General features: G+C 37.5%; 1 long non-coding RNA gene across 1 annotated transcript; it reads right to left on the reverse strand.

The window, feature by feature from the left end:
• Window positions 1-33,494: 33,494 nt before the first annotated feature.
• Window positions 33,495-46,255, reverse strand: LOC118497008. The gene is made up of 3 exons (XR_004899550.1): window positions 46,243-46,255; window positions 44,290-44,291; window positions 33,495-33,591 (listed from the first exon to the last, which is right to left on the reverse strand). It is a non-coding gene; the product is annotated as an uncharacterized LOC118497008 (long non-coding RNA).
• Window positions 46,256-72,089: the final 25,834 nt, after the last annotated feature.

Consider the following 72,089-nt stretch of genomic DNA (forward strand, 5'->3'; position numbering starts at 1 on the left):
GTTCTTTGGCTTCTACATTTGCTATACTATGCTTAACCTCCCCTTACGTATTTTGTACCTATAATTTATGCTTCTTATTCCCTGTACTCTTTCCCCTATTCCTTACCTTCCCTTTCCCACTGATAATCCTCTATATGATCTCCATTTCTGTGATTCTATTCCTGTTTTAGTTGTTTGCTAAGTTCAATTTTGTTTTTGTTTTTGTTTTTAGGTTTGGTTGTTGACAGTGGTATGTTGTCATTTTACTGTTTATATTTTTTATCTTCTTTTTCTTAGATAAGTCCTTTTAACATTTCATATAATAAGGTCTTGGTGATGATGAACTCTTTTACCTAGACCTTATCTGGGGAGTACATTATCTGACCTTTCATTCTAAATGATGGCTTTTCTGGATAGAGTAATCTTGGATGTAGGTCCTTGCCTTTCATGACTTGGAATACTTCTTTCCAGTCCCTTCTTGCCTGTGAGGTTTCTTTCGAGAAATAAACTGATAGCCTTATGGGAACTCCTTTGTAGGTAACTGTCTCCTTTTCTCTTGATGCTTTTAAGACTCACTCCTTATCTTTAATCTTGGCTAATGTAATCATGATGGGCCTTGGTGTGTGCTTTCTTGGGTCCAACTTCTTTGGTACTCTCTGGGCTTCCTATACTTCCTGGAAGTTTATTTCCTTTGCCAGATTGGGGAAGTTCTCCTTCATTATTTTTTCAAATAAGTTTTAATATGTTGTTCTTCATTTTCTCCTCTTGGCACCCCTATGGATTGGATGTTGGAATGTTTAAGGTTGTCCCAGAGGTTCATAAGCCTCTCCTCATTTTTAAAAAAATTTTATTTCTTCATTCTGTTCTGGTAGAATGTTTATCTTCCTTCTGCTCCAAACTGTTGTTCTAAGTCCTGGTTTCCCTCCCAACACTGTTGGTTCCCTGTACATTTTCATTTATTTCACTTTTCATAGCCTTCACTTTTTCCTCTATTTTGAGACCATACTCAACCACTTCTATGAGCATCCTGATTACCAGTGTTTTGAACTCTGCATCTAGTAGGTTGTGTATCTCTTCATCGCTTAGTTTGAAGTCTTCCTATTTACCATACTTAATTCAAATTTGGCTATTTCAACACCTAAAATCTTCTTCCAGAAGCAGGTTTGTCTTTCTGAATCTTTTGGGCAGGAAAAGAGAGAAGAAAAGGGGGAGGGTCAAATGTTAGTTTTGACTCTTATTTCCTTAATAAAAAGCTGAAAATTAGTATCCCAGGCCCTGACTTGGCAGCTCAGTTGACTACAGCATTGTCTCTATATGCCAAGATTGGAAGTTTTGTCTTTGGTCAGGGAACACACATCAATCAACCAATGAATGCACAAATAAGTGAAACTACAAATCAGTGTCTCTCTCTCTCTCTCTCTCTCTCTCTCTCTCTCTCTCTCTCTCTCTCTCTGTTACTTTCTCTCTCTCTCTCAAATCTATTGAAAAATAGACTCCCAAAAAAACAACTTCAGGATGCCATAAGTTTTGTTCCCCTCAGTTTCTATTCATGGATTTATGACTAGTAAGTTGTAATTCTGTGTATCCTCCTAACTCTCCAACTTTGGGGGAAGATCATTTTCCTTGGGATCTCACTTTTTGGATTGACATAAGAAAAGTTGTTGATTTTTTTTCAGTTTGTTTGGCTTTTTAATTGTTCTTGGATTAAATGACAACTTCCAAGTTCCTTATATGCTGTATTGGGAACCAGAAGTCCCATGCATAACTTGAAATTAAATCTTGCAAGAGGAAAACATTAGCTTTAAACTCTAAAAGAAACAACTGATTGTTTGATTAAAATAACTACAAAATCTAGATATTAAACTAGTTTATTAATCAGGCTTACAGGCTAGTAATGCTGATTAGACATGTGTCTGGTTTCTGTTGGGTTTGGCTAATGGAAGGTAGCACCATAACATTAGAAAGAGAGAAAAATCAGTGTGGGAGAGGTGTTTCCAACTTTCTCCGACCTTGATGCTTCAATTATGTAGAGAGCTCCTCTTAGGCAGTCCCAGACCCTCACTTCCAACTGTACCTCATGTACAAATATTTCTTTTTTTTTTGTACCATTCAGACCTAGGGGCCTTTTTGGCTTCTCTTTGATTGCAGTCTGTATGTACCTCACCATGTCTTGTTTCCCTTACCCTACTCATACTTCTAAAAACAGTCTTATCAAGTAACTTTTGTCTCCTGCCAGGACTCTGACTAATGCATTAGTATTATATAAAATCCATGAAAATGTCCACAATTGTGCATGTAAAACCAGACATTTTGCTTCATTAAACAAACAACTTATAATTTGTGAAAAACAGCAAAGAAAAGTTGATACATATACAAACAGTTTGATTGTGAGTAATGAAGACTCTTGTCCTCTGTAAGACTTCCCTAGGGTATGCTTTGTGGCATGCTTTTTCATGCTTTTGGTTATGCTTGTTTAGTAGTGTATATTGACTTAATCATAACCTTTAATATTGTATATAGTTGTATACTTTATAAGAATATTTATATTTATATATTTTGTATAAATTTAATAATATGTATAATTCCTCATGGGTCAGATTAATAATATATATCTCTGGTATACCTGCTCTCTACAGCTTTGACTTGTATTAAATAGCTTTGTTTTGGGTTATACAAGTATTTCATTCTTAGTATGTCATAGGCCAAGCAGACTCTTACTTCTCTAAGCCTTTTATCTTGTGTTCTTCTAGTTCTCCTACCAATTTGTCTGTAAACTAAATTGGTAAAATGGGTGTTATCTTTTACTCCTGCATCCCCTAACACTCTAAATCTATTTAGTAAATAAGTCTCATTAATTATGCCTAATGTGTTTCTTTTTTTTTAAGATTTTATTTATTTTTTAGAGAGGGAAGGGAGAGAGACAGAGAGAGAGAGAGAGAGAAACATCAATGTGCGGTTGCTGGGGGTCATGGCCTGCAACCCAGGAATGTACCCTGGCTGGGAATCGAACCTGGGACATTTTGGTTCCCAGCCCACACTCAATCCACTGAGCTATGCCATCCAGGGCGCCTAATGTGTTTCTTGATTCCTGATGTCCATATTTATTCTCACTTCCACAGGCTTAATCTAAGCTTTCAACATCGTGCTTGACTATTATAATAGGTATTTTGAGACCTTTCCCTTATGCCCTGTTTCCAGATGATATGACTGTGTTTAAACATTTAATAGCTTTGATATTGTATAGCAATGTTTTATAAACTGCTGGCTATGATTCATTAGTAGATGTTAAAAGCCACTTAGTGGGTACATGTATAAGCATACTCATAAACACACACACCAATGTAGCACAGACAATTTTATAAAATAATAATAACCCTATTACATGCATTTCACTCTAATATTCTTATTATGAATTTTGTGTTCTGTTTCAATTTTTAAGTGATAGACATGACCCATTAAGATGTGATCCAAAATGTGGGATATGGGCAAACTATCTAAGTAATACTATACTACAGGTTCAGAACCAGTACACTTCACATTCCATCTCTGTACATATTGCATGTGTCCAGTTTCATTGCTCTCCTTATCTTTTTGTTTATGCATCTCAGTCTTCTGTGAGGCTTTTGCCTTATGCTCCCTATTTTTTGTATCTTCTCTGTGAAGATCTCTCAACTCATTTTTAAAGATATTATGCAAATGTTTCTCTAAAGACTCTTAAAATAAAATTAATCACTATTTTGCATGAATTTGGCATATTCTTTTGTGATAAAAAAATCAACAACCGCCCTGGCTGGCGTAGCTCAGTGGATTGAGCGTGGGCTGGGAACCAAAGTGTCCCAGGTTCGATTCCCAGCAAGGGTACATTCCTGGGTTGCAGGCCACAACCCCCAGCAACCGCACATTGATGTTTCTCTCTCTCTCTCTCTCTATCTCTATCTCCCTCCCTTCCCTCCCTAAAAAAAAAAAAAAAAAAAATCAACAACCTTAATTAAATTTGTTTATGTGTACATCTATATCCCTCTACATAGAATTTCTGGAGACAGACTTTTACTTATTTTTATATCTTAAATATCTAGCACAGTGCCAGAGAGTAAGTGTGTAATAAATTATTGTTAATAATTATTAACAGAAGTGTCATTCAATAAAAGACAGCAACACAGATTTTGAAGAAATAGTTGCAGTATTTCTCTGCCTAGAGGAAGGCTTCTGCCTAGGGGAAAACAACCTCAAATAATTAAGTTTCGAAAGTATTGGTCTCATCCTTTTACATTAATTATTATCAATAGGTAAGTGTACATTTAAATTTTTAAGACACTACCAACTTTTTCCAAAGCATGTGCACCATTTTATACTTGTGCCAGCAGTACATGAGGGTTCTAATTACTCCACATTCTCAGAAGTACTTGGTAAGATCAGGCTTTTTAATTTTAGCCATTCCAGTAGGTATACAGAATTTATTATGGTTTCAGTTTACATTTTTATAATGACTAATGATGTTGAAAGTCTTCTCTTTTTTTGATACAATCTGATAATCTTTTTACTGGAGTATGTAGACCAATTTCATCTAATGTGGTTAATGAGGTAGTTGGGTGTAAATATATAATCTTGAAATTGCTTTTATGTATTCATCATATTTCCTCTTTTTGTTCTTTCCTTTAGATTCACTGAGGAATTTTCTGATTCCATTTCATCTTCTCTGTAGACTTATCAACTATAACTTTATTATTAGTGGTTGCTTTAGAGGCTATGACATACATTTTCAAATTAGCACAGTATTCAAAGAATATTATAGCTCTTTAAAAACAATATAAGAAACTTAATAATATACTTCCATTTCTTCACTTCTTGTCTTTGTGCTAGTGTTTAATATATTTTACTTTTAATATGTTATAAACATCACAATTTATTTTCAGTATTTTTAAAATAATCAATTATCTTTCAAGTAAATTTTAATAATAAGAAAAGCTTTCATATTGCATCACAGGGAGAGATTTACACATTACTTTGACAGACATAAGCATATAAATGGTATTTAAAGCTATGACAAAGAGAAAGCATCAAAGGAGAAAATGTGCATAGAAAATGGGGTTTAGACCTAAACCCCAAGGACTCCATCATTTAAATCAGGTAGATAAGAAAAAACCAGCAAGAGATTAAGATAAGAGTGGTTGGGAATTAGAAGGATGAATAGGTAAGGTTGGTGATAAAGAAGCAAGACCAATATTCAACTGTATGGAATGCTGCTAAGAGATTAAAGGAGTTATCAAAATTTCACTGAATCAAAAAAGGACAGAAAGGGAGTTCTGGCCAAGGTGAAGGGGTAGGTAGAAATGCTTTGCTTCCTTGCACAACCAAAAGAAAGATAACAATAACAACATATTTAAAAATAATACATAACCAAAACTGCCAGAAAATCAATTTGTATAGAACTCTGACAACCAAAGAGTTAAAGAAAAATTCACCCAAACCAGTAGGAGGGGTGGAGACAGGCAGACAGGAGGAGAGGATGTGCTGCAAGGCTGCATCTGGAGAACCAGGTGAGCCAGGTGGGGCTAGCTGACTGGGAAACTAAAGACTCAAAAACTTTAACTGGAATGCTCAGGCTCTATACATGGGCACTTTAGGATCAGCAGGAAGTGATTTATGCAAACTGGGAGAGATCTGGATCAATCCTAATACTACTCAAAGTATCCCAACAGGACTGACTAGGTGTACAAATTCCCAAAGGACATTTTGGACATATCCTCCTTTGATCCAGCCTAGCTTTAAAAGGATTGCAGCTACCTTCAGCTGCTGGCATATCAGGCAGAGCACTTGCAGCTGCTGCAGAAGAAGAAAAAGTAAACAGACTTGACCACTGACTGGACAGTCTGGCCCCAGCCAAACCCAAAGTGTGGAGCCGTCCAGTTCTGTGAAAAATGTCATTGAGGAGACAGAAGATAGTAGAAAGATAGGTGGGAACGAAGTCCACTTCCCACTACACACAGGTGGGACACCTACTTGATCATCTGAGGAAGAGTGAATGACCAATGGTATCCCAGCATATATGAAGGTTGGAGGCCAAAATTGTAGAGGACACGGAAAAATCAGGCAGTGAGGAGACTGCTTTGGGACAATAAGGTCCCTGGGATCAACACAGGGACCGCAGCAGCTGCAGCCCCAGGATTCTTGGAAGGAAGCCAGGTCAATGGCTCCCTCTCCTGCCAAACACAGAGGTTTGAGCAGCAGCAGGATGGACCTGGATGCCTAAAGTCACTGGGGGGAATAAGGATGAAGTGGTAAACCCACAAGGGCAGTATGCATCCCTTGAGACTGTGGATACCAGCTGGGTCATTACCATAGAAACTAGGGAGCCAGGTGATGCCTGGAGAAGGGAGAGGAGTTGGGCCATGACAGACCCTGACACGGATAGTCTCTGGTGTGGTTGGAAAGTTGGACTGTGTGAGAGGTCAGGCACTTGTTTGGAGTGGCAGGCTTGTACAGGAGTAATCAAAACAAAACAAACAAAATAAAACAAAACACAAAAGAAAAGGCACTTGGTGGCTGTTTAGGGAATTCTCCCTGAGCGGCCACCCCTGCCTCCTCCAGCCATGTGGGGTGCAGCCTCTGCAGCCTCAGCCAAAGGCCTGCTCCTGCTGCCAGGGAATGGACTGTGTCAGCGCCCCTAACTTACCCCCAGCTACAGTTGCAGAGGGTGCCCGCCCACTCCCATGCCCCAGTGGTGTGTGCCTGACTGAGCTGCCCCCAAGACTGTGCAACTACCCCCGACCCGCACCTGCTGCTGCAGCATTGGAGGGTGCATTTTCATGCCCGCAACCCTGGGGGTGGTGCACGTCCCACCACACTACCCTGGCAGCAGTGGCGGCGGAGGCCATGCACACACACACACCACCCCAGAAGTATGCACCTGTGTCCATTGCTGCAGCCATGGTGGAAACCCAGCCCTACAGCCCTGACTGGTTCCCTGTGAGTAAGCTGGATACCCCCCACCCCCGCCACATCAGGGCTCAGGGAGCCAGCAGTCCCCAGAAAAATATAAATCAGTTGGGGAGCCAAACTACACTGAAGAGAACCTGAGAGTCCCTAGAACCTAGGATAGCAAAGACCAAGAAGGCAGTGTGTGCATTGCCCCTAATTGGTGTACCTCAAGGACAGCACAACTAGTAGACTGAAGGCATAGGCCTGGTGCAGAAGGGCACTGGGGACCCAGCAGTGAACTGAGGAACTGGGCTGAAGGCTGGGAAGAGTGTGGTTCAGACCTGGCCCCCATTCGCACAAAACCACAGGAAGGGAGAAAAGCGAAACCCATCTCCCTGAGCTTGTTGTAGCAGCCAGGAATGCCAGCAGAACTCATTTGGCCAAATCAAAGCCAGCAGAAGGCATTTTTTTCTTCCTTCTTTCTTTTTCTGTTTTTTTTTTTTTCTACAAGTGAGACAATAAAACCTGGAGCTATGAAAGGACCAGAGTCAGACCCAAACAAGGGTCATCCCAACAATTGAAAGAGTGAGACAAATTTCACTTTGTTATTCCAGAGAAATTTCAGGTTATTATTTATTTGTATTACTTTTTTCATTATTTTTACTTCTTTTATTTGTTAGTATTTTTTATTTCTCTTCTTTCTGTTTAGTTTTATTTGTTTTGTTTGTTAAATTGCATTGTTTGACTGGTTTTCCTTGTTCTCTCTTTCATGGTGTATTTTTAATTTGCCTTCTTTCACTTCACTTGTGTTCCAGTAGCACAGTACTCTAGGTCATGTACTTCTAATTCTTGTTATTCAGATCACACAGATTCTGTCAAATGATTGTTGTTCCATTACTACTGTAAATAATTGTTGTTCCATACAATTGTAAATACTATACCACACCCATCCTAGATCTTAGCCCATTTCATTGTTTCTAGAATTTTATTATTGTTATGGTTAACTCTATTCTCTCACACACTACATCTATTTTCTATTCTTTACTCTCACTATATCTCGTAATCTGAATACCCACAAGCTCACTGTTTTCTGGATCCAACTCACAATCCTTCCCCCACCCCCATAAGAATTTTATCTTTTTTCCACCCTGTCATAAAAGTGACTAGTTGAGTGAAATATCACAATTAACACTATCTTTATCCAAAGGATCTCCAAACTCTTGTCTATGGGTGGGTACTTTAAGTCCCATAGGATACACTACAACTGACTTAATCAATTTTTCCTTTTACCTCTAACTGATCACATAAAAGAATAGGTGGAAGCTATGAAAACCAGTACCCCTGATAGAAGAGAGAAACCATCAACAAAGGAACCTGCAACAGATAATAATAAAAGAAGATGAAGAAGTGAGTGAGAGACACAATAACCTTCACCAAGGGCCAATCTGGAATTACAACTAAACAGTGGAGAAATACTCTAAGCAAACAACTGAAGAATAGTGAGAGAGAAACCTCAAAACCTTGGACAGACAGAAGAACCAGCTTCAACACAATCTGTATGCACTTGCACAACAGAATACAAGATGTGGTGGGCAGAATGACCCTCAGTTAACCAGCTGGAGGGAAGGACCCACTGAAAAAAGACCCAACAACAATCAAAACCTAAAGACATAGAAAGGGCCAACATAAATGACAGCCCAAGGCCAGTAAGCTCAGGAAATCAAGGAGACTACACTCCTGAATCTCTTCTACCATAGAAGTTCACACCATAAACTATGGTCTTCTACCATAGAAGTTCACACCATAAACCAAGGGAATCACAACAGAACAATTTAAGAAGCAGAGGCTAACAAGAAGAATTTTACAAATAATGGGAAGACAAAGAAACAAAGCCAAGTGAAAGGAAAGGAGGAAGCCTCAGAAAAAATGCTAAATGAAACAGAAGCAAGTCAATTATGAGCTATTGAGTTCAAAGCAATAGCAATAAGGAAGCTCAATGAGCTCACAGAGAACTATCAAGAACTACAGAGAAACTACAATGAACTCACTGCAAACAATATCAACATGAAAAAGGAAATAGAAATGATCAATAAGGGCCAACAAGAAGTGAAGGATACAATTTCTGAAATGAAGAACACAGTAAGAGGAATCAAAAGCAGTCTAGATGAAGGAGAGGATCAGATCAGCGAACTGGATGACAAGGTAGACAAAACATGTAGAAAGAGCAAGAAAAGGGAAAGAGACTCAGAAAGAATCAAGAGGTGTTAAGAGAATGGCAGGGCAATACGAAATATAATAATATTCATGTAATAGGGATACCAGAAGGAGAAGAAGAGCAAAAGATAGAAAATCTGTTTGAAAAAGGAATGATGGAAAAAGTCCCTAATGTGATGAGAAAAAAAGTCACACAAATCCAGGAAACAGAGATTCCCAACTGAGAGGAACCCAAAGAGGCCTACTTTAAGACACATCATAATTAAAATGGCAAAATTCCAAGACAAAGAAAAATCTTAAAGGCAAAAATGGAGAAACAGGAAGTAACACACAAGCCCCGATAATACTTGCAACTGATTTCTCAATGGAAATGCTCTAAGCCAGAAGGGAATGGCAAGAAATATTCCAAGAAATTAAAAACAAAGGCCTATGACCGAGACTACTCAACCCACCAAGGCTTTCAATTAAAATGGTAGGGTAAATAAGGAGCTTCCTGGTCAAAAGAAGTCTCAAAGAATATACCTCCACCACACAAGCCCTGCAAGAGATGTGAAATGGTCTGCTTTAAGAAAAGGAAAAAAAAAAGAGTGAGAGAGAGGAACACAAGTATGAAAAATGGCAATGAATAAGTACCTATCAATAATAACATCAAATGTAAATGGATTAAATGTTCCAATCAAAAGGTATAGAATAGCTAAATGGATAAATATCATGATCCACACATATGCTGCCTACAAGAGACCCCCCTCAGAACAAAAGACCTGCACAGACTGAAAGTGAAGGACTAGAAACAAATATTCCAACTAAATGAACAGAAAATACAGGCCAGGGTAACAATAATATCAGACAAAATAGACTTCAAAACAAGGGTCATGGAGAGGGACCCAGAAGGACACTTCATAATACTCAAGGAAAGAATCCACCAAGAAGATATAAACATTATAAACATATATGCACCTGACAGGAGCACCCAAATACATAAAGAAAATATTGGAGGACTTCAAGAAATATACAGACAGCAACACTATTATAGTAGGGGACTTTAACACCCCACTGTCAAAAATGGATAAATCTTCCAAACAAAATATCAACAAAGATATTGTGGCATTGAACAATACCCTAGATGAAATGGGCTTAACTGATATATATAGAGAGCTCTCCGTCCCAAAGAAGCTAAATACACATTCTTTCCAAATGTACATGGAACATTTTCAAAGATAGACCACTTGATAGGACACAAAACAAGCCTCAACAATTTCAAGAAAATTGAAATCATTTAAAGAACTTTTTCTGATCACAAGGGACTGAAATTAGAAACCAACCTCAAGGAAAAATCTCAAAACCACTCAAACTCATGGAGATTGAGTAACATGCTATTAAACAATGAATGGGTCAAGAATGACATCAAGGAGAAAATGAAAAAGTTTCTGGAAACAAATGAAAATGAACTCACAACAACCAAAAACTTACGGGACACAGTGAAGGCTGTCCTGAGACGGAAGTTAATAACAATACAGGCCTACCTATAAAAGATAGAAACATTTCAAATAAACAACCTAACCCTACATATACAAGAACTGGAGGAACAACAACAAAGACAGCCCAGAGCAAGTAGAAGGAAGGAAATAACCAACATCGGAGCAGAATTAAATGACATAGAGACTAAAAGCACAATTCTAAGGATCAATGAATCCAGGGGCTGGTTCTTTGAAAGGATAAACAAAATCGACAAGCTTTTAGGTAGATGAACCAAGAAAAAAAGAACGAGGACCCAAATAAGCACAATCAGAAATGAAAGAGGAGATATTACAACTGATACCACAGAAATACAAAAGATTGTAAGAAATTACTATGAAGAACTGTATGCCAAGAAATTTGAAAACCTAGGTGAAATGGACAAATTTCTAGAAAAATATAATCTTCCGAACCTCAGTGAAGAAAAAGCATAAAGCATGAACAGACTAATAACAGCTGAAAAATTTGAAACAGTAATCAAAAAACTCCCAGAATAATGAAGCCCTGGACTGGATGGTTTCACAGAAGAATTTTCAGAGCATTTAAGAAAGAGCTAACCCATATCCTTCACAGGCTATTGCAAAAAATCCAAGGAGATAGAAAGCTCCCAAACTCTTTTTGTGAAGCCAGCATCATCCTAATCCCAAAACCAGATAAAGACACAACAAAGAAAGAAAATTTCAGGCCAATATTGCTAATGCACATAGATGCTAAAATCCTCAACAAAATATTGGCAAAATGCATCCAGCACTATGTTAAAAAGATCATATACCATGATCAAGTGGAGTTCATCCCAGTCGTGCAAGGATAGTACAATAATTGCAAATCAATAAACATAATATATCACATAAACAAAAGCAAATACAAAAATCACATGATGATACCAATAGATTCAGTAAAAGCATTTGATAAGGTACAACACCCATTTATAATAAAAACACTCAGAAAGGTGAAAATAGAGGGAGCAGTACTCAACATAATAAAGGCCCTGTATGAGACTTTCAGCCAACATCATACTCAATGGGCAAAAACTTAAAGCTTTCCCACTAGGATCAGGAACAAGACAAAGATGTCTGCTTTCACCATTCCTATTCAACATAGTATTGGAAGTCCCAACCATAGCAATCCAAGAAGAAAAGGAAATAAAAGACATCCAAACTGGAATAGAAGAAGCAAAACTGTCATTGCTTGCAGATGACATGATAGCCTACAGACTCCACAAAAAACCTACTCTACCTAATAAGTGAATCTGGCAAAACAGCAGGGACAATGTCAATATTCAGAAATCAAAGACATTTTTGTACACTAACAATGAAATATCAGAAATAGAAATTAGGAAAAAAATCCCCTTTGATACAACAATGTGGAAAATAAAGTACCTAGGAATAAACCTAATCACAGAGGTAAAATACCTTTACTCCGAAAACTAAACAACACTGAAGAAAGAAATTAAGGAATTCACAAAAAAATAAACATGTAAGTTCTCATGAACTATAAAATTAACATCATCATGTCCATACTACCCAAAGCAATTTAGGGATTCAACACAATCCTTATTAAAGTACCAGTAACATATTTCACAGATATAGAACAAACATTTCAAAAATTTATATGGAACCATAAAAGACCCTCAATAGCTATAGGAATTTTGAGGAAGAAGAACAAAGTAGGAAGCATCACAATACTTGATATCAAACTGTATTACAAGGGCATTGTAGTCAAAACAGCCTGGTACTGGCATAAGAACACACATATAGACCAATGGCACAGAATAGAGAGCCCAGAAATAAATCCACTTGTCTATAATCAATTAATAGTCGACAAAGTGGGCAGAAGCATAGAATGGAGTAAAAATAGCCTCTTCAACAAATGGTATTGGGAGACCTGGACAGCTACATACAAAAAAAAATACAACTCAATCACCAACTTACACCATTCACAAAAATAGATTCAAAGTGGGTAAAAGATTTAAATATAAGTTGTAACACCATAAAAGTCCTAGAGGAAAACATGGGCAGGAAAGTCTCAGATATTCCAGACAGCAATATTTTCATGAGTATATCCCCTAGAGCAAAAGACATAAAGGAAAGAATTAATAAATTGAACATCATCAAATTAAAAACCTTCTGTATGACCAAAGGAAACAGCATTAAAATGAAAAGAGAACCAATTGTATGGGAAACATATTTGCCAATGATACCTTGGACACAGTTTTGATCTCCAAAATATATAAAAAACTCACACTACTCCACTCTAGGAAGACAAACAATGCAATTAAAAAATGGACAAAGGACTTTAACAGATGCTTCCCCAAGGAGGACATACAGAGGGCCAGAGACATATGAAAAGATGCTCAGTATAACTAGCCATTAGATAGATGCAAATTAAAACCACAATGATATACCACTTACACCAGTGAGAATGGCCAACATAAACAAATCAACAAATAAAACTGTTGGAGAATATGAGGAGAAAATGGAACCCTAGTGCACTGTTGGTGGGAATGAGAGTGGTGCAGCCACTGTGGGAAACAGTATGGAATTTCTTCAGAAAACTAAAAATGGAACTGCCTTTTGACACTGCAATTCCACTGCTGGGATTATGTCCTAAGGACCCTGAAACACCAATCCAAAAGAACTTATGCACCCCAATGTTCCTAGCAGTACAATATACAATAGCCCAGTGCTGGAAACAACCTATGTGCCCATCAGTAAATGAGTGAAAGAAACAACTATGGTACATTTACACAATGGAATACTATATAGCAGAAAGAAAGAAGGAGCTCATACCCTTTGCAACAGTATGGATGGAACTAGAAAGCATTATTCTATATGAAATAAGCCAGGCAGTGAGAAAAAAAATACCATATGATCTCACCTTTAAGTGGAACTTAATCAACATAACAAAAAAGCAAGCAAAAATATAACTGGAGACATTGAAATTAAGAACAATCTGAGAATAACCAGAGTGGATGTAGGAAAGGATAATGAGGGGTGCGGGGGGGAGAACGGTTTTCAGGAACAATTATAAAGGACACATGGACAAAACCAAGGGGAGGGAATCAGGGGAGGGAGGTGGGGATGACTGGTGTTGGAGGGGGGAGTGGTGGGGGTAAATGACAACAACAGTAATTGAACAACAATAAAACATCTAAATAAAAACTCTAGCTTTAAAATACTAAGGGGAGTTCAAAGGCAAGAGGGACTCCCAGTATCACAGAGTTTGTTGGAAAGGAGGGCTAAAGCAGGATGAGTGAGCATCATTGTTCTCTCTCTGACCATTCCCCCAGAGACAGTGCCACAATGCAACAAAGAAGGTTGCCCCACCTTGGCAAATAGCCAAGGCTCCACCCTTTACAACATAACTGGTGTGCCAAGATAAAGAAATTTGGCTAAAAATGAAGGAACAGGTGAAAACTCCAGAAAATGTGCTAAGTGATGACAAGATAGACAATGTATCAGATACAGAGTTAAAAATACCAGTAATTAGGATGCTCACAGAATTCACTGAGCTCAGTCACAAAATGAAGGAAGAAATGAAGGCTATACAAAGTGAAATAAAGCAAGGTATACAGAGAACCAACAATGAAGGGAAGGAAACCTGGATGCAAATCAACAATTGGGAGCAGAAGAAAAAAATAAACATTAAACCAGAACAGAATGATGAAAGAAGAATTCAAAAAAATGAGGACAGGCTTAGGAACCTCTGGAACAACTTTAAGTGCTCCAACATCCAAATCATAGGGGTATCCAAAGGAGAGGAGCAAGATCAAGAAATTAAAAACTTATTTGAACAAATAATGGAGGAAAACTTTCCCAATCTGAAGAAAGAAATAGACTTCCAGGAAGTCCAGGAAGCTCAGAGTGTCCCAAAGAAATTGAACCTAAGGAGGAACACACCAAGACACATCATAATTAAGTTATCCATGATTAAAGATAAGGAGACAATCTTAAAAGCAGCAAGAGAAAAGGAGAAAGTTACCTACAAAGGAGTTTCCATAAGCCTATCAGATGATTTCTCATAAGAAATATTGTAAGCAAGAAGGGGCTGGAAAGACATATTCCAAGTCCTGAAAGGCAAGGACCTACATCCAAAATTACTCTATCCAGCAAAGTATCATTTAGAATGGAAGGGCAGATTAAGTGCTTCCCAGATAAGGTCAAGTTAAAGGAGTTCATCCTCACCATGTCCTTGTTATGTGAAATACCTAAGGGACTTATCTAAGGAGAAGAAATGTCACAGGTTTAATTCCCAGTCAGGGCACATGCCTGGGTTGCAGGCCACAGCCCCCAGCAACTGCACATTGATGCTTCTCTCTCTCTCTCTTTCTCCCTCCCTTCCCTCTCTAAAAAATAAATAAATAAAATCTTTAAAAAAAGAAGAGAATTATTTAAGATGAAGAAGATAAAAATATCAACAGTAAAATGACAACAAACTCACAACTATCAACAACTGAATCTAAAAACAAAAACAAACTAAGCAAACAACTAGAACATGAACAGAATCACAGAAATGGAGATCACATGGAGGATTTTCAATGGGGATAGGGAAGAGAGAAAAGGTAGAGGGGATAAGAAGCATAATTAGTAGGCTCAAAATAGACAAGAGGAGATTAAGAATAGTATAAGAAATAGAGAAGTCCAAGAACTTATATGTACAACCTATGGACATGAATTAAGGGAAGGGGAATCCTGGAAGTTGGAGGATATGCATGATGGAGAGGTTATAAAGGGGAGAAAAAATTGGGACAACTGCAATAGCATAATCAATAAAATATACTTTCAGAAAAAGGGCACAAAGTATTTGACCTTTGCTGATTAAAACAAGTACTTTTGCATATTAGGGACGCCTGCAAAGCATGAATAAATTACTGAAAATGGTCATAGTAAAATATTTAAGAGAAAAAGACATATAGATGTTGATGAAATTTCTAAAAATGATATTTCATATAGACACTCCTTTAAATTTTTTTTCTGGAAGAATAATGGCTGAGGATACAAGGAACATATAAGGAACGATCTTTACATTTAAAAAATGAAAATATAGGGCATGCTTTTGCTTTTGGAGAAAGTTAATTTTCTCTTGACTTGTTCTAGTATAAAGAGAAAAATGGAAGGTGATTGGAAAGAGGAATAAGAGTATGTTTAAATGTGTTTCCTGTAAATACTTTGCCCAACAAAAGGTGTATGCAATAAGGTGATGAAAGTAAAAAGAACTAGATCCTACAGAAAACAAGACCAGTGAAAAAAATTTAGCATGATGTGAAAAGACCAATGAAAGCATCTCATGGTAACTGGCTAATAAAATTCCATGTGAAGAAATGTCAAATAATAAAGACAGGGTAAAAGTTCTAGAAAAAGTATCTATATAAAGCCTAGCAGCATTAGCAGGGAGAGAATTCTGAGGGACTGAAAATATACATGTTCAAGCCTCCAGCACAGATTGAGAATAAATAATATAAAGAAAAGACTTTGTACCAAAAAAAGAGAGTCTGAATAAATGCAAATGCAATCAATTTATTTCAGGTCTCCATAAGGGCTTAATAAGACTACATATAAATTATGGTTAGCATTTCTTGTATGTGGAGATGGCGAGGGAAGAAAAAGGGGACTGAGGACTGTTAAGCGCTCAGTCAGATCAGAGAAAGAACAGCATTCTCCAGACAGGCCTAAATCACATTCCACTCCTCCAATCCCTTGTTTAGGGAAGACTGTAAGTACTGTGAGTAATGCCAAATGATGACCTTGTCCACAGTAGGGTATTTCCATGATATTTTGGAAATTTCTAGCTTGGGAGGATCATATTATTATAAAGCCTTGGGTGGAGAGAAGTGGTTGGTTTGGACAATAACTGCCTTTTTTAGAACTTTTGTGGTACTATCTTACCTGCCTTTCTAACACTCCAGCCCACTTTGGAATTTGGCATAAAATGTCTTTGTTACTGTGTTTATCCAGGCTGTGTTTACTCAACTCTGTTGTTAAGTTCCTCGAGGACTGCAGAGTTTGTATTAGTCAAGTTAATGTCCGCACAGTTATAACTCAGGTTCTTAAATGTAGAGGAAAATCAACAGAATTTGTAGGTTCAGCCGTCACCAAAAGATGAATGTTTTTCATTGATGAGGGTTTCAACAGCCTGGAAGGAGTCATTTGAGGTTTTGAATGTGCTCAATGTATATTTTTTAGATACTGAAAAAGCACAAGGTCAGTCTACTTTAGATACTACGCAAGATGAAGTCATTATTATGAGACATGTATTTTAAAAGATATTTTCTTTTCAAAGATTTTATTTATTTATTTATTTTTAGAGAGGGAAGGGAGTGAGAAAGAGAGAGAGAAAGAAACATCAATGTGTGGTTGCTGGGGGCCGTGGCCTGCAACCCAGGCATGTGCCCTGACTGGGAATCGAACCTGCGACATTTTGGTTCGCAGCCCACACTCAATCCACTGAGCTACGTCAGCCAGGGCTTTAAAAAGATATTTTCTAAAGTTTTTTTAAAATATCCATTTTAAAGGTTTGTGTCATTGTGGCTAACCAGTATTAGTATGACTGATAATTACTGTTATTCTGTATACATGTGTTCTGAATACGACAATGGAGAGAAGTCCACAGACTATCTAATCGTGCATTTGAAAAGTAATTCCTACAAAAGAAGAAAGGACTTGTTCAAAATTACAAAGAAATGATCTCCTAATGCAAATATCCACATTTCATCTTTAAGCTCACTAAAAAGAGTGCACGTGTGTGACTATGAGTAATATAGTGACTATTGAGTTTTCCAAGTGCCATTAACCAGAGTTGCTTGTATTTTTAATATCCCATTCAATCCTAAAAATAATCCCAATTTATTATCCTCAGTCAACATATGAGGAAACTGAGGCTCAGAGAAAGGTCAAGCTCCTCAGGATCATGCTGTGAGTTATATGAAGAGCTGGTGTTCAAAGGCAGGTTTTCTGATCCTAAGCCAAATACTCTTTTTACCAAACAACATTAATTTTATTTATGGTAAGGAGTTAATAAATACTCAGTGAATTGAATTCAATGATCCAAATGTAATGAATATGTGAAAAGTCATGACCAAAATGCAACTAAAATGTAACCAAATACAACTTTGCTTTGTCTTCCTTTGTTTTTTAATGTGTATGTGGGGTAGAGAGTTATTTTTCCCACCACCAAGACTTTGCCAGTTAGTCTTAGGTCACAGACTAAAATCACTTTAAATTACAAACCAGTCAATTAAGAAATTACTGTGTCCAGATTAAGATAGTAACTATAATCTCAGTTTTCATTTCAAGATAAGACACCTCCATCTCTTCCTTCGTTAATACCTAGCTTAAACAGCCACCCACTATCTGAGAAGGAGTATGCTTAGTTTACTCTTTCTTTCTCTCCAAATTTTTATTCAGTGATGGGCACTGCAGTAAGCTCGTCCCTCCCCACTTGCTCTCAGGTGGTCCTTTCCATGTCCATTTTCTTCTGATGAATCTCCTGACTTCCAAGCATCCTCTCAGGAAAGACTTAAATAGCTCTAGGCATTCTCTTTAGTTTGTGGTTAGTGTGAAAAACTCATATACCCTCTGCCTTGCTATGGATGAGAGATTAATTACTCACAAGATTACTTGTCCCTCTGTCCTGCATCAGACCACTTTCAAACTTCTCAGTCATGAATAAGGCCACAATCTATTGTGGGGCCATACTGCAGGAATATCTTGAGGCAGAGTAGATAGGAACAACCCACACCCAGATGTCCTTACTCCAACAAATCCCCATGAGGTTGGGATTGGCTCATCTACGTAGCAATTTTGTTGAAAGACAACACCTCGCAACTTCTTCCCTACATACTCTGATCCCCTTTTCTGACCTTAGTTTGATGAAAACTTTGGGAAGCTGGATTTCCACCATTTCTTTTGAGAATTATGTGTTCTGATGTGCACCTTCGTTCTGAGACTTAAAACTCTATTTTGCTACACCAGTAGAAACTTTACTTTTAACACCTTTTTCTGCAAAGAATGTTTATATTTTATTATGGAATTAAATATATTAATAAGAAAGGGCTGTTGACCTCTTGATATTAAGTAGAATTTAATTTATGAGTTACTAATAATGCTTATGGGATCATCAGCTCTAAGAATTGAGGCCAACTGAACTGAAAGGGGACTTGAATTCACATTTTATTAGGTCATTCATCCAAAGTCTACACGCTAACTTTTGACATAGGACCAGAATTTATAGGTACAAACAGAGGTGATTTGGTTGAGTTGATAAATTATATCACTGTGCTTTTAGAATAAATTTTCTGAAGAGAAACTTCTGTATGTTTACATTTTCTAAAGATATGCCATTTATTGGTCTGGCAAGGTAAACTTGAAGGAGGAAAAGAAATGCAATTTCTAGAAGAATGTATTTCTAAGGATCTAAACCTTGGACATAATTGCACTATATGCTTTTTGCCTGACATCAATTTTAAGGAAATAAAAGTTTGAACATTTCTTTGATCATAAATATTCTTTAGTAGCATAAGTATTTTCTGGTTTAATGTTGTGGCATAAAATAAATCTCAGTTCTATGAATAATAAGATAGTCCTTTCTTATTAAAAATAACTTGTTTGATTGTTGCACATGCATGGGGCTAAATTGAAATAACTAGAATTCAGAATAATGAGAACTCACACAGACCCTGAGATCAGATGTCAATTTGTAGGTCAGTGTAGACCCATTGACTTGGATTTTGGAGGTTTGAAAGATGCCATAAGCCACCAATCTAATCAGTTTATGTAAGCTAAATCTAAATTATCATAAATTTGTCATTAAGATAATTGGAGAAAGAGGACAAAATTAATTTTAGAAACACCTATATATATGATATGTCCTACATGAAAATGCAAATATAGATTATTTTTATTATGACAATTCAAATTATTTTCCAGAAAACTCACTAAAGTTCTCTAAAGGTTATAATAGAGCCTATATGGAGATACCTAGCCAGCTTTAAGCAAAATAGTCTCAATCTTATTTGCTTTACATCTTTATTTCAAGTAACTTAAAAAAGAGAGTTCCATTGCTTCAAAAAAGTCCTATAGAAAACCACTTCTTAAGAGGTGTTTGTAGTCTGGTGGAGGTGGTAAATCTGCAGATGATTAACAAGTAATTACAATACCACTAAATAATTCAGCAAGCATATCTCAAACATCACTACACAGATAATAAGGTACTGATAGATATTCTACAAAAATAAAAAAATAAAAACAGAAGCAAATTGTGTTTCATGGTTAAATTAGTTTGGGAAAAAAATTATATCAGGAAAAGTTAAATGTTCTTATTACAGAACTTCTTCCAGCCCTTAATATACTTATGTGCATTAAGAACCTACAATAAGGAAGCTGTCGCCAAGATGGAGGCATACATGGATACATTTTGCCTCTTTACACAATCAGAATGAAACAACCAATTTATGAACAAAAAGCAACCAGAACTGCCAGAAAATTGAACTATATGGAAGTAAAAAAAAATTCAAGGAATTGAAGGAGAAATATTCATCCAAACAGGTAGGAGAGGCAAAGACAAGCAGCAGGGGTGGGGAGAACACATGGCTGACTGACCTGGTGGTCCTTCATTGGTGTGTGGATAAACTGGGAGGAGCAACTGGGGAGCCAGTCAGACCTTGCAAGGGTTTCTGTGTAGGAAACTAAAGACTCAAAACCTCTGGCAGTAAAATTCTGCAGGGCTTGCAAAAGGTGGGAGAAATTCCCAGTCTCACAGGAAAGTCTTTTGGAGAGGTCTAGATAGTCCTACAATGTACACAAACCTACCCATCTGGGAATCACCACCTGAAAGGGCACAATCTGCTTATGAAGTGAAGAAAGTGAAGGAAAGTGGGGCAAGAGCCAAGCAAGTGGCATTGTTCCCTTTCTGACACCTCACACAGAACCACACTGTGTGAAGTGTGTTGCTCCACCCTGACAAATACCTAGGGCTTTGCTCCTTACAATGTAACAGGTGTGCCAAGACAAAGAAAAATAGCCCAAATGAAAGCACATATTAAAATCCCAGGAAAAAAAAAACCTAAATGACAAGGAGACAGTCAACCTATCAAATGTACATTTCAAAACACTTATCAGGATATTCACAAAAATGGTTGAGTATAACCACAAAATAGAGGAAGAGGTGAAGGCTATGCAAAATGAAATAAAGAAAAATATTCCCAACAGTGAAGGGAAGAAAACATGGACTGAAATCAATGATTTGGAATAAGGGTAAAAAAAATACATTTAACCAGAACAGAATAAAGAATAAGAATTTAAAAAAATAAAGAGAGGCTTAGGAACACTTGGGACAACTTTAAATGTTCCAATATCCAAATTATAGGGGTGCCAGGAGAAGAGGAAAAGCAAGAAATTTGAAAAACTTATTTTAAAAACATTTTTCAATTTTTAAAACTGTATTTTAATTGTTGTTCAAGTACAGTTTTCTGTCTTTTACTCCCATATCAGCCCACCACCCAGCCCTTCCCACCTCCCTCCCATTTCCAACCCCTTAGTTTTTGTCCATATGTCCTTTATACTTGTTCCTGAAAATCTTTCCCCTTTCTCCTAGAAATTCCTTCCCCTCTCCTCTTTGGTCACTGTCAGCCTGTTCTCTATTTCTGTGTCTTTGGTTATATTTTGCTTGTTTGTTTGTTTTGTTGTTTAGATTCCTTATATTAAAGGTGAGATCATATGGTATTTGTAAAACTTATTTGAAAAAATAATAAAGTAGAACTTCCTAACCTAGCAAAGGAAATAGACTTCCAGGAAGTCCAGAGAATCCCAAAGAAATTGGACCTAAGGAAGCACACACGAAGGCATATCATAATTACATCACCCAAGATTAAAGATAAAGAGTGAATCTGAAAGCAGCAAGAGAAAAGGAGACGGTAACCTATAAAGGAGGTTCCATAAGACTATAAGCTGTTTTCTCAAAAGAAACCTTGGAGGTAAGAAGGAGCTGGAAGGAAGTATTCAAAGTCATGAAAGGCAAGGACCTACATCCAAGATTACTCTATCCAGCAAAGCTATCATTTAGAATGGAAGGACAGATAAAGTGCTGCCCAGATATGGTCGAGTTAAAGGAGTTCATAATCATCAAACCCTTATTATGTGAAATTTAAAGGGACTAACTAAGAAAAAGAAGATCAAAAATATGAAAGTAAAATGACAACAAACTTACAACTATCAACAATTGAACCTAAAACAAAACAAAATCAAAGTAAGCAAACAACTAGAATGGGAACAGAAATACAGAAGTTGAGATCATATGGAGGGTTGTTAGCAGGGAGGTCGAAGAATGGGAAAAAAGATACAGGAAATAAAAAGCATAAATGGTATGTACAAAATAGACTGGGAGTGGTTAAGAATAGTATAGGAAAAGGAGAAGCCAAAGAGCTTATATGTATGACCCATGGAGGTGAACTAAGCATTGGTGGTGGGGAATGCGGGTGGGAGTGGGGTGCAGTACAGAGGGGAATAAAGGGGAGAAAAAATGGGGCAACTGTAATAGCATAATAAATAAAATATACTTAAAAACAGAAAGAAAAGCACTTCTCTATTTGCTAGAATGCAAGATTTTTCTGTATGTATGCTTGGGAATAAAACTCATAATTTGATCCTGAGATCTCAATAGTTTTTTCTATGTAGGAAGACCAAGTAGTCTAATCATAGGTGTTAAATTCATAAGTAAGAGACCATATGAAGTGTTGTTACTCCTTTCCAACTTGTAAAGTTTTGTGGGCTGTTATTTCATTGTATGGAGTGATCCATGTGACTCTTCTGATATGGCTCATTGAGAGGAAATTGTCTGCTTCAGGTGCTAGGAAAAGAGGGAAGCAATAATAGTACTCTTTTAGTTTGTGATTTACCTTTGATGAAGCTGGCTTAGTTGAAAATTTACCACTTAGAAATGTCTTCACCTACTCCTGGAACTCTTTTAAGAAGGGACTATACTACTCTGGTAGAAGACTCTGGTAGGAGCCATTAACATTTCCCCTACTCTAAGATCCAGTGGAAAGAATAAGAAAAGGATCTCCTGACTTTCATGTATAGGTAAATCAAAATCACATGGGGAATCCTAAAAGTGTCTTGCTGTCCCTTTCAAGCATCTGATATACTCAAGCAAACAAGATATGACATTCGTCAAGGTAGCAAGTAGAGGCATAGATTGTATCTACAGAAATGCATTTTCTTTGTTTGGTAATACAGTACATGAAACACTAGCAGAGTAGTAGGGAAAAACAAAGATCAGCCCAGCATTTACTAGTGTATATAGAAAAATTAGAATTGAGTAGAAGTCAAGTACAGAAACTAGAAGAAGTCAGAAAAACAGGAAGACCTTGCTGAATTTGAAGAAACAATAATTTATTGTCATCTGACTACTTAAAAGGACAAAATGCTTGTCCTCTTAGTAGTGTTAGGGACTATATTAAAAGTACCACTCAGTTGACCGATGGAGTCAGGAATGATAAAAATAAAGAGATAAAGAAGAGAGAAGTTATAAAGTTAAAATCAATAAGAGCAGTTGATTGCCTTGAGAAAGGTAAAAAAGCAGAACAAATGAAAATGTATGGTAATCTGAATATTGGTAGAGTGATTAATATGAGAAGGGAATTGCAGGATCCTGGCTACTTGAGAAGAGGAATGTAGTTTGGAATATGGTGAATGACAAGAAATAGAGACATACAAATTAAATCCTGGAAGTCAGAAAAAAAGAATAAATTTGAGAGTCACAGTGTAAAGGTGAGACCGGAAGTTATTGCTTTGGGTCACTGATAAGAGTGCAGAGGAAGAGACTGCAGGAAAAGACCTTGGAATTGGATGATGAAGCACAAAGCAAGAGAAGGAATTTGAGATGAAACGATGAGAAGATGGATGAAATCTCCCTACTTGTTCTAGCATTACAAAATACAACCACATAATCATTCTGTGTCATATTAACCATAAAATACAACTAAATACAAAGTAAAATATAAAATATAATTAAACTTTTACATAAATATTTAATGCTATAATTTTAGCAACTATTGATTTGTGTTTGTATGTATAATTCAATAAAGCAGGTTTTCTGTGTAAATAGTCAATATATTTTTGTTGTTTTATTTGTATATATGTATATAATCCAGCTGTATATTTAATTTCATATATTTTTGTATCATTTTGTTAAGATTTATAAGTAAAAAAGTGTAGTGATTAAGAAAAATAAAAACAAACAAACATTATAGACAAGACAACAGATTGGTGATTACTAGAGGGAAAAGTTCAGGTGAAGTAAAGGAGGGTAAAGGAGGATAAATGGTGATAGAAGGAGATTTGACTTCACACGGTGACTAAACAATAAAATATGCAAATGGTGTATTATAGAATTGTATCCATGATACCTATATATTTCTTAACCATTGTTACCACAATAAATTAAATTTAAAAAGAATTCTGGTTATAGGGTGACTAACAACCAATTTGCCCAGCACTGTCCCAGTTTTAGCAATGAAATACTTACATCCTGAGAAATTCCTTGATCCTGGGCAAGCCAAGATGGTTGGTAATCCTAGCTTTTGAAACTAATATGACCTAAAGAAACTTGGAAGCAAAGAAATAGATACTATTAGTACTACTTCTTAGATATAAATGTTTCTTGTTTTTAAAGCATGCTTATTGTAGAAAACTTGCTAAACAATAAAACATACATAAAAGCAGAAAAGTCACTCATATCCTACTAGTTAAACAAAAGGTTTTTATTCTTTGGGGACATCTCCATGTATGCATATTTTATGACACTGCTAAACCTGACTATATCTTATATTGTTCTCTTTATATTTTTATAATATAAGCATTTGTTTGTATGTTAATGTTTGTTTGAAAATGTAAAAGTTGATGATTGCATAAATTCCACTGGGATTTTTTGAATATTTTTTTAACAAGGAACTCAATTTTTTTAATTTTCAAGTATATTTGAATGGTTCTGCTATTACAGTTGTCCTTTTTGTCCCTCTTTATCACCCTCCACCCTCTGCCTACCCTCCTACCAGCATTCCCCACACTTAGTTCCTGTCCATGAATTATACGTACAAGTTCTTTGGCTTCTCTATTTCCCATACTGTTCTTAACCTCCCCCTGTCTATTTTGTACTTACTATTTATGCTTCTCATTCCCTGTACATTTTTCCCCATTCTCCTCCTTCCAACTAATAACTCTCCATGCAATCTTCATGTCTGTGATTCTGTTCTTGCTCTAGTTGTTTGCTTAGTTTGTTTTTGTGTTTGCTTTTTTTTTTTTGGCCTATTTGTTGATAGTTGTGAGTTCGTTGTCACATTACTATTCATAGCTTTTGATCTTCTTCAATTTCTTAGATCAGCCCTTTTAAAATTTCATATAATAAGGGCTTGGTGATAATGAACTCCTTTAACTTGACCTTATCTGGGCAGCACTTTATCTGCTCTTCCATTCTAAATGATAGCTTTGCTGGATAGAGTAATCTTGGATGTAGGTCCTTGCCTTTCATGACTTGGAATACTTCTTGCCAGCCCCTTCTTGTTGTAAGATTTCTTTCAAGAAATCATCTGATAGTCTTATTGGAAATCCTTTGTAGGTAACTCTTTTTCTCTTGCTACTTTTAAGATCTCCTTATCTTTAATCTCTGACAATTTGATTACGATGTGTCTTGGTGTGTTCTTTCTTGGGTCCAATTTCTTTGGAACTCTCTAGACTTTCTGGAAGTCTATTTCTTTCACCAGGTTAAGGAAGTTTTCTTTCATTATTTTTTCAAATACATTTTCAGTTTCTTGCTCTTCTTCCTGTCCTTCTGGCATGCCTATGATTCAGATATTAGAATGTTTAAAGTTGTTCCAGAGCTTCCTGAACCTCTCTTCATTTTTTAAAAATTCTTCTTCTTCATTCTGTTCCAGCTGAATGTTTATTTCTTCTTTCTGTTCCAAATAATTGACTTGTGTTCCAGTTTCCTTTCTTTCACTGCTGGTTCCCTGTATATTTTTCTTTATTTTACTTTGCATAGCCTTCACTGTTTCCTCTATTTTTCAGCCATACTCAATCATCTCTGTGAGCATTCTGATTACCATTGTTTTGAACTCTGCATCTGATAGGTTGTCTATCTCCTTGTTGCTTAGTTCTTTTTTCTGGAGTTTTGATTTGTTCTTTCATTTAGGCCATATTTCTTTGTCTCAGCACACCTGTTAGGTTGTAAGGGGTGAAGCCTTAGGTATTTGTCTTTGCTTCATGTGGGTCTTTATGTGGGGGAGGGGTCAGAGAGGGAACAATGCCACTTGATCAGCTCTTGTCCACTTTCAGTCATTTCTCATGCTCCCCACAAGCAAATGGGTCTCTTCTGGTGCTAATTCCAGGGTCGGTAGCTTTGTGTACATTCTAGGACCTTGTGGGTCTCTCCAACGAACACTCCTGTGAGGCTGAGTTTTTCTCCTGCTGCTGTAACCCCAACAGGATTTTATTGCCAGATGTTTTGAAGCTTTAGTCTCCCAGGTGGAATCTTGTGTTGCATGGTCTGTCTTTCTCTGCAGTTGTTTCTTCCAGTCTATCTGCACTCAAATGTGGGACCACCCAGCCTGTTAGACGCTGCCTTGCCTGCTTATTCTTTCTCCTTGCCTTACACCCATCCCTGCCTTTCCTACCAGTCTGGATGAATGTTTCATTTTTAACTCCTTGGTTTTCAGACTTCCATAGAGTTCAATTTTCTAGTAGTTCTTGTTCTGTTTTTTCATATTTGTTGTTGCCTTCTTTTGGTTGTGCAAGGAAGCAAAGCACACCTACCTACACCTCCATCTTTGCTGGAAATGAATATTCTTCTTAACTAATTGATCATTAAAAATATAGATTTTGATAATTTTTAAAAATGGTTGCACTGCAATCAATACTTTTTCATTGCTTAAATTTTTGCATCTTTTTATTCTTTCTAAACATTTATTTTCAAAAGAAAAAATATTAAATGAAAATATTTATATTTATGCATAAAATTAGAGTGTTTTCTTTGAAAGAAATGATCAGGGTAATCTGATCACCCAAAATATAACTGTAGGAATGAATATTGACACAGTTGGATTTTATAGCAAAGTGAAGCTCAGAGTCGACATGATCCCAACAAACACAAAAGAATATAATCAGCTTTTAGTTTTCAACTTGATCATTAACAAAAGACCCAAAAGTTATCAAAAACTGACAAAAGCCGCCTAATCTGGTAGAAAAAAAAGAGCAACTCAGAAGAAATAGATACTATGCAAGAAAAAAACTATATTTATATTAATACAAATATACACTGTAGTGTAAGTGGAGACACTACTTCCACCTATTTTCACTGATAGTTGGATGGTGTACCAGTGGCTGACATTATACATCTTCACATAGCATACAAATAAATGGATGGTTATGCATAGATCACTGTGGAGACAGGCTTTGTGGCAAAACTTATGGTGCTTAGGCCACCAGAAACAAATCACTGTATATCATGTTACTGGACATGTACCTCTTGCTTCTTCTGGAAATGATGAGGCTGACACTCTAGCCAACATATGGTGGCTAGAAACAGTACCTGCTAGATCCTCAGGAAAGAAAGTAGCCCATCACATCTTACATCCTGGGCAAAGAACCATGTGGTCCACTATCAAAACCTGAGGGTTACCTGTTACATTGGCAGAGGCACATGAGGCTTGTGAGACCTGTGTTGTCTGCTCTTGAGAGCATCCCCAAAGGCCTGTGGGAGCTTCTGGACAGGTAGTGCTGGGACAGGTGCTGCTAACCTGGTGGCAGGTGGATGTAATTGGGCCCCTACCTAGTTTAGAGGGGTATAAGTATGCTATTACAGCTGTAGACATGACCACAAGACTTTTAGCTGCTTATTCTGCATGGCACCCAGATCAGAAAGCTGTGATTAGTGCGCTGGAGCTGTTATGTGTTGCTTATGGGCCTTTAATCATTGACAGTGATCAGGGAACACATTTTACTGGGGCCTTAGTATAACAGTGGGCTCAGGACTTGCATATTGAGTGGAAATTTCATGTGGCCTACCACCCCCAAGCTTCTGGAATGATTGAACAATACAATGGTCTCTTAAAGCAGGGCCTACAAGCTACAGCTACCACCCCTAAGCTGAAGGATTGGATGAAACACTTATAGACTGTCATCCTGACTCTAAATGAGAGGAGGCAGGTGAAGGGGAAGCTCTGGTGGAAGCCTTGCTGCACCAGACTACAGCTCCAATTCAGCTGCAGGTATAGACTAAGGATGCCTTGCTGAAACCAGCATGGGAAAGCAGTGGGATATTCTCTTGCTGGCTCCAGAGGGCCTGGAGCAAGGGATAACAGCCACTTGGATATGGCCTTGGGAAATAAAAGCCCCCACATGTATTGGGTTGGTCTTATTGCCTCTTGGGGCCAAGGGGTGGAGAGAAACTTACAAACAGTGCCCTGGATGATTGGGACATGGCCCCTGTCTTAAAGGTGACATATCCAGGGCCAGCAAACAACGGAATGCTTCTTCATGGCACCTTTGTGATTTCTCTATGGCCAATTATGAGTTCTCCCCTCTTATTGCAAGTGGATGCTGAATCCCCAGCTGAGTCATGAAAGGTCTGGTATTCATGCCCAGGAAGACCCCCTCTGCCAGCCACTGTCTTATCTGCTGACCAGAAGCTTGCTTGTATATTGCCTATGGGTTGTGACTTGCCTTTACTGGTGCCTATAACTGCTCTGTCTTTTCACCTTTAGAGTGCAAGGTAACACCTTAGGGGCTGGGGTCATACCTATGCCTCAGTGGCTGACAATCAGCATGCTGGGTCCACACTGAACTTCCCCTGAGCACCTTGGCTGGCCTCTCATGGTGCATCTCTCTTGCTTCTGTCTCAAATTGGACTTGGCCTCAGAGCCAGTAGAACAGTGAACACCCCTTGTGGAATGCTATCTGGACTGACATCTATGCTGGTGCAAAACAGTAGTCTGGCCCAAGCCATTAAGCAGTTACTCCGTATGGGATGGTTTGGGATGGCTCACGGCTGAGGCTGTGGAGCTGGCTGGACCAGCTTTCCTTTGCGTTGAAAACTATGAAGGACAGACCCAGATGGGCTGGACTCCAACCGGTCTGTGTCAGACCCATATTCTTGGACATTGCAATGAGGTACAGAATGGTGCGTGGCCTTCAGCCACACACCATTTCCACTGGGACCTTCTCTCCCAGTTTCAGTGGGTGTCCCACATGAGTTGCCTTACTTGTATGGAAATTGGACTGGCTATCGTACCCAAGAGTGGCTTGATTACCTGTGTTTTAGCTGTGTGTTATTGAAGCTTGTACTCCTGCTGTGGCAGCACTTCTGTTTTGCTTGTTTGTTACTGTAGCCTGTACTATTGTTGTGGGTTATAAGTGCAGGACTTTGCCCTCCTCACCAAGGGAACATTGCGGAAGACATCCTTGTGTAGATCGTAAGGTAAGGAACCCAGAAGGGGTGGATGGTAGGATAAGTGGAAGTGGTCTGGGTTCCTCACTTAGGTGTCTGGGTAACTAAGGGAGGCAGTATTCCCACAGCCTTGGAGGGGCCTGATAACTAGTGTTTTCATAGCTTTGAAACTGGGTCCAGTAAACTGTTCCCATAACATGAAGTAGGCTTGCATGCAGAGAATTGTGTTATGTTATGTAATGTGCTGGCAGTTTTCTGGCTTTGTTCCCCTCTAGTATTTCACAAGTAGGGACTCCCTGCTGGGGGGATGATGGAGAGACACACGCAAGGGGACAGGTGCCACAATGGGTGCCAAGCTGGGGATCAAGGACCATGACATGCAATGCAGAGACATGCAGGAAGACACGGAGCTTTCAGTGTGCATGGCTCACCGACCCATGAATAAAGGCATGCCAGACATCCCAACAGCTCCATGAATATTTTTCCATCTGCTCCAATACCGGAATACCATGGACCTGCCCAAGTTTGAATGGTCAACGCACACACACACACGTAATATTGTAGAAATTTTATAGAACATAACAACTATAAGTAATAAGAATCAGCTATATATATATTATTTATATATTTATATTACACTATTTATGTATATATATAGTTGATTCTCTACTTATAGTTGTTATGTTCTATAAAATTCCTACAATATTCAATTAGAGAATATTGAACCATTGCTCCTAGGGGAAAGTATAGGGTTAGGTTCCCATGAGCTTTTGGTGACATTTTTGTCAACTGATCAATAACATAACCAACAAAAAGGAACAAAAATGTGGCACTGCACATACTGCCAAAAGATACTTGCTTATAGTATAAAAGCTTAAATAAAAAGGCAGAGCATCCACTCATTTGACCAAAACTAAGAATGTGTACCACTTGACTCAAATTTTTCAAGAGTTCTACATATCTATGAATAATTGTGAAAGTACCACTAAAAAAAAATCTGTGGGTAATGAGATCAGTTCTCTCTGTGTGTGTATTCACAGAACAAAAAAGATAGCTTTTGGAAATAAAACACATTATAGATAGCACTAATGGAAAACTTAATAATAGGTTCCAAAATAAAGTTTAGGAACTCTTCCAGGGAAAAAGACAAAAAAAGTAGAAATAATGGAAACCAGGATAGTAGGTTTTAAAAAGTAAAAGACAAGACACTGAAGACCCAACATATGAATAACTTTTCTCCTGAAAGATACCACATACCGAATCAGCTGAAGAAAATTATTAAATAAATAGTTAACATTTTTCAGAATTAAATGACATGAGTTTCTAGATTGAAAAACCCACACAGTTTCTAATAAAATAGATGAAAATAAATCCAAACCAAGAAATATCATTGTTAGATTTCAGAGTGCTAGAGAAAGAAGCAATTTTATAACCCCCCACCATGGGAGAAAAAAAAAATCTATGTAAAGGATCAAGAATAAAGATGGAATCTGACTTTTCTACATTGTTCTTGAGGCAAGAAAGTGATTGAGAGATTCTTTTAAAACTTTGAAGGAAAAGGAATTCTCTGCTAGGATTCTATACCTCACAAAACTATCAATTAATTGTAAGGGTAAAAAGTAAGACATTTTCAAACATATAAGGTCTCAAACATTTTGCTTTCCTTGTACCCTTTTTCAGGAAGCCAGTAGCAGATGTTCTGTAATGGAGGAGGTAATAATTTATAAAGAAGAAGACTCAGGATTCAGAAAATAGGAGAGTCAACCCAACAGAGAAGCAAGAAAATGTTCAGGGTACTAAACAAGGGAAATTCCAGAATGATAATAGTGCCCCTAGGGTTAAGGAAGTCAGTCCAAATTGGAACATTGTGACTCAAAAGACAGGCATGCTGAGGGCTGTTTTCATCATGATTTCTGCACTGATGCTACATATACATTTTAATCTGAAAGAGTGGCTAAAGAATTTGCTCCTCCAAATCAAGGAAGCATGTCATTACAGAGGGAGTTGTGAGTCACAGAACATAGAAAACCCAAACAAGGATAAAGGAAAAGGGAATTCTAAGGATGATGGACAAAGGCAAGTCCCAGAATGATAGTTATGAAACAGGCCTAGAGATGTATCAAAACAAAACAGAAACAAGGAATTGAAGGATTACCGACATGATTTATATTGTGAAAAACTAATGTGGCTAGTTTTGGGAAGGTGTTTAAATAATTGATAATATATACAAAAAAACTAAATAAGTAAAAAACTAAGGCATGTATTAACTTCAGGAAAACCTAAAGTAAGAAAGAAAATAGAATAATAGTATACCATATGCTCAGGTGTAAATAATATTTTTGAAGGTATAACAGTGCTAAAACCAAATATTGATTCCACCTCATAATACATTATTATACATACTATTAGTATGGGAGGGTGCACATAAGAGGAACATTGCTATTCGAGAGCTAAAGCCTAATCTATCAATATAGGAAGTCAATAGATAATGTCTAAGATTGATGAATCAAAAGTCAGTAGCATAACATTATTTAAGAAATATGAAGATATATAAATGCCAGAAGTAACCTTGGCTGGTATGGCTAGTTAGTTGGAGTGGCATTCCATAGACCAAAAGGTTGTGGGTTTGATTCCTGATCAGGGCACCTACCTAGGTTGTGGGTTAGATCCTCTGTCAGGGTGAAGAAAGCAACCAATCAATGTATCTTTCTTACATTGATGTTTCTGTCTGTCTGTCTGTCTGTCTGTCTCTCTCTCTCTCTCTATCTGTCTCCTCACCCCCTTTCTCTTTTTCTCTCTGTCAAAGCAATAAAAAACCATGTCCTTGGGTCAGGATTAAAATAATATACCAGAAGTAACAGGTAAAAGAGTCAAAGTGAAGGAGGAAAATGGTGGCTTTGTTGGAGGGAGCATAATGCCCTTCCTCTATACAGGGGAGAGAAACTTGCGGATCTGCGGAGAAACAGAGCAAGGGGCCTGGGTTATTGCAACATTTATGAAAACAGGACATCAAAAATTATAGCAGACATTGAAAAACCAGATGGTAAGGTGAGTGCTTCAAGATAATAAGGACCCAGGGATCCGCCCCGGGGACCAGGGAGGCTGCAGCCCCCAGGCCCGGTGCTCCCGGGTCTGCCTAGGGCACCCGGGAGAGCAGAGTTACCGCTCCCTCCCCGGACAACAAGGATTGAGCAGCACCAGGGGAGGCCTTGTTGCTTGAAGGCACAGAGAGGGGAATTGGATTGGGAGACAGTCACCTGGGGGCTGCAAGCACCCATACCGAGCCCTAGGAAGGGTGAATGCCCCCAGCCTGGGAGACCAAGGGCAGCCTGGTGGTACACCGGTTCCCCCAACCCAGTAAGAGTGTGGTTTTGTGGAAGACCCAGACCCCACAGCCCTGAGCAAGGAAAGGGCATGGGTGTTCTGGGGTTTCTGGAGCCTACGGTGGTGACCTGGTGGGGGGGATTCCCAACTCTCGCAAAGGACCGGGGTGCTTCACAGGTTCCTGGAGCCCACAGAGGGGAAATTTGTGGAAGTGCAAATCCCTTCCCAATCCCCAGAGCTTGCACCATGAATCCAGAAAAGACAAGGGTGCTTCCTGAGAACATAGAGCCCACTGTGGTGAAATTCAGAGGAAGGGTGTGACCCCTTGCGATCCCCAGAGATTACACCATGAACCTGGAAAAGACACAGGAGCTCTGTGGGCAGAGACCTCAGCAGTGAGCTCTGGAGAAGTGCTTGGGAGCGCGCATGCCCACAACCAGGGTCCTGGTGGGGTACTTTGGATCAGCGCTGGGGAGAGCGTGCTGCTAGCCCTGGGGACAATACTCGAGAGACTGAGTTCTGACTGGGAAGAGTGAAAAGCATTCCAAATGCCTCTCAGACTGCTAAAGCCAGCAAGACCAGAAAAACTAGTTTGGCCAGTTAGAAACCAACAAGAGGTATTTTTTGTTTTTGTTTTTGTTTTGTTGGTTTTTCTTTTTGGCTGTTGTTGCTTGATTGTTTGATTTTATCTTGTTTTTTTAAATGACCTTTTATTTTTTAATTATTATTATTTTTATATCTCTCAATTCCTTATGTTTCTTTTCCTTTCATCCTAGTATTATTCCTTTCACTCCAAATTTATCTCTCCTGCATTCCATCTTCTGCTTTTTTCCCCTTTTCTTTTGAGCCTGCAAGTTACTGCAAATTTGTATTATCTTTTTCTCACTTTTTTGACACTTATTTTAATAGTATTTTGGTGTTCTTTTTCTTTCTGTACAATCTTCTTTGCTTGGCTGGTTATACTGTCATTTGATAGGTTCCACCTGTTATCTCATTCACAGTGTGTTGATAATTTACTGTCCTTCATTTGTGTTCCATTAGTATACCTCTCAAGGTTCTATACTTCCTATTCTTGTTATCTAGATCTCATAGATTCTGCCACATGATTGTTGCTTTAATATTACTGTAAATATTACCTGTTCCATACAATTGTAAATATTACACAACACTCCTCCCTGGTCTCAGCCCACTTCTCAGTTTCCTGAACTATATCATTGTGGGGGTTGTCTCTATTCTTTTACACACTACTCATATTTACTAATCTTTATTCCCAACATATCTCAGAATCTGACCTCCCACAGCCTCACAGATTTTTAGATCCAACTAACGATCTTTTCCTCCTCAATAACAGTCTTATCTTCTTTCCATCCTTTCTAAAACGTGACTAGTGGGGTGGAAGATCACAGTTAACACTATATGTAGCCAAAGGATCTCCCGTCTCTTCTCCACTGGCTGCTAGTGTAAATATCATAGAATACCGTTTTGCTATCTGAAACCATTTTGCCTTACTCCTCCAACTGGTAAAAAAAAAAGAGTAGGGGGAAGCTGTGTACACCAGGATACACAAAGGAGACTGCACCACTGAACCTCACAGGTATTCTACCACAGAAGTTCACACCATAATCACAGGGAACCAGAACAGATCAACTTAAGAAACACAGGCTAACAAGAAGAGTCTCACAAACAATGAGAAGACAAAGAAACAATTCCCAAATGAAGGGAAAGGAAGAAGCCTCAGAAAGAATGCTAAATGAACTATCAGATATTGAGTTGAAAACAATGATTATCAGGAAGCTCAATGAACTCTCAATGAGCTACCAGAAACTACAGGGAAGCTACAATGATCTCACTACAAACTATATCAACATGAAAAAGGAAATAGAAACTACAAACAAGGGCCAAGAGGGAATGAAGAATACAATTTCTGAACTAAAGAACAATGTAGAAGGAATCAAAAGCAGGATTGATGAAGCAGAAGACCAGATTAGTGAATTGTAGGACAAAGTAGAAAAAAACACCCAGAAAGAGCAAGAAAAGGAAAAGAGGCTCAGAAAGGATGAAGAGGGATTAAGAGAAATGCAAGACAATATGAAACGTAATAATATCCGTATAATAGGGATACCAGAACGGCAAGAAGATGAGCAAGGGATAGAAAACTTATTTGAAAAAGTAATGATGGAAAACTTCCCTAATTTGATGACAGAAAAACTCACACAAATCCAGGAAATACAGAGAGTCCCAATCAAGAGGAACCCAAAGAGGCCCACCTCAAGATACATCATAATTAAAATGGCAAAATTTCAAGACAAAGAGAGAATTTTAAAGGCAGCAAGGGACAAACAGGAAGTAACATACAAGGGAGCCCCAATAAAGCTAACAGCTGACTTCTCAATAGAAACACTCCAACCCAGAAGAGAATGGCAAGAAATATTCCAATAATGAGAACCAGAGGTCTGCAACCAAGGCTATTTTACCCAGCAAGGCTCTCAATCAAGATAGAAGGACAAATAAGAAGCTTCTCAGACAAAAGAAGTTCAAAAGAATATGCCTCCACCAAACCAGTTCTGCAAGAGATGCTAAAGGGACTGCTTTAAGGAAAGAAAAGAAAAGAGAGAGAGGGAGGAACACAGGTATGAAAATGGCAATGAATAAGTACCTATCAATAATAACCTTAAACGTAAATGGATTAAATGCTCCAATCAAAAGACATAGAATAGCTGAATGGATAAGAAAACATGACCCACATATGCTGCCTACAAGAGAACCACCTCAGGATAAAAGTCATGTACAGGCTGAAAGTGAAGGACTGGAAACAAATTTTCCAAGTAAATGCACAGGAAAAAAAAAAAAAAGCCGGGGTAGCAATACTCATATCACACAAAATAGACTTCCAAAAAAGGGCCATAAAGAGAGACCCAGAACGTCACTTCATAATATTCAAGGGAAGAATCCACCAAGGAGACATAAATATGGTAAATATATATGCACCCAACATAGGAGCACCCAAATACATCAAGAAAATCTTAGAGGACTTCAAGGAAGATATTAACAGCAACACAATTATAGTAGGGGCTTTTAACACCCCACTGTCAAAAATGGGCAGATCTTCCAAACAAACTGTTGAGAAAGATATTGTGGCATTGAATAATACCCTAGATGAAATGGGCTTAACTGGTATATACAGAGCCCTCCACCCCCAAAAAGCTAAATACACATTCTTTTCAAATGCACAAGGAACATTTTCAAAGATAGACCACATGATAGGACACAAAACAAGCCTCAATAATTTCAAGAAAATTGAAATTATACCAAGCATTTTCTTGGATCACAAGGGAATGAAACTAGAAACCAACTCCAAGGGAAAAAAAAAACAAAATACTCAAAATCATGGAGATTGAATAGCATGCTATTAAACAAAGAATAGTTCAAGAATGAAATTAGGGAAGAAATCAGAAGGTTTCTGGAAACAAATGAAAATGAACTCACAACAACCAAAAACTTATGGGATACAGTGAAGGCAGTCCTGAGAGGGAAGTTTATAGTGATACAAGCATACCTAAAAAAGATAGAAATATTTCAAACAAACAACCTAACCCTATGTCTGCAAGAACTCAAGAAAAAACAACAAAGACAGCCCAGAGCAAGTAGAAGGAAGGAAACAACCAAGATCAGAGCAGAATTAAATGACATAGAGACTAAAAGCACAATTCTAAGGATCAATGAATCCAAGAGCTGGTTCTTTGAAAAGATAAACAAAATCAACAAGCCTTTAAGCAGGCTCATTGAGAAAAAAGAGAGAGAAGACCCAAATAAACACAATCAGAAATGAAAGAGGAGAGATTACAACTGATACCTCAGAAATACAAAGAATTGTAAGAAATTAATACTAAGAAATATAGGCCAAGAAATTTTAAAGCCTACGTGACATGGACAAATTTCTAGAAAAATACAATCTTCCAAATCTCAATGAAAAAGAAGCAGAAAGCCTGAACAGACCAATAACAGCAAAGGAAATTGAGGCAGTAATCAAGAAACTCACAACACACAAAAGCCCTGGACCAGATGGTTTCACAGGAGAATTCTACAAAGTATTTAAGGAAGAGCTCACTTCAATCCTTCGGAGACTATACCAAAACATCCAGAAAGATGGAAGATTCCCAAACTCTTTTTATGAGGCCAACATCATCCTAATTCAAAACCAGATAAAGACACAACAAAGAAAGGAAACTTCAGGCCAATACCACTGATGAACATTGATGCTAAAATCCTCAACAAAATACTGGCAAAGCACATCCAACAATACATTAAAAAGATCATACACCACGACTAAGTGGGATTCATTCCAGGGATGCAAGGATGGTTCAATATTCGGAAATCAGTAAATGTAATCATCACATAAGCAAAAGCAAAGACAAAAAACACATGATCATACCAATAGATGCAGGAAAAGCATTTGATAAGGTACAGCATCTGTTTATGATAAAAACACTCTGCAAAGTGGGAATAGAGGGAGCATTCCTCAACATAATAAAGGCCGTATATGAGAGACCTACAGCCAACATCATACTCAATGGGCAAAATTAAAATCTTTTCCACTCAGATCAGGAACAAGACAAAGCTGTCCACTTTCACCACTTCTATTTAATATAGTACTGGAAGTTTTAGGTACAGTGATTAGACAAGAAAAAGAAATAAAAGGCATCCAAATCGAAAAGGAGGAAACAAAACTGTCACTATTTGCAGATGACATGATAGTGTACATAGAAAATCCTATAGACTCCACCAAAAAACTGCTTGACTGCTAATAAATGAATTTGGCAAAACAGTATGACACAAAGTCAATATCCAGAAATCAAAGGCATTCCTGTACACCAACAATGAAACAGCAGAAGCAGAAATGAAGAAAAAGATCTCATTTGGAATAGCAAAATGAAAAATAAAATACCCTGGAATAAACCTAACCAAAGAGGTAAAAGACCTGTATTCAGAAAACTACAAAACACTGAGGAAAGGCACCAAGGAAGACACAAACAAATGGAAACATACCGTGTTCATGGATTGGAAGAATTAATATCATCAAAATGTCCATACTACCCAAAGCAATTTACACATTCAATGCAGTACCTATGAATGTACCAATGGCTTATTTCACAGACATAGAACAAAGACTTCAAAACTTTAGATTAAATCATTGACAACTCCAAATAGCTGCTGCAATTTTGAGAAAGAAGAGCGAAGTAGGAGGGACCACAATACCTGACACTAAACTATACTACAGGGCCACTGTAGTCAATACAGCCTGGTACTGGCATAAAAACAGGCACATGGACCAATAGAACAGGACAGAGAGCCCAGAAATAAACCCACATCTTTATGGTCAATTAATATTTTACAAAGGAGGCAGTAACATAAAATGGATTAAAAATAGCCTCTTCAACAAATGGTGTTGGGAGAACTGGACAGCTATGTGTAAAAAAATAAAATTAGAGCACCAACTTACACGTTATACAAAAATAAATTCAAAGTTGATAAAAGATTTAAATATAAACTATGACACCATTAAAGTCCTAGAGGAGAATGTATGTAGGAAAATCTCAGATATTTCAGGCAGAAACTTTTTTACAGACATGTCCCCTAGAGCAAGGGACATAAAGGAACCTGTAAACAAATGGGACCTCATCAAAATAAAAAGCTTCTGCACAGCTAAACAAAGCAGTATCAAAATAAAAAGAGAACCAACTGTATGGGAAAACATATTTGCCAATGATACCTCAGACAAGGGTTTAATCTCCAAAATATAGAAAGAACTTACTTGACTCCACTCTAAGAAGACAAGCAACCCAATTAAAAAATGGGCAAAGGACTTGAACAGACACCTCTCCAAGGACATACAGAGGATCCAAAGACACATGACACAATGTTCAATATCGCTAGCTATCAGAGAGATGCAAATTAAAACCACAATGAGATACCACTTCACACCAGTCAGAATGGCCATCATAAACAAAGCAACAAACAACAAGTGTTGGAGAGGTTGTGGAGAAAAAGGGACCCTAGTGCACTGTCAGTGGGACTGCAGAATGGTACAACCACTATGGAAAACAGTATGGAACTTCCTCAGAAAACTAAAAATGATCTGCTTTTTAACCCAGCAATTCTACTGCTGGGACTATATCCTAAGAACCCTGAAACACCAACATAAAAGAACCTTTGCACCCCAATGTTCATAGCAGCACAATTTATAATAGCTAAGTGCTGGAAGCCACCTAGATGCCCATCAGTACATGATTGGATCAAAAAAACTATGGTACATTTACACAATGGAATTCTATGCAGCAGAAATAAGAGCCCCTATCCTTTGTGACAGCATGGATGGAGCTGGAAAGCATTATGCTAAGTGAAATAAGCCAGGTGGTGAAAGACAAACACCATATGATCTCACCTTTAACAGGAACCTAATCAACAAAACAAACAAACAAGCAAAATATAACCAAAGACACTGAAATAGAGCACAGGCTGACAGTGACCAGAGGGGAGAGAAGAAGGAATTTCAGGGGATAATGGGAAGGGTTACAGGAACAAATTTAAAGGACACATGGACAAAAACTAGGGGGAGGGTGGTAATGGGAGGGAAGTGAGGAGGGATGGGTGGGTGGGCTGGAATGGGAGTAAAAGGGAGAAAACTGTACTTGAACAATATTAAAACAATAAAAATAATAAAGTAAAATAAAATAAAATTAAATAAATAAAATAAAATAAAATAAAATAAAAAAGAGTCAAAGTGGTTGCCTTGTAACAGGAGGACTAGAGAAAGTAAAAGGACTATGGCAATGAACCTGTAGATTTTTAATAAGCTTCTTAGTAAGATTTAACTTTTTATTCTTTATAAATTTATTTTAGATTAATTAATACTTCCATTGAAAACTGTAGTGAATTTATACTTCCTCCAGCAGAGAAATCATTTAAATTTACTGCTAATAACAGTTATCATGAATGTCTGGATTGATAGGATCATCTGATCCATCAATTTTAAGCAAATTGATTGCTTACTCTCCAAATATTGCAGTTGTTCCTACACCAAGGATATGATAAAGGAAACTTCCTGGGGCTGGATTCCAGCTATTCAGACACCCCAGTATTTTGGCTAAGAATGTCTTTTACTTGAGAAAGAATTGCAAAGAGTTGGATTGCAATAATTTAATCTTTCATTTATTTTAATTTCTTATGTTAGATTGGTACTAAACCCTATTTACAGGCTTTTCCTTTTTCTAAATTTCTACCAGGAATATTATCTGGCATTCGAAACTTGGGAAAATTCTGCATAAGGAACCTCTAAATCTTGGCAGAGAATATAAGTTGTTAGAGTTCTTATGAGTAAGACCAAACTGTAAGATGTTTTAGAATTGACCTTCAAGGTTATCTTTGTTAACTCCCATATTTTTCATGTTACAAAAAACTATAGCCAAAAAGGCTAAGTGATTTATTTAAGACAATACAGCTATTATTGACACAGAAAAGAGGAGAATTCAGATTTATTGACTTCCAGTTTAGTGATTGTTTTACTACATTATACTACAGTATACTATACAACCTGCACTACACTGTACAATGCTAGAAAACACTGTTCTATACTACAATGTGCTACCCTACGTTATGTTACAATACATCACACTGTATGACCTCATTACTTTGTACTATACTACACTACAGAAAACTAAACCACACAGCACAATACTACACTGCATTATACTATCCCACATACTACTATACTATTCTGTACTCACTATTTTGCCCTATAATATACTATACTATAGTACGCCACCCTAAACTACAAAAAAATTATTAAGGAAATAACCTGCCACAGTTTTAACCTCCAATCTTCTAGATGTATTACACAGCAGTCCACTGATATTTCCGACCTGCAAGCTCAGTCCAGTTCTAATTCTTCAGCTGATACTGACCCTATCTTTATCTTGAATTTCCTGCAGTGAGCTTCCATATAGCAGACACCTCTACTCTTTCCTAACTTTCTGAATTGTGTTGGATGATGACCCAGTGTCATTGTCCCAGGAATGTTCTCTGGGATTTTCCATTGCCATCTTCCCACAATCATGGAACCCCATTTTGAAGACTGAATCATATAGATGACTCCCTGTGCTCAAGTGCCTTCTGTGTGCAGTATTTACAGGGCTGAGCTTTGCTTTAGGTGACCATTCTAATAAATTGATAAGGTCCCCAGCTCACTCTTTCGACTAACAAGATGATTACAACTTTGCTATCACTTTACCTTCTCAACTACCCCCAAGGAATGGAGTTGTAGACTAGTAACTTGGACCAAGAACATCACTCCAATCCCTGATAAGCAGCAGCAGTAGTGGCATTATTCTACTACCAAGGGAGAGAGGTTTTTGAGAGGTAATATGCATTTGGCTGAAATCTTGATGTCAAGCCTTGATGTCAGGCTTGAATTTATCATTTAATAACCAGTGAACAGAGTATTAGTTTACTCACAAATGAAATGGAGATAATGACATTGGTCCTACCAGGTTGTCTTAAGGATTAAATATACTTGTATATACCAAGCTCTTTGAACAGTACCTAATATATAGTTTGTGCTAAATAAATGTTAGATATTATTTCACTTCAGCCTTAAAAAAATAAAAGCTTTAGTCACATTATCTGAAACTGAGGTTCATAAAGATTGAGTAACTTGTCCATGATCATACAGTTAGAAGGAGGTAAATGAGACCAGGTACCCATATTCTAACCTTTCATATCTTGCCCTTTTGATAATCAAGCCCCATGCTGGTCTGAATTTCTGAGCAAAGCTCTACCCACCTGTTGGGCAGCTCCTGCTTGGATCCCCCCTGGTGCCAGGCGTCTGCTTGAATCGTGACAAGAACATGTTGATCCCTGTTGGACCCATGCCTAGCCCACACAGCAGTAACTTCTTTGCCAGCCTCTACAGCAAGGACAGCTCTCTCAGCTCCTGTTCCAACCTACAGAGAGCAAAGCTGGTGCCAACTCTGCTCCCTGCCCTAGGCCTGTCTGGCTGTAGGTAGGCTGCTCTGAGTCATGGGAGAATCCTGAGTTCTGACTAATTTTTTGTCTAATATTTTTTGCAGGGTCAACATAATAACCACAAATAGAAGGAGAGCAGGGAAGAAGGCAAAGAGAAAAAGGAAAAAAGTTGGTATTTCTTATCAGCCCAGTGAAGTCAACAGGAAATGGCTCAGTGTAGATCAATCACTTCATTATCCTGAGTAAAAGGGCAGGACAGTATCTTCCTGAGTGACTGAAGAGTTAATCATGACTGGGCAAGAGTTTTCCACCCAGAGTTTTATGTTTTAATTTTGGAGAATTCCCTTTGTTTCATCTCAACACATTCATTTCAGAGCCTGTGTCTGTTTTAATAACCTGGAATGCTATTCCCTTTGCCCATTAGTCTCTATCATTATGGGTTTTTACAACCCTTAGGGTAGATTTATGCTTCTAGCTGAATGATTGATTACTCAGTGAATCTTTGGCAAGGGATGTTTTGTTCCAAGAATGACACATTACTTTTGAGATGACTCTCTACCTAACAGGAGTGGGCAGGAGGTCAGGGGAAGCCCCTACCTAGGAAAAAATAGTTTCTTTGTGATCTTGAAGAAAAAAAACTCAGATGATGAACAGCCTGATTTGGGGGCTGTGAGTGGGTGAGACACTCCAGTGAAGTCATCCTCAATGTTCCCTCATAAGGAGAGATTATGAATTTAATGAGCAGAGGAATTCTGACAAGTCTTAAAGCCAAAGGCAATTAGCAAAGGCTAAATTACTTGAATTCCTTGCAGTTATGAAATAATTCCATCCTAATGAAATTATATATATATATATATATATATATATATATCTGTATCACATATTAGACTATATTATATTTTTTATTTACAAATACGAACATTTCCTAATGTGTGCTCAGTGACCCACCAGTCTCAGAGGAGGCTACATAAAAGAAAAGTGCAACGGTCAAATCTGTTTGTAAATTCCACATGCTAGAACCCCCTCATTATTATGCACAAAGGACATTGCCATATTACATGATCTGAAAATTCCTGCAGTAAAGATTTTACTTAACTTTACTGACTCTAGTGTTCCAAATATGTTTGAACATGAAATCATCTTCTCCACCCCAACACCTACTAATACTCCAAGGAACCAATACTCCATAAAATATACACCTGGAGAAATGCTGATACACTGTGCTGTGACAGTTAAGTCACGGAGCAGGATAAAGTGTTCTTATCTTTGATGATGCCAATGCTTAAAACATTTTTCTTTGATGTGCAGCCAATCAATTCTGATTTAATTTTTTTATTTTAGTCATTGTTCAAGTACAGTCTTCTGCCTTTTATTCCCATTCTAGCCCACCCACCCATCCCTCCCCACCTGCCTCCCATTTCCACCCACCCCTAGTTTTTGTCCATGTGTCCTTTAAATTTGTTCCTGTAAACCCTTCCCATTCTCCCCTGAAATTCCCTCCCCTCTCCCCTCTGGTCACTGTCAGCCTGTCCTCTATTTCAGTGTCTTTGACTATATTTTGCTTGTTTCTTTGTTTTGTTGTTTAGGTTCCTGTTAAAGGTGAAATTTGACACCCACATTTTACTTTGCTCATGTTGCTTTAAGATACTATGTGATGTCCTTTGGAATATTATAAGATATTGTAAAACTTTATTCCTTGAAGTGGTTTGTTTTTTATAAATTGCCTTTACTCAGGCCTATGTCTGTTGAATGAGGTGACTGATTAAGCCATGCCATTACAAGTCAACAGCAAAGTACCTTTAATAACTGGAAAAAAGGTTTTAAACCTTTATCATTCCATAATTTGATTATTATACCAACTTGTGGCCTGGATCCTATAGTTCTGCTCTTTCTCTGCTTTAGTCCACATTACCCCCAGACCAACCTTTCTAAATTCAGTGAATAAACAGTCACCCTCCTTGATCAAAGCCTTGAGCAGCCCCTAAGTCTGGTTTTAGAGATGTCTCAGAATTCTTATCTATCCAACTTTATTTTCCTCTATTTCTGTAATTCCTGAAATTGCAAGCCAAGGTTCTTTCCATCTCATAATTTCCCAGGTTTTTCCTGTCCTGTTTTGATTGCCTGAAACATTCAACTTTTTCCCTTGAACCAAACTATAATTCTTAAAAATCCAACTTTTTCTTATCTTTCCTGAAGTATTTACTGAATATACATATATTTATTAATGCAATTGCTCTCTAGACATCTTAGAGATTTCAAAGTTTTATCAATGCTGATTATATTTTCTAATCCAAAACACATATCTTTAATTTAATGAAAAGGGACTTGTAAAATAATGACATAAAATATTAAAAATTATTGTAGTTCTGAAATATCTGAGTTATTGCAGAATATCTGGAACAGTCTTAAATATGTGTGATATATTCTCATGTGACATGATTCAGGAAAATTATTTATTCCCATATATGTTTAAACTGCTGACTCTCAACAGCATTATAAGTCATTAGGTACCAAAGAGTTGTATTTTTAGCCCTTCTAACGTCCTCTTGTACATGTGTAAGTTTCTCAAATGTTTTCTAGCATAAAAAATGTACAAATTTTAAACACTCAAAAATAAATTAATCAATTTATATTTTAGAGCTGCAGTGGGAACAATTGAGATAGGCAATTTCTGCTTTGTTACTGTTATATTGATTTCATTTCCACATTTTATCTTACAACCAATCCCTTCCCTCACTTATTAGATGCTTTCAATTAAGGAGAGACACAGGGTGTCTTGTGCAATTCAGGAATGTACTAAAGCGGTACTTTCCCAAAAATATGATAAATCAGGATGATACAAAGCAGTAAAAATGCATAGCCCTAAGCCCTGTCTGTTTCCACTCCTGGCTATATCCCTCTATCCATTCACCATATTGCTGTTAGGGTATGAGCCATGAGTCCTCTTTGGAAAACTCAGCATTATGTAATGTGTGATTGAGTCCCTGACAAAGACTGTAGACTAAAGGTTACACTAACACTCTATGTAAGGAAGATGATGTATCAGTGATTCATCATTAATCCCAACACTGTGGATAATGAAATGACATTTTTGAGCCCACATTCTATATTTCCATTATTTTCTTTTTAGTAAATTGACTCAATAATTATTACAAAATTTCAGTGGACTGGAACATCATAATGGCAGATCCTAAGATCTTTCCAATTGCTTTACACATTTAGAAACATTTCAAAATTGAAACTTGTCCATGAATCCCACATTTTATATCAAAGATCAGAAGTTGAGAGTTTGAGTCACATCTGCAGGCCAAAAATCTCTGGAGCTCATAGCAAGCCAAAACATACTTGTGTTAAGATTAGAAATGAACAAAAATCTATTAATAAAAAAGATACTTTTATCCTACTGCATATAGCTCAATATTGAAGAATATAAATAGTTGTTATTATTGCTGTTAATATGTCCATTGACCTTAGTATATTGCAATGACCTACAAAACCTCTATTTTGAGAAATATTTTCTTCAACTGATCTTTCAGGTTTCAGAGGTTTACACATAAATCTGATAGTGAGGAAAGAAGAGGACAGTCACTGGACTAGTCACAGCAGCCATCTGGAATATGACAACCAGCAGAAATTTATAGGGCAAAACCAGATTAATCTCTTACCCATGTTAAATGTAAAAGATCAGCTGGCCAGTTTTTCAAACTTGTTGAAACTACCCGATTTAAAACATCATCTACTTGTATCTGTTTATCACTAAATCTCTAATATAGAAAATGTAACAAGAAAAATAAAGTACTATGTACATTTTCTCCTGAAGTGAGGGTCTTTATACACTGAGTCACTATATCATTTTTTCTTCCAAATCAAGTTTAATAGGTAAAGGGACTATTGTTAATACTTATGCTGGAACAACTGACATAAATTGGGACATCACACTGCACTAAACTGGGATTTAGAGTGTGTTGTGAAAGGTTAAAATTCAGCCAATAATTTAAAGAATGCATGGAATATAATTAAATGTAAAATAAAATAACAAACCAATTACCTCAGAGTGAATATTGGCCTCAGATATTTAAAAATTACCTCCTTTCTTTGCACTCAAGACAAATTTTCAAAAATACTTCTTGTTAAGCACTCATGAGAAAAGCAGCCCATGACAAGTGCTAGTTATGCCCAGATCAAAAACTGTGGTGCTTTTCACAAACAAGGCAGAGGTCTTGGACTCTGCCAGGACCTTCTTTTCCTCCTCATTGGCGATTAGTCATTCCATGGTGTTTAAAACTGAAACATTCATTTTAAATACTACAAAAATGTGGCACAGGGTGCAGGCAAGGCATCTGTTCCAGCAAAATGTTATGTTTTGATCATTTTCAAAAATGATTTTTCTGTTTTTAAAGAAAGCGTGTGGACATGAAGATGAGTCAGTCAATCTGAGGGGTACTGTATGCTGAGTTATTTTGAAAGCTGTAAAATTTAAAAATACATGGAAAAAAATAATTTTCCTTAAATATTATTTCAATTTTGTTCTTTGACTTAGTATTCCTTTTCTTTTTAAATCTTTTTATAGCACCAAATTCATTGCCAGAGGGAAAAAAATGCCATCTCGAAGGCAGCTATAGAATCATTATCATATGGAAACCTAGATGCAGGCCTATAAAAACAGTTACACTCATATTTATAGATTTAGGTCAACTTTATTTGAAAAGAATGATATACATGAGCAAAGGTGACTTAGGTATATAATTATATTTTTAAAACAATTCTTGAATACATAATTATTTCCAAAAATCAATCTATTCTCTGACTAGGGTTTCTACCATTTCAATATTAGACCTATTACTAAGTGCAATTAACATAACTTGTATCTAACCTCAGTATTTTCTATCCTCATCTACATACCCCTCAATTAATGTGTGTTATAAATAAAACACATTTAATATATGAACTCTGATTAATAGCCTGATAGTAGACTGTTTTCCAGAATAAGAGTATCTGGAAACTTCAATGTAGCACACAGTAAAACAGGATTTTAATAAGATTTTCTTACTTTCTATCTTTTCTTTCCCAGTCTTGCAGTATTTCTATTTCAAAGAGCCTCAAAAGTAAATTGTAATTGCTGTTTGTGAGTGCTCAATGATAGTTTGGTCTAATTTTTAGAGTGTGTGGCCCCATCAGGAAAGTAACCCACAAGTTCTAGCAGGGAATGAACACCAACTTGCTGTGTTTTTCCCAAAGCAAGTTATGTTACTTTCAGCACCATTTCTTTATCAGGAAAACTGGAGAGAAATGACAGTTGTCTCCCTCCTGATAGATTACTGAATTCTGAGGTGTGAGAAATCATTTGCATTTGTAAAGTACTACTTGGTTAATTTACCACCATAACAACTGAAACAAATCAGAACAGCTACCTAACCAATGATTTTTACCTTGATGGGTTCATTTTGGCCATCTAAAGCAGAACAATCAATTGGACCAACCATTCTGAGACACAAATTGGCTGTTGAAAGAGTCAAAATGCCAGATTGGCTGCTTTTATTAATAGGTGTTTTTCTTGATATAGAAAACATTGGGTGAAAATGGAAAAACTGAGTCAAAGATCCAGATGTTTGATCCTCCCTTTGCCAAATAGCCACAAATTTTGTAGCACTCAGATTTGCAACTAAATTTCTCAGCTTTTACTAGAAAGCCTGTCATCATACAAATACAAAACTAATATGGTCCCAAGAAAAGCAACTCTTTTAACTCAAGATAACAGTTGCTTGTACATTGGCTCTTTTCTCCTCACTAGGCAGTTTCATGGACAGGAAGGGCACAGATCCATTGTTCAAAATCCTTAAATGTTCTCTTCTTTATTTAGGCCTGAGACTGCTTAAAAGAATACTTGTGTAAGCCAAATAACGGTAATGACAAGAAGAGAGTCTTTCCTGAACTGGTCCACTTTATAATTCAGATATAGAAGCAAGATCTATCATTGCAACATCAAGAGAGGCATGACCCAGACCTACATTTTCTGGATTGGTTTGTCTCATACACTGACTAGGGCTTCTATTAGTCATCAGAATGGTGTGCCTCAAGCTATTGTACATATTCTAAGTTCAGCCCGATATACTAACAACTCATATTTTAAGTAAGCTTAGCAAAAGTAAATAACACTACCCTTAAGTGTGTCTGTCTGTTAAGTGGGGTTTGGTGGAGGTTACATGTTTAGCATTTTGCCATTTTACCTGTTTTTAATGTCTGGCATTTGATTGCATTGCTTCTGCACCTGGGCACATACTAATTCAAAGCCACAATCACAATATGTATTATCTGTATTTTTTCTTCTTTTTTCCTTCAATTCACTTTTCTTGAAATATCACACTTTAATTATGTGCAAAAAATGACTTCATTGCTTCTTAACTCAGAAGCCAACTCATTTTCTCCTGATGGTATGATGACCTGTCCTTGTGGGAGAAACCCATCTGTTTATATTCTTTAAGCTGTATCTACACAAGGAACAGGTTTTGTATGTTTTGAAACCATCTTTCCTCATTTCACTACTCATTGCTTGCCTAGAAAGGAGAAACCAATAAACTAAGAAGAAATAACTGGAATCAACAAGTATTTCTAGCAAAACCAATAAATAATGAGCACATTTGGCATACAGAACGTAGCTTGAAAATGATAAAGAGCCATGGATTTCAAACCATTTAAGTATTTGATCTCAGTATCAGATATCTGCATAAACCATTTAACACAGGACCTGGTATATACATGATAAATGGTAGTTATATTTTGTATTGGGAGATAAAATATTTGACTTTTGTAATATGTGAATATTAATGAATATTTTTTGCAACCTGGTTGTCTATCTGATGCTTATAATAATAGGTTAATAAAGGAAGTTTTGGCATAAATTCTTGGCTTGACAGTAAACATTGGTTAAAGTGTACTTAATAAAATAGACTTCAAAAGAAATTTTGTACAGTCAACTTACTTTAACAAGTGATTATGGAAGATTGATATCACCTGTCACAAGAAATCTTTCCATGAGTAGGGTTTATTCCAGGAAGAATGTAGTGTTCATCTGTAAAACATTTTGCCCTTCCATATAGTTTCTGGATTCTACCATGAATAGAATGGTCTTTGCTAATGATGGCCCATAGCTAATTATGGAGATTCTATATAATGAGATAACTCAGATTTGTATTCATAGAAAAATTTAGGTTTAATCCTGGGATAAATTTGATAAAAGATAAAAAAAAATCTCATTCCATAGGAAGAATCAATATAATTCTTATATGCATAGTAGCTTATGAAAAGATTAGGTTAAAACCCATGAGGATATAAAGTGTTGTCTAATCTGAGCAATGCCAAATCTAGCCCAACTCCAGAAACCCATAAAATATTCAAACACAACCTTAAACACACCCAGTCCTGGAAAAAAAGCAAATTTACATTGGCAGGAGAGTCATAAGCTCTTCTTCATGAACAGTGAGAAACTAGAGATAGTTTGTTAGTGTCCTGCTTCCCTAAGATCCAAGAACTTGGAGATGAATGGGGTACTTACCTCAGCTTCACTTTCAAGTCCCACCATAAGATGCAGGCTGCATGGTCTGCTCCAGTCACAAGTTTTCCCACCAATTCCTTCACATTTCCTTCCAAAGCCTTTTTCACTAGTTCAGAGAGATTTGAATCTGGCTAGATACCCTAACCACATTATAAAGCATATCACCATTATTTGGAAAAGGAAGGGAAAACAGTAAATGTACCAGAAACTAAGAATACTGAAAAATCATGTTATGCTGAAAATTTTTCCCAGAGGAAAAAGAATATGGGTTTTGAAGGTGGCCAGCAGCTGAAAATGACATTCTATGAAGACAAATTATAAAAGAGAAGGGAAAATCTTAATTGTAGGGAACAGCCTAGAAGTAAATAATTACAGCTTGATTTTGGGAAGTTGATTTGGTGTCATCTAATAGAGCATCATATTGATCCAAATGGAAACCAATCACTAAGGTTTCCTGAGAGACCAGCAAGACCTAAGCATCTCTACCACTGCCTCAGACAACATCCTAGGTAGAATTTTCACTGGAAGAAGGGTAACAATTTTTTATGAAAAACTACTTCTTTTCAGCAAAGGCTCTTCTTAGACTTGTGTCAGTTATATTCCCCGAATGCTGCTGAAGCATATTTCATTATCCTTATAGATTGTGCCAATTATTAAGCTTTTGCCTCTCTGCTTCAAACGCACCTTCTACTTTCTACCATCAACTTTGCATTCTAGGCTCTGAACTCTAAACCCTACTTGTGCCTGTTGAAGGCTCTGTATTAGCTTTGCCTTATAGTGAGGGCTAGAGGGACACTGCAAGGCTGGAGAAGAAGGGCTTGATTTTCTCTCTTTGACAATACTGCCCAAGCAATGCTTCTTCACCCAAACCATCACACTTCCTTCCTATAGCATCAACTTTTCCTGCACTGACAGAGTCAGACTAATAAAGTCCTTCAGCAGTATCAGCACTCACTGACTGATACCCTCCAATAGTCCTAGGGTCTGGCCCCACTAGGCTGTTCCTTTAAACTCAGAAGTGTAAATAACTCCAACTGCTTTCCTCAGTTCCCCCAGTCACATGGGTGGTGACTGTTTCTTGCAGTTGTTACTTCCAGTTGTTACCTTAGAATATTTTCCTTTTACTCTTTAGGTTTACTCTTTACTTATGACAAAATGAATGCCATAAGTAGTTGACAATTCTTTATATTGAATCCTCTGTTAAAATAACTAGAGTGATTTCTGTCTCCTGACAGAAACTAAAAGTTAAATAGATTAATTAATTAATTAAGATTTTTGTTTCCACAACTAACTTGTAACATATAGTTTACCTGACTAAATGCTTTATTTTTATCTCTCAACATAATAACTCTAGTTAGATACTTGCAGAAACAGTATTTTTTTCCTGAAGGAATTACAGTCATTTGAGTTAGTCAAGACTTTTATGGTTTTATGTTATAGAAATTCCCAAGGGCATAGATCATTTAGCCATGGTCAAAGCTAGGCATCTCTCTGCTGCTTTATCAATAGTATTTTATTATAGCTAAAGCAATTAATCTTTTTATTTGTCTTTAAGCTTTGTAAGACAAATTATTTTGATCACATAAAGTGAAAAAGGATATCTGAGACCCCAGTGGTTAATTTTTATAAGTTTTAAGGATAATTAAAAAGTTCTTTTTCTCCTCCTATTCAATTAAGGTAGGATGATCTTTTATTTAGTAATGTGTCCTTGATAAGTGACTCAGTTTTTCATCAAACGATGTTATTCCTACCCATGACTGAACTACTGGACTGGATATTATGACATATGTTTTTTTCTTTGCTGGGACCACAGTATCTCTATTTCAAGTATATGAGAAAAACAACATATATGAGGGTCTTCCTAAGGATAGATTATTCATTCCCCTATGGATTCTTAAGCTGTGATGCCTACATGTTTTAAAAAGCTTATGAACACAAAGAAATGGAAAATGAATGCCAAAAATGTGTGTTGAATTTGGAGAAGTTAGGAAACTGGAGAGTTTTTCAGATGTCTTTGAATACTTATATTACCCTTCTAGACCAAGTCAGATGAAATTAGAATTATATAACCTGGGCTAGTCTCCCATATGAAATTGCTTTATACAACTTCTTTTTGCTGACATGCCATAAATCCTCAAGGCATACTCTATGATACTAATAGTTACTTCTCTTGTGGAGATTTTACTGAGAGTTTTTTTAAGTATATTTTATTAATTATGCTATAGGAGTTGTCTCAATTTTTCTCACCTTTATCCCTGTCTTCTCTGCATGGCCCCCATATTCCAGGATTCCCTTCCTCCTAGTTTGTGTTCATGGGTTTTATATATAAGATCATTGATTTCTCAATTTCCTCTCCTATTCTTAACTTCTCACTGTCTATTTTATTCCTACCAATTATGCTTCTTATTCCCTGTACCTTTTCTCCCCTTCACTCCCCTTCCTCTCTCTACTAATAACCTCTTATGTGATCTCTAATTCTGTTCTACTTGTTTAGTTTTTGTTTTTGTCTTTTAGGTTCTGTTGTTGATAGTTGTGTTTGTTGTCATTTTATAGTTCATAGTTTTTGATCTTCTACTTTTTAAATAAGTTCCTCTAACATTTCATATAAAAAGGCCTTGGTAATGCAGTCCTTTAACTTGACCTTATCTGGGAAGCACTTTATTTGCTCTTTCATTCTAAATGATAGCTTTTCTGGATAGAGTAATCTTGGATGTAGGTCCTTGCCTTCAAATACTTCTTTCCAGTCCTTTCTTGCCTACGATATTTCTTTTGAGAAATCAGCTGATAGGCTTATGGAAACTCCTTGTAGGTAACTGTTTCCTTTTCTCTTGCTTCTTTTAAGATCCTCTCCTAGTCCTCAATCTTTGGCAATTTAATTATGATGTGTCTTGGTATGTTCCTCCTTGGGTCCAATTTCTTTGGGACTCTCTGTACTTCCTGGACTTCTTGGAAGTCTATTTCCTTTGTCAGATTAAGGAAGTTGTCTTTCATTATTTTTTTAAAATAAGATTTCAATTTCCTGCTCTTACTCTTCTCCTTCTGGCACCCCTATAATTTGGATATTGGAACATTTAAAGTTGTCCCAGAGGTTCCTAAGCCTCTCCTCATTTCTTTCTTTTTTTTTTTTTTTTTTTTTGAATTATTTTTCTTCATTCTGTTCCAGTTTAGTGTTTATTTTTTCCTTCTGTTCTAAGTCAATGATTTGAGTCCCAGTTTCCTTTTCTTCACTGTTGGCTCTCTGTATATTTTTTTTATTTCACTTTGTATAGACTTCATTTATCCTTCATTTTGTGGCTGTACTTAACCATTTCTGTGAGCATCCTGATTATCAGTGTTTTGAACTCTACATCTGACAGGTTGTCTATCTCCTTGTCATTTAGTACTTTTTCTGGAGTTTTGATCTGTTATTTCATTTGGGTCATATTTTTTCATCTTGGCATATCTGTTATAATGTAAGGGGCAGAGCCATAGGTATTTGTCAGGGTAGGGCAACCCTCTTAGCAGCATTGTGGCACTGTCTGTAAGGAGGGGTCAGAGAGGGAACAATGCCACTTGCTGGGCTCTTGCTCCACTTTCCATCACTTCCTTTGTTTCCCAAAAGCAGATTTTGCCATTTCAGGTGCTGATTCCCAGATGGGTGGTTTTGTGCACATTCTAAAACCCTGTGGCCATCTCCAAAGAACTTTCCTGTGAGGCTGGGAGTTTCTCCCACTTTTGCAACCCCCACAGAGTTTTACAGCCAGAGGTTTTGAGTCTTTAGTTTCCCAGTTGCTGTGTGTTCTCTCTGCTGGGCTACCCATCTGTGCCCCTCCTATCCATCTGGATAACTGTTTCTTTAACTCCTTGGTTTTCAGACTTCCATGCAGTTTGATATTATGGCAGTTCTGGTTGTTTTTTGTTTTTAAACTGGTTGTTATCCTTCTCTTGGTTGTGTGAAGAAGCAAAACATTTCTAACTATACCTCCATCTTGCCCAGAACTCGTATTGAGAGTGTTTCTGTTACATTCTGCAGGTTACTCTTTATGACTGAATCTTTTGGAAAAATTCTCTTCTGGTGTGGGTATGAAGAATAGTTATACAACCAATTATTTGCTGTGTATTTTATGGGTAGAAAATTGTGTAATTGAAAAATTGTCTCTTCATCTTGGCTGCTGGAAAACTTAAGGTGAAATCTGTGGCCCAGCCATTAGCAATTATGTAGCACTTTGTAATAGGCATATTTATATCAGTCTCATCCTTAGCTCCATTTTCAGTCCCCAGGGCTCTTTTCTTTCTTTTTGCTAAAATTCTAATGTTTATACTATTTTTTATTTTTATATTATTCATTTATTTTTGGAGAGGGGAGAGGAAGAAGAAAGAGAGGGGAAGAGATATCAATGTGTGGTTGCCTCTCACATGCCCCACAACCCAGACATGTGCCCTGCCTGGGAATTGAACCAGGGACCCTTTGTTTCACAGGCTCGTGCTCAATCCACTGAGCCATACTAGCCAGAGGTAATGTTTATATTATTATGTTGTATTTTATAATTGTTTATAAGCTCTTATAATAGTAATAAACAACAAAACAAAAAAAGAACATGAGAAAAAATGGTTAATGTTATTCCATGGTTGGAAAGGAAACTGCTGGTGAAAAGGACTTTGAAATATGAGTAAGAATTCACTCAGCAGAGAAGAAAAAAGGCAAAACATTACAGCAGTGGGAATTATAATAGCAATGGTATTACATGAACTTAGAGAGATAAAGAAGAGAGCTTGGCCTTGTTTGCATGCTTAGAGAATGAAGAATGCAAAAGGGCCATGAAGGTTTGAAAGCTAAATAAGACTCAGGTTGTGAAATGGAAAATTATTCAGTGATTCAAGTAATAAACTGGTGTGATCAGAATGTGCCTTTGGAGGACAATTCCTGTGTCTTTGAGATATGGTCTGTGTCTCTGAGAGTATGGAATAGAACTAAAGGGGAGAATGTAGGTGTGAAGACCTGTGTCAGCCCCACCTTGCTCTAGCCTCAGCTTAAAAGCCATGGTTAGGTTTCACACTTCAGAAACCTGTTTTAATACAATTAGACCAGGTGATGCACTCATCATCTTCTTGCTTCCAGAGAATGATATCTGAAAATATCCTGTTTCCCTGATCCTGGGGTCCTGTGCCCAGGGAGCCTGGACTTATAGTCTCCCTGTCTGCCAGAATCCCCTATGACCCACGTGTACCTGCCGTCTCTATTCAGGTTCTAGGTATCAATTTATTCTTTCATTTCTATTCCTTAGTACCAATTTCATTGTTCCAGACTATCAGATAAGAACAATAGATATCCATTTACTCCTGTCAGTTTCTTTTTATCCAGGAATAGACCATGCAGCCAGTATTATCACATCTTTACTTGAATGGCCTTCCCTGGCTTGCAAAATCACTTCATTCTAAAAGTAGTTGCCACCTGGAAATCTGAACACCATACCAATCCTTCTTACCCTCATTGTCCACTGAGTACCCACCTGGTAAGGGTTGAACCTAAATTTGATATGCCTCTTTGAACATGGTTTTGAATGTTCAACCCATGGTTGGGTTGATGGAGCAAGGGCTGTTAGATTATCCTGGTCATTATCTTCATCCATTACCTTTGTTAATGTTGTGAATATGTCTTATTTACTTCTCTTGAAAGGAACTTCAAAGCTGTAGCAAACCTGAAGCTAGCCATCATATTCATGGTAAGGAAACTATGGAAATGTCAGTGATAAAATAAGAGCTAGAATTGCGACAAAAGGAAAATTGGAATTGAGATTTAATTGTTAGAAATTTGTAATTGGATAAATCAAGAATTTAAAAAAAGGTTTTGTTTTGTTTTATTTTGTTTTGGAGCTTGGCTAATTGGGTACTGAGAATATTGATTGTCTCAGCTAAGCCCTCTCTGCTTTGTCTGTCACTTCCAAGCTTAGCTATGCATGCTGAGGCCCCTTTATCATCTCCCATTCAATCTTCACTAATTTCATTCTGCATCTCCTTCTTGTCTGTATTCTTCCTCCACTTCTTTGTTGATACTGCTCTGCCTAAAATAATCAGAGACCTCCACAATCTCTGTCAAATCCAATCTTAGGAGATGTCTCAACAGCACTAGAAACCACTGATCTCTCTCTCTCTCTTTCTCTCTCTCTCTCAGCACTCTCTTCTCTGAGCTTTTGTGACACATTTTTTTTTTTAGTTTTCTTTCTTCTTCTATAGTCTACCCTTCTTATTAATCATTTATTCAGCAATACTTATTGCTTTCACACTATGCATTAGGCATAGTTTTAACAGCTAAGACATAGAAGTAAGCAATACTAAAAACACTTTGGTATCACAGAGCTTGCATGCTAATGTGGGAAAGCAATAAATTAAACACATAAGATATCAGAGGAAAATAAAACTATGAATAAGTATGAAGTAATTTAATTTAAGGAGGGAGGTCCTCACTGAGTCCTCACTGAGTTGATATTTGAACAAAAAAGATGAAGAAGGGTTCCACGTGAATAAATGGTGAAAGATCTGTTCAGGCAGAGAAACTAGCCAAAGCAAATACCCAGCATAGGAAAATTCTTGGCTTGTTTGAGTATGAGCAACAAGAAGGCTGAGATGGCATCATTAAGGGATGTGGTCTGGCTGATGAGAAGAAAATTTGTTTTAAGGTCTTGGTAGGTTTTGACTTTAGTTTTTAAGTGAGATAGAAATCTAGATATTTTTATCATATAAATGGAAAGATCCAACATGTTTCAAAGAATCATGCTTTTTTTGGAATTGAGGTGAGTAGCCCAGGGGGAAGGATAGATGCAAAGAGGTAGTTGCTATTGTCCAGTCATTAGACCAGGGTTGTTATGGCAGATGTAGGAAGAACCATCTATATTCTGCAGAGTACCTTAAATACAGATGCTATTATTTTTTGATGGGTTGAATGTGTATACTGAGAGAGAGAGAGAGAGAGGAAGTCAAGGATGACCCCAAGGTTTTTTGACCCAAGTAAAACTAAGATAGAGTTATATTAACTAAAATCTAAAAGATGACAAAACAGATTTAGAAAGGATAATGAGTCTTAGGTGTAATGATGCTGTATTATGTAATCGAATGCTTGAATTTGAAGAGAGTTTCAAACTAAAGAGATACATTTGAGAGAAGCTAGTATATGGGTGGATTTGAAGCAATGATATTGGATGATATCATCAAGAAAGTGAATTTCAATAGAGAAAGAAAGTCTGAACGCTAGGGTACTTCAAAGTCAATAGTCTGGTTGATGAGAGGAATATCACAGAAGACTGAGAACAACTGAAAGTGAGGCAGGAAGAAAACAAGATGTGGTGTACCGAAAGTCAAATAATATAAACAGATAAAAAAGGAGTGAGTGAAAACCTGTGTCTACTGTTACTAGATAAGATACTGCCACAAGTCTTAGTTTGAGCAGAACAGTTTTCAATTACACCTGTAATTTCAGGACAATTTTTTTCCATTTTAAATATAATTTTTATTGAGATATAGTTGATGTCTACATTACCTAAACTAAGATAGTTTCATGTGTATAACATAATAATTTGATACCACAGAATAATCAACACAGTAAATTTAGTTAACAGTTATCACCACACATAGTTACAGCTTTTTTTGTCAGGATAGTTATTAATAGCACTTCCTTTCATTTTCATAAGTGAAGAGGTAACCAAATGACAGGTCACATAATATCAACTAAGAATGGACTATTACATTTAAAATGTGAAAGTTATTAATAACTTTGAAGTAATAAATTGTGGTTGAGGACATGGGGATAACAGCCTGACCAGAGAGGATGCAGAGTAGAATAAGGAAAGAAAATGGAGACAATGAGTAAAGATAAATGAATCAAGAAGTTCTGTTTTAAAAAGGAACATAAAAGTAAGTGACAGCTGAAGGGGAAATTTCTGAGTCCAGAGTGGTAGGGGTTTTTTGGTTTTTTTTGTTTGTTTTGGGAAGATGAGCTTCCACATCATCTTTTCAATCTCTCCTCTTTTATTTTCCCTTTAAATGTTGGGCTTCTTCAGAGGTAAGTTCTAGCTCTCTTATTCTAAATTCTCTTCCTTGATGTTATGAGTAATACTCTCACCCTATGAAAATACACACTATAGTCTTTCCTTTAAGCCAGCCTCCAGCCTTTGTCACGAACTTGAAGCGCTGGTCCTCCTATACAGCCACCAGCCCTACAGGCAACATAGGCACCAAGGAATGACAATGAGTTGACACAGGTGATTATGCTATTCACTCAGATTTTATTAATGAGGTTTCAATCCAAATATATAATAACCCAATAATAATAATCACTCAGAAACAATCAGCAATAACATTACTCAAAAGAATTGGGGGATGACAAACCCAAGTCCTAAGAGTCCAAATCAGGTCCAAGTCCAGGAGGCAGCCAGCCAGCATTTCGCAAGGCAGAGACTTCATGGGCTTCAGAGTCAGCTAGAGCAGGGTCAATCAGAGCAGCAGAGTATCTTTCGGCAGTCTCAACCTCTCTAGGCTGTCTCAGCTGTCTGTTCAAAAACTTTTGATTTCATACCCATATATGACACAATGTTTCACCAACCTTTGATTAGTATATGTTGTTTTGTGCCACCTCAGTAAGCACTAAGAGGGTGGTGTTACCCTTCAGATAAGCACATGTTGTGTATTATATTGTAATGTGCATGCTTGAGGGGTTGCATCATCCGCTCGAGTCATTGAGTCAATGACATCATCTGAGTCATTGCTATATTGTGCATGTACTAGACATGGCTTCTAAGTTGACAGGACTGATGCCATCTCAGTTCAGTACTGCTCTCCATGCTTGATGATTTTATTGACTCTTATGGCTGTAGATAGAATGCTGACAATTTCCAAACCAAATGCTCTGACTTCTCTTTTGAGCTCAAGATCTGTAAGTACAACTTTCTGATTTAGATGGCTTCTTGAATATACACTTAATAGGCATCTTACATTTAACCTCTCCCAAATTGAATTTTTTATACTGTTCCTTACTAAATCTACTTCTGGTTCATGACTTCCCTATTCTTTATAAGGTACCAATTGCTCAAGCCAAGAATCTAGTCAACATTCTTGGTGTTTCCTCCCTGCTCATTTCTCCACATCCTACTCATCACCAAGTCAATTTTATCTTAAAACACAGGTAAAATATCAATGCTGGGTTTATTTGCACTCACATTCATTATTCGTCTTTTATCTTCTCTGCTTTGTAATATAGGGGAAATAGTCCTGAAAGTTATGTTTCCAGAATTCTGGCTGTATTCCATGAATGGAAGCCATTGATAGGATAATGAACAGGAGGAAATGAGAGAACTATTATTTCTTCCCCCACTCCATTTTCAGGTGAGACCATTGCTTTCAACCAAGTGACTCTAGCTCAGGAGCTCCAGTGGTTCCGCCTTGTCTCTTGGTCCCCTCATATAAAAAAGATGAAAATGTCTTGTTTAAGTTCAAGTTTGTTAGACCCTCCCCTATTGGCTTACTTCTTCCACTGCCTGGCTAGCAACTCCACAGATTAAAATTTCTCTACTTTAAATATAGTGCTTTCTAGTTTCTTTTTTTCACATTGGATCCTCAGAAATACTCATATTCATCTGTTTTTCAACTCCTCATGAGCAAATATTTTCTAAGGTCTTTATTTCTTCCCTGGATCACAGCCTTCTGGCTGGTGTTCTTCACCTTTAATCTTTCTTCCTTTTAATCTTTTAACACAGTTGCCAGAGTGATCTTTAAAAAATTAAGGCTATTTAATGGCTTTTAATTCTATGTAAAATTGTAGACTAACTCCTTAAGCTGTCTAAAAGATCATGGATAATTTGGCCTCTCACTCTCCAACATCATGTCACTCTTTCCATCCCACACTCTTGCCCTCCCACCTCCTACTGTAACTGAGAAAAACCAGGGCTCATGCATCTGGGTTGGTGAATGACCCAACAATTAGTACTGAGGAACACAGATTTTTATTTACAGGTTTCCAACCTTGGAGGACTCAGAGCCTTGTTTCCCCCATGAGTGCCAGTGTTTCCTTTGCTCCTCACCAGGCTCTAAGACAAAACTATGCCCATATGTTTATCTGTTCTTAAGTTCTCCATCTCCTCTGGAAGGTACACTCATGGGTTTCAAAGTCTCCATCCTCTTGCAGCAGCTCTTTGCTTCAGGATCTGGGGTATATTTTCCTTAGCCTCCATAATATGCCAGGAAAACATGTGCCATGTTACACTGGATTATGCTGAAGTCCAAAAAGGTACACATCCCAAGAGAGTATGGTTTCTCCATTATGTCCTTCAGAGTAGCACAAATCAGCATTCCACCATCACAATTTAGCATGCCAGGCATCTCCCACAAGTTTGTGCTTGGTTTGGCAGGTTCTTGCACAGCTCCAATCAGCTTTGCCAGATCCCTGCACAACTCCATCAGCTCTCTCTTTACACCCTTTCCTCCTGCACAGCTGCTACTGCATTAGATACTGCATGCTTGCTTCCTTAGTACACAAGGGCACATGACCAAATCCTCAGAGGAGCAGAGGTAGCTCCTTCCTCACTATAGGCAGCATGTCAGAGTCCCTCTCACATGGCTTTCCTTTTCAGGGAAGTCCCTCTGCAGACTGGCAGAGCTGCTTGTTGCTTCCTCAGTAGTGCATGAAAGAATATCCCTTATGGCAGAATTCTCAGAGGAGCAGAAATAGTTTCTCTTTCACTATAGACAACATGGTGGAATCCTGACTCCTGGCTGGCATGGCTTCTACCTTCTACACCAGCCCTCATGGTGGACAGCTTCACTACAGACTGCATAGCTGCTTGCTGCTTCCTTTCTCAGACCTCATGGCCAAATTCTTACTTCAATGCATGGTTGACTCCCCTTCTCTTTCTGCTGGCCATTATTTTAAATGGTTACCCAGAGCTTCCTACATGACCTCACATCTGGCTCCCCCTACAATGTGCCACTTTTTCCAGTTCCCCTGTATCTTCTAACTTCTTTTAGCTCCATTTTTAGTCAGGGCATGAGTACCCCATTACACAGAACCTCTGACTCTCTGCCTCTTGAGCAGGTGCAGTATAAGTACCCCCCTAAACTTCTGAGTTACTGAATGCTCTCAGAATCATGTCCACATTTCACCTAGGACAGTAGCACAGCTATTAACTTGCTTTTTGTAATGTAAAGTATCTTAAGCACTATATCATTCACTTTCCCCTTCCTCCATCCATGGGCTGTGGGGAATATTTTCAGGGACCCCAACCCCAATCCCCATTACACTACAACCTTACCCTTTTTATAAAAATCCTACCTACAAATCATATAAAATTGGTCCTCCCTCTACTCTGTTATTCTTTTGGTTTTTTGGTCTTTTCCTTCATTTGATGTATTGTGAGGTATATTTATATGTTTACCTTTTTCCCTTTTCAGCAAAAACTTCAATAGTTCAGGGAACTTAATTGTAATGGTCTTTATCATTTAACCAGTGTCATTCATAGTGCTTGGCTTGTAAAATGTGCAACTAGAGGTAGTGTTTGAATAACTGAATGGTGATTAATTCACACTAGCTTTTTTTTTCATTGTTAGATTACAATGGTCATTCTCAGAGGCATAACTAATAACCAAGTCAGCTGTTAGTTTATTTGGAGTTACCAAATGGATCCAACCCCACTCTACTAGATAGTTACTGGCTTTATGCTTGAAGGAAAACTAATGACACTGTGGTTTGGTAAATCAGAATTTAGTCACTGAGCCCTTACAAACCTACCTTCTCCTCCCTGTACTAATCTTATATTTTTTCTTTTTAGCTTTTTCAAGTGAGCTCTATTTTCCAAAGGAAAATCTGAAGTTGTTAGCATGACATATAGGGCAGTTGCTGGCCTCTTTCCATGTTCTTAAATGACCACATCCTGTCCCCACAGCCTGTTCTCAGGCAGCATTGCTATCTCAGGAATATTGGTGCTACACACACAAGTAGGCTCTTCCACTCCTTCATCCATACCATTGCTTTCCTTCTTCCATCACCAGAAATATTCTCTTGTCATCTGAGAAACCCTGATCAACTCCATGATCTAATAAAAGTACTTCCTCTTATGTTGAGCTTTCCTAAACTTTACTTGCTGAGTTGGTTTCCCCTCTGTGTTCTGCTAACATCCAGCATTTTTCCTTAGGCAATTCATCAGATCATATTTTAATTCTCTTTTAAAGATCTCACCCATGTACTAGACTAGGAGCAGAAACCATATCTTGTTCCTACTTTCAGTCTAACACACAGTGCATGGTCTGAAAGGTGCTTAATATGCTTTTGTTGAACGAATGGTTGGGTGAATTATTTGACTTTTTTTGTATACTTTCACCATCTCAAGGAATAATTTTGCCATAGAAACTTCTATTTGTTTTCTCTTCCCTTTTGGTCCTCAAACTACACATCTTAGTGTGTCAGTCTCCTTTTCTAAAATTCTTCATTATTTAGCTTTGTGATAAGCCACCACCTACCCATAGGCTCCTCCTGCCCCCTGGCCTACTGACTTTGTTTTCCTCCTGCTCAGTGACAAATCAAGCCCCAGTGCCTCTACTTCTTGTAAGGACAGAAAGAAGCTGTGTCATGACTGTGATCCTGCTTCTGGGGGAGGGAAGGCACCAGTGGCCCTGACCCCCACTGACTCCTCCCTTGTCTTCCTTAGCACTAGGCAAAGTTCTAAGGCTTGATGAACTAATCCATTTCCCCTCAGCCACAAAGGCACAGTGGGAGGAGACATTTTGCAAATCAAAGAAATAATAAGAGACTCTGCATGCATGAGTTGCATGCACTATTGATTTTTGTTCCAGGAAATGTTAATAGCAGCAGAGAGTGAGACCCTCATACATCTTTATGTTGAAGAGCAACCCTTCTGCTGTTTCATTTCCAGCAGTATTACTAGATAGTGACTCTGGCATTTCATTACTGAGAATATGAAAGGTCAAATTCCTTCCTTTAGGAGTAATAATGATGAACTCTAACCTTTCCCAATAAGACACGTTCTTAGCTTCTTCAAAATCATTTAAGAAGGTGAACATAAAGCAACAGTGTTTTTTTGTATGTGTATTGCTCTATTTCCAACTGGTACTAGAAATTATCTGTTTTTCTTTCCTCAGTATTCCTCCTCAGATGAGAGGACTGGGAGAAAGCCCTGCAACCCCACGAGTCCGCCTGTTTGTTGAAATCAGTTCAAGATCATCCAGGTCTGCAAAACTCAGATGAAGCAGCTTGTTGCATAATTTACCAGAGAAAAAAAGGCCATCTGGAGAGCCAATCTGGAGAACTAAGCAAAGGCAGAGTCTCTTTTTTCTCCCCTCTTAAGCTCTCCTGATTGACTCCCTGCATATACTAGGCCTCAGTAATCCTTGGCCTGCAGTGTGAAAGATGGTGGTCCAGGTCAAAAGTCTTGGTCTTCTGGCACTGAATCCTAGCAAAGCATTACCTGGCTCACAGCTGCTAGTAACCCCACCTACTATCCCTGTTCAAGGTTCTCAGTCAACTCCTACTGGTCTTACCCCATAACACTGTGGGGGCCTGTGTCATTCCAAAGGACAGCTGGTTTACACATATGCAGAGGAGGCAGCTACCCACAAAGGGATGTGGGAAAACTCTACCAAATTAAAAATAAATAAATAAAAGAAAAGAAGAAAGAAAGCTGTCTTAACCTCTTGTTAAAGAGTAAATTATTTTTTCCACAGAGATTAAATACCTTGTGTTAAAGCAATCTATTTCTTTTGAATCCAAAGCCTGCAAATGATTTCATGGGACAGTTAACAAAATAAACTTTTATCAGAGGATAGTATCTTATCAATTATTTAGGTGATTTATTAAAGGCTGTAAGGACTTCCTGGAGTTTTGTGCCTTTACAGAGCCTGGGGGAGAGGTTAAGAGACCAGAGTTCTCCATCAGCCAGCACCTGCCTGCCTCTGGAGTTTCACCCTGCCCACTGCTACTGGCTGCCCTGGCACTAGGTGTCACCTATGTGTTAACTCCTATTGATCTGCAGTGATTTACCTGCATGTTTCATTGGCTAGGTTTCTGGGCTAGAAAGGAAAAAAACACAGTCCTCAGTTCATGAGGTCTACCACAGGTTCCAGGAATTTCCCCAACTTGTTCTCATTACTTTTCTAGTCTGCATGTTCTAATGTGATCATATAGAGATACAATCACTGTCCATCTTAGAATTCATCCAGTTAAAATAAAATACATTACAGCCTGACATTGTAAAAGTTATATAATATTCTAGATTTCATTTTTCATCTATATAATAGAAATAATAATACTCATTTCTTTAGATCTTTAGAAATCCAATATATGTATAAGTCCTACCACATCAGTATATGTTTGATTAAACAGTGTTTTCCTTTTTTTTTCTTATGTAGTTTAAAATGTATGTGTTTAAACAAGCCAGTTTTACTGGTCCAGCAGTATAGAATTTCTTTCATGTGTCCCTCAAGGGTACTAAAGTTTAGGCTTCATGGTTCTGTTTCTTGAATGGCAGTGCACCTTCAGCTCCCTTTCCTTCCAAAACATTGAATTTGGGAGTGTGGGGCAGGGGGAGGATTTGTGCAGTCTTGCATGAACTTCTACAGTGCCTTGGCAGAACAATGTTTTAATTATGGCCTTTCAGTCTCAACTGCACCTGCCCATTTCACTATCAGAAAGAAAAATCTCTCTTTTCTTCCTTGCTTCACTGTTATTCTTTAGAACCATGATTGTTTTGCCGTAATAGATATAGACTAGAGAAGAACAAACCTCAAAGAGTTTGGATTAAGTTCTCTTTCTGATAAACGTGATGAAATTTGAATGCTCCATGGAATCTTATTCAAACTATCTTAACTTTTGTAGCTCATAAAAACTGAAAGAAAAATTTATTTTTTGCCCCTTTCTTTGGTTTGCCACCATCAGAGGAGAGCAAACTGCAAGTACATGTCACATCAAGGCTTTAGTTTCCAGTGTTTTATAACATGTTTTGAGATCTTAGAAAGACCATATTTGTGTATATGCAAAATGTGAATCATAAACAGGTCTTCAGTTTATCAGGGATAGTTACACATCTTTTTACCCCTGCAACCTGTCAAAGTGAGGTCATGTACCTCTTGCCTAAGTAAGATTTTTAAGTGTATAAGTTAAAACATAGGATTTAAAAAACAGCAATCATATTGAAATATGTTTTTTTTTTCCTGTGAGCAAATTATTTTCTTTTGGGATGCAGAAGATCTTTTCTGTTATAAAATACATGCTCATTATTCAATAAAGATATAAATTTGGAAATTATAATAAAAGTATAAAAATTAAATCACTTATAGCATTATTCCAAAAGAATCCTTGACCATTGAGTTACCTCTCATAGGTGGTCAGATTACAAAAAAAAAAAAAGAATCGCTTGCTTGTTTTAAATGCTCAAAACTTAATAAGGGTACAGATAGATGAATAATGAACACAATCATTGAGAACCTTTGAACTGACACCTAGTCCTGGAGTGTTCAGGTTAAATGTGATACAAGAGCTCATCTGATTGTTCAGTATGAAACCTGGCATAAGTATCAGATTTATTTGAGAACATTTTTTAAAATTTAGATTTCAGGTTCTATCTTAAGCCTCCTGATTGGGAATCTCTAGGCACAGCGCCAAGGGACTATACTTTTAGAGGTTGCTTCGGTACCTCTAACTATCAGCAAACCTTGGGGACCACTGATAGTACAATCCCGCACTCAGTGCAAAAAGCTCTCTTATGAGGGCTGTAAACATTTCTTCCAAAGCACATTTAGTTTTGGAGGTTCAGCTCACCTCCAACACAGACCATCCTAAGCTGGGTCACACCATGTTACAGTAACAGAAAAGCCAGTGACACTTCAGTATCTAAAATTATAATTTCTACTGAGTTGTGTTCTCATCAGGTAACCTTTTTTTATTTTCCATGCCTCAGTGCACATAGGAAGTGGGTGGCCTGGCTGGCCCCAGAAGGTGCTGGGCACAGTGAGAATTGTCCCTTTAAGGAGGGACTGGAGTGGGGGCTAATGCTGGGAGTGACTCTCTTGATCAGGATTGTAGGCTTTTTCATCCTTGTGAAGTCTAAGTGCTCAGTTTTATTCATTAGCACCTACAAGGGACTAATTGCCATCAGGCATGTAGGTGGAATTCCTGGCAGGGAGCAAGAAATGGAATAGGTTTGATGACAACCAATGATCTGCCAAAGCCCTGTCAGAAGAAGTACAGAGTCTTGCTGTCACTCATCCACCCCTTTAAATTCAAATGAAGATGCTTCTGAGTGGGGGGAAGGAAGGGTTTGGCACCCATCCAGTTATGCATCAAAGATACTGTACATTTTTACTGTATATGCAAAAGTCCCTGCTCCTGTAGTTTCTAAAATGAAAGACAGAAATAAAAAGGAAAGAGAATGAAAATGTGAGGCCTTCAGTCCAGCCAGCTACACTTACTACTTTCTGTAATGTCAGTGGGCAAAGGTGACTCAGGCATTAACTGATGGGCATCAAGGGGTCTGCATACCTCCTGTAACTGTCAGCATTGTTTCCTGTGTATTATGTATATACATTCATAATGTTCAAGGAGACTAAACTCCAAAAAAAGAGGAAGAACTCTTGTCATAGAGTATCAAGGATGTCAGGAGACACTCGGAGGTCACAGTGACACAAACTGAACCAAGATCCCCTGGCAGGAAGAATTTCAAGCTACCTGAAAGTGCCACTGATCCAAAATTGCAGTTTTGCATGTGACTGTAATTTCTTGAAATTATACACGAGAAGCATGAGCTGCCTGGGTGTGGAACCACATCCCCCACTGACAGTGGGTAGTAGTAACAGTGGGTGGCAGTGCTCATATATTTAAATCAAATCAAGTTATCTCTGATAAATGCCAAGCATGATCTTAACTCCTCCAAGTAATAAACTTCAGCAATTCAGGCAAAACTTAGCCTTTCCACAGGGGACAGCCATACATCTCCTTCTCATTCTTGCAGCCTATTCTCCCCCTCCTTGCTAATTTCTGTAGCAGAAAGGGAGCAGACCAGTTCCAGCCTCTGCAGTGCAGATCCCCTGTTACTCACTAAAGTCAGGGAATGACTCAGCTACCTCATACTGTTTTACTGAAGGAAGGTGCAAAATCTCTGGTCGCAAATATGTTTAGCAGAATGAGAAAATAATTTATCTTGGGCCTTCTATGTTTGATGAGAAAGAGTTTAATTAGATGATCCTACAAAGTTTTTTGAAGTTAAGTCAGCGATTGCTTAAAATTATATGAAGTTATCACTAAATTCTATGTAACATTATAGGATTTTTCAGCAAATGTATTTTCAAGATATGTATGAAAATTCACAAGTACTTTATTTTTTTTTTTCCATGCTTGGAATGACTACATTTTCTAAGAGGCAAATGTGATGCCAGTTACATTTGTAGGTGAAATAAAAAACAGTATTATTTAATTTTATTGAAAAATTCTCTAACTTAGCCTATCTAACAATAACAAAAACATAGTATTTTCTCTTAAGTCTTATGGGTAACTAATCATTTGTGGAACAACATGTTACCTTAAAGCACCTCTACCAAAGCAAAGTATCATTTACAGAGATTCTGTGTGGCATGTGGCAACATTTTTCAGGGAGAATTGGTGGTTAACGAGCAAGTTTATCCTCATTCTGTTGAACAATGTTTTTATCTAGTGTTGTTATTATCTACTCTGTAAGCTTTATATTAATTATTTTTTATTAATCAGTTGAAATTTGTATATTTTTCAAGAAAGGATATTTAAATATCATATAATATTAGATGTCAGTGGACATACTATTAAAACCACTAGTGGTTAGTGGAGATAGGAAAAGGATACATAGGAATTCTGAGTTAGGAGAAGGGGTAGATAGAAAAGGGAAGTTATTTGTCTGCATTTCATTTTGTGCCTTGATAGCTGGAGAAGAACACAGCTTCATCTTGCTGCATTGCCTGTGTGTAAGTGTTGTGAAGCAGAAGGGAGGTGGAAGGAGAAAAGAGAATGAGAATGAAAGCCATAGAAGAATGGTGTAGATACAAGATATACCAAACTGACTATAATTTGGACTTGTCTTCAAAAGTGCAAGAGAAAGAACAAAAACATGTAGAAACAATCCTTCAAAAATTATATGTTAATATCCTTTTAATGTATTTCCACTGAGTGGATGAACTATTTTTATTTTCATCCAAATGAATTGGGTTCCAAGCAGAGACTCCCATTCTCCCCAAGGGTTGTATAAACTGAAAGAGCCTTGGCAAATGTGTTTTTTTTTCAATATTTATCCTCTATTGCATGATACCACATTCTTCTTTTCTAAATTTCTCCAGGAATTCATTGAGGCTTAGGGCTCACTTTTTCCACCTGTCATATGGGGAGAGAAGTCCCCAAATCCCTTCTTTCTCCAAATTCATATGTTCTTTTTCTTCTTCCATGAGGGTCTCACTTTTGATGGATTGAGAATAGATGTTGCTATCGTGTTTAAAATTTGATACAATCTCTGATCAAATGTCATGCTTTTCTTAAGGCAGATTTTACTAATTCAGATAAATAAGCAGATAAACAAATGACCATGTCCACAATCACCCACAGAGGAAATATAATGCACAAAGATTTAAAGGTTTAGGGGTATATTTTTGGGCACATCTCTAAGTATCTCAAAAGTTATAACAGACCCATTCTTTTTCCTGAGTGGGGTGAAAGGTGCTTTAAAGAAAGTTAAACCCTTGAGAACTTCTGGCCAATATTGAGGCATAGATACATACACTGTCCCTCCTCACACAACCAAAAGAAGGACAACAACACATTTAAAAACAAAAAACAACCAGAACTGACAGAAAACTAAAATGTATAGAAGTCTGACAACTAAGGAGATAAAGAAGAAACATTGATCCAGCCTAGTAGGATAGATGGAGATGGGCAGCCAGATAGAGAGGACTCATGGTAAGGCAGCAGCTGGTGGAGAGGTCAGTCTCATATTTGCATGAAGATAAACTGGGAGGAACAACTGGAGAGCTAGACAGACCATGCAGCACAGAGTTCCAGTGTTGGAAAGTAAAGCCTCAAAACCTCTGACTGAAAAAACCTGTGGGAGTTGAGGTGGCAGAGGAAACACCTAGCCTCACAAGAGAGTTCATTGGAGACACCCACATGGTCACAGAACATACACAAAACCACCCACTGGGGAATCAGCACCAGAAAGGCCAAATTTACTCATGGGTAGTGGAGGAAGTGACTGAAAGCTGGCCCAGAGCTGAGCAGGCAGCATTGTTCCCTCTCGGACCCCTCCCCCACATATAGTATCACAAAGCAGTGATGTGGGTTGCCCTGCTCTGGTGAATACCTAAGGCTCCACTCCTTACTACATAACAGGCACGCTGAGATAAAAAAAAAAAAATGGCCCAAACAAAAGAACAGATCAAAGCTCCAGAGTATATACAACTGAGCAATGAAGAAATAGACAGCTTATCAGGTGTGCAGTTCAAATTATTGGTATTCGGGATGCTCACAGAATTGATTGATCTGGGTCACAAAATAAAAGAAGAAATGAAAGCTACAGAAAGTAAAATAAAGAAAAATGCACAGGGAACCAACAGTGACAGGAAGGAAACCAGGACTCAAAACAATGTTTTGGAGCAGAAGGAAGAAATAAACATTCAACCAGAACAGAATGAAGAAACAAGAATTCAGAAAAATGAGGAAAGGCTTACAAACCTCTGGGACAACTTTAAACATTACAACATCCAAATCACAGGGGTGCCAGGAAGAGAAGAGGAAAAGCAAGACATTAAAACTTATTTGAAAAAATAGTGAAGGAGAACATGCCTAATCTGGCAAAGGAAACAGACTTCTAGGAAGTCCAGGAAGCCCAGAGTCCCAAAGAAGTTGGACCCAAGGAAGCACACACCAAGACACATCATAATTACATTGCCCAAGATTAAAGATAAGGAGACAATCTTAAAAGTAGCAAGAGAAAAGGAGACAAGGAATAAGTCCCTTTAACATTTAATACAATAAGGGCTTGGTGATGATGAACTCTTTTAACTAGACCTTATCTGGGGAGCACACTATCTACCTTTCTATTCTAAATGATAGCTTTGCTGGGTAGAGTAATCTTGGATGTAGGTCCTTGCCTTTCAGGATTTGGAATACTTCTTTCCAGGCCCTTCTTGCCTGCAAGGTTTCTTTTAAGAAATCAGCTGATAGTCTTATGAGAACTCCTTTGTAGGTAACTGTTTCCTTTTGTCTTGCTGCTTTTAAGATTCTCTCCTTATCTTTAATTTTGGGTAATTATGATGTGAGTTGGTGTGTACTTCATTGGGTCCAACTTCTTTGGGACTCTTTGAGTTTCCTGGAAGTCTATTTCCTTTGCCAGATTTGGGAAGTTTTCCTTTATTATTTGTTCAAATAAGTTTCAATATCCTTTTCTCCTTCCAGCACCCCCATGATTCAGATGTTGGAACACTTGAAGTTATCTATCCTAGATGTTTCTGAGTCTCTTCTCATTTTTTTCATTTTTATTTCTTCATTTTTTTTTCCATTTGGAAGCTTATTTCTTCCTTTTGTTTCAAATCTTTGATTTGAGTCATAGTTTCCTTCCCTTCACTGTTGGTTCCCTGTATATTGTCCTTTATTTCACTTTCTGTAGCCTTCATTTCTTCTTTTATTTTGTGACCCAGCTCAATCAATTCTGTAAGCATCCTAATTACCAATGTTTTGAACTCCATATCAGACAGGTTGTCTCTTTCCTCATTACTTAGTTCTTTTTCTGGAGTTTTGATCTGTTCTTTCATTTGGGCCATATTTCTTTTTCTCCGCATGCCTGTTATGTTGTAAGGGACAGAGCCTTAGGTATTCTTCAGAGTTGGAACTCTCTTCACTGAGTTGTGGTGCTGTCTGTGGGGGTGGGGTCAGAGAGAGAACAATGCCGCTTGCTCCTCTCTGGTCCCAATTTCCATCACTTCCATCTCTTCTCACAAGTGCATTGTGCGCTTTAAGGTGCTGATTCTCAGGTGGGTGGGTTTGCGTATATTTTTTGACACTGTGGGTCTCTCCAATGAACTCTCCTGTGAGGCTTGGATTTTCTCCTGCCACTGTAACCCACACAGATATTTTTTTACAGGTAGAGACTTTGATTCTTTAGTTTCCCACACTGAAATCCTGGGTTTCTCAGTCTGTCTTGCTCATCTGTTGTTCCTCCCAGCTTATCTGCATGCAAATGTGGCTGGACCACCCTCTGGTCAGCCTCCATGTATTGCCGCATGTCTTCTCCACCCCAGCTGCTGGTCTCTGCCCCTCCTACCAGTCTGGTTGAATGTTTCTTTAACTGCTTTGTTGTTGGATTCCAGGAAAATATTTCAAAGTACATCCTATGGCTTTGTGTGTATCTTAGCTACCTCATAAACTTTGTGTATGCCCTACCTACTTATAGACTGTATGCCATGCTATTCCATTTGACAAGCGTGGACTCAAAAATAAATATGTATAGTTAAATCATGTCTAGAGATAAGGCTGAAAATGAAAGCTGGGCTTAGTTTATGGAGAATTCTGATCAATGAGGCAATGAGATCAGATACAGATTTTTATAAATTTATCAAAATAATCTTTTCATGTAATGTGTTTTGAGATACAATGTAATCATGCAAAAAGTTGATAATATAAAGAACAGGTAGATTATTTGACCAACATTTTCCTAATGAAGATGCTATCTCTTCCCTTTCTAACCATTAATTTTTTCCTCAGTAAACTTTTTTTTTACTTTTACACATATCTGACTCAGGGATTTAATAGCACACCTTACTTAACACATGTTCTTAAGACTTATGATGGGCAGGTGGAAAAAATCAACTTCACTTTGAAAGCACAGAAATTCTGGATGGATTTGCAGAGCAGTTTTCCTGGATCAAAGTAATGTCTGTACCTGGAAAGAGACACATCAGAATTTGACTTTCAGCCTGCCAATTTTAGTGCAATAAATTTTATGATAAAAAGTCAATTCTAGTGTTGCAGGTTCGATTCCCAGTCAGGGTACATGCCTGGGTTGCAGGCCATGACCCCCAGCAACTGCACATTTATGTTTCTCTCTCTCTTTCTCCCTCCCTTCCCTCTGTAAAATAAAAAAAATGTCAATTCTATCAACCTCATTCATATTTGATGCTTGATTCAGACTTCTTTCTTTTTTATTTTCCCCCTTGGACTACGTGAGTTCCTGTGATCAAGGCTGATCTTACCCCTAGGTCATTGGAAAGGCCCTCTGCCCCCTCTCCCACCTTCAGTGATGCCTGAAATACTTTAAGTAGGAGACCAATCAATCAATTTTGCCTCCACAATATGAGTAACACCTAGAACTAAATTCACACAGAGAAATGAAAACTGAGATCAGACATTTCCTAAGACAGCAAGTATGGGTTGATAGGAGGAAGAGCACACAGGGGTGCTTGAGGCCAGAAGGAATACCAGCTGTAGCAAATTTCAGAGGAAGGAAAACAAACAAACAACAACAACAGCAAAAAAGATGAGTGAATAGCAAAGACATATGCCACCTATGCCTGTTTTATCCAAGGCTTGTGCTAATGAAACTCTAGCGTCTACTCAATGACACTGTGATGCAAAACAACCCACATGCTTCTTGTGCTGGTAGCTTGTTTTGTTCAAGGTGAAAGAGATGAAATTATAATAAAATATAAATTTCATAAGATTTCTAATAAATTTTATTCAGTCTCCCTGAAATTAAATTTAAGCCATCTGCAATGAATTAGATGTAAATTACTAAAAACACATTCTTAAGTTTAGTCCAAAAAATCCCATTAACAATAAGTATTAACAAAGTAAAAAGAATTTTAATCAAAATTATCTTTCAGAATGCAAAATTATCTTTCACAAGTGAATATAAGAGTATTATACTACAGTTCTTACAATCCAAATCACTTTTATGTTTTCTCCAAGTGCATTAAAAATGACAATGGAGAAAAGACATGTGATTATCATGCTTGTGCATGTGTAAAGGGTTAGCTTAATGATTCTTGTAAAGGAACAAATAATTTGGATTTATAATAATTACAAATAAAATCAGTGAGGAATAAGTGTTTTGTACAAGATATTTTCATATCTTAAGAGGACAATTTTAAA

The sequence above is a fragment of the Phyllostomus discolor genome, chromosome 10 (genome assembly GCF_004126475.2).
Source record: "Phyllostomus discolor isolate MPI-MPIP mPhyDis1 chromosome 10, mPhyDis1.pri.v3, whole genome shotgun sequence".
In the NCBI taxonomy this organism is placed as follows: Eukaryota; Metazoa; Chordata; class Mammalia; order Chiroptera; family Phyllostomidae; genus Phyllostomus; species Phyllostomus discolor.